The 72,089-nt window shown below is 44.5% G+C and overlaps 1 non-coding gene across 1 annotated transcript; it reads right to left on the bottom strand.

Annotated features, from left to right (window-relative positions):
- Nucleotides 1–27,785: 27,785 nt before the first annotated feature.
- Nucleotides 27,786–27,858, bottom strand: Trnar-ccu. Its single transcript has one exon. It is a non-coding gene; the product is annotated as a tRNA-Arg (tRNA).
- Between the last annotated feature and the right edge of the window lie 44,231 nt (nucleotides 27,859–72,089).

Raw genomic sequence — 72,089 nt, 5'->3', positions numbered from 1 at the left:
ACCACTGCACGAAATTTTATTGAGTTTGTAGAGCTAAAAACGAGATGCATTAACTTTGCACATGGTTGAATTTAGCTCAGGCATTACTGCATATGAAATGTAGCTAAAATATCGAAATTGTATTTATCGTTGATAGTAGGATGACAGCTATCACCTTTGTCGAGACACTGAATCATACGTCAGCGTCAGACCGCATGTGGGTCACATGCGATGTGCCTAGTTTCTTCCCCGTTCGTCGGTAATAATACGGTTGTAACAGTCGTAAAATTTCGTAAACTGTTCAACGTATCAGAAAGTGGTTTTTTGCTAGAGAGAAAGATTCTCGCAAAGAGAACTTATTTTGTCGGTTAATATATCTGCATAACTTTTTGACCTATCGGGCTATGGAAATAACTAATTTTTTACAATGAACCAATGTACTTTTTTAAACAGCATGTAACAGCATGTCATATTATGTCATATGAGAAGCACAGGGACATGGAACACGTAAATATTTACAGTATTCTGTATACATATGCAGAGATTAAACCGAAACCAATATGCTGGTACGTCAAAAATGGTTCAAATGGCACTAAGCACTATCAGTCCCCTAGACATAAAACTACTTAAACCTAACTAACCTAAGAACATCGCACACATCCACGCTCGAGGCAGGATTCGAACCTGTGACCGTAGCGGTCGCTTGGTTCCAGACTGTAACGCCTAGAACCGCTCGGCCACCACGGCCAGGCTGGTGTGTCGTAAGATGTAATTGGTAAGTATCTGTGCGTATTATTTTATTTTCCCTTAAAATGTTTTTTTTTATTTCACACGTTTAGAACGCTTTGTAACTACATGTAATAACACCAGCTTACTAATTATTCTTTCGAGCATCACTAGAATAGTTTTTAGAGGTATGATAAGTAGCCTCTGATAAGTCAATTTGTTTCACCGAAAGACTGTACATAACTGATCACATCCTTGAGAAACACCTTGGCATAAAGAACCAAATACAATACTCTGCCGAGCGGGATTAGCCATGCGGTCAAGGCGCTGCAGTCATGGACTGTGCGGCTGGTCCCGGCGGAGGTTCGAGTCCTCCCTCGGGCATGGGTGTGTGTACTTGTCCTTAGGAAAATTTAGGTTTAGTATGTAAGCTTAGGGACTGATGACCTTAGCAGGTAAGTCCCATAAGATTTCACACACATTTGAACATTTTTACAATACCAGAATGAGATTTTCACTCTACAGCGAAGTGTGCGCTGATATGAAACTTCCTGGCAGATTAAAACTGTGTGCCCGACCGAGACTCGAACTCGGGACCTTTGCCTTTCGCGGGCAAGTGCTCTACCAACTGAGTTACCGAAGCACGACTCACGCCCGGTACTCACAGCTTTACTTCTGCCAGTACCTCGTCTCCTACCTTCCAAACTTTACAGAAGCTCTCCTGCGAACCTTGCAGCACTAGCACTCCTGAAAGAAAGGTTCGCAGGAGAGCTTCTGTAAAGTTTGGAAGGTAGGAGACGAGGTACTGGCAGAAGTAAAGCTGTGAGTACCGGGCGTGAGTCGTGCTTCGGTAGCTCAGTTGGTAGAGCACTTGCCCGCGAAAGGCAAAGGTCCCGAGTTCGAGTCTCGGTCGGGCACACAGTTTTAATCTGCCAGGAAGTTTCATTTTTACAATACTCTGTGCAGAGTCTTCCGTATCCACAAGCTATGGAGGACATAACATCATGCTACATCAGCGTTCTCACTGAACTCAGTCTTGCGAGTAGTTATCTAAGACCTGTCATAATAATTAGCTGCACCATTACCACTTTAGCTGTTATGATACAGCAGTCGATTCGATATTTGGTTGCAAAAATGCCGTATTTATTTTTTGATTAACCTACTTCCCCGAGGCAAACGGTAATTAAAGATAGTTTCACACGAAGTTAGTGCATTCTTTATTAGGCGTGAGAATGGCTACATGATACGTGAAGTCAGTGGAAAAGTCTCCCCTGCACCAAATACGTATGACTGCATTTGCAAAGCTGCAGAACTGCATTACGATGAGCCTGCCGATGAGGCCGAGCGGTTCTGGGTGCTTCAGCGTGGAACAGCGCGACCGCTACGGTCGCAGGTTCGAATCCTGCCTCGGGCATGGATGTGTGTGCTGTCCTTAGGTAAGTTAGGTTTAAGTAGTTCTTTGTCTAGGGGACTGATGACCTTAGAAGTTAAGTCCCATAGTGCTCAGAGCCATTTGAACCTTTTTTTTCCTTTTTTACATTACGATATATTTGCCAGCGATGGCTCCAGCTCAGTTTGAGACCTGTCAGTGCATTCGAAAGTTGTCGATAACACGTAGCCAGTTGTTTGTTGATTCATTAAGGAAATAATGTCTTATGGAAAATTTAACTCATTGCAAAGTGGCCAACACAGTAATTCAACATTGTCATTTGCTGACAGTCATCACAAGAAAACTGCATTACATGTTTCAACTTTTTTCTAATGCAAGGCTGTTTGCGGTGATCAATAGAGATGTATCACAGATACTTCACAAGTGATATGTACTAGAGTCCATATCACATAAATATTCTGGCAATAAATGAGGCTCTGAGCACTATGGGACTTAACATCCGAAGTCATCAGTCCCCTAGACTTAGAACTACTTAAAACTAACTAACCTAAGGACATCACACACATCCATGCCCGAAGAAAGATTCGAACCTGCGACCGTAGCAGCAGCGCGGTTCCGGACTGCAGCGCCTAGAACCGCTCGGCCACAACGGCCGGCTAGCAATAAATACGAAGGGGCCAAGCTAATCAAAGATATTGCTAGTTGCTGCTGGGTTGCGTTAACATGAAATTCATTTCGTCTCACTATTTGTTTGCTATGGTCTTCAGCGTATAGGGTGTGTCTATACAGCACTCCAGAATAGTATATCGTGTGTAAGCCTCTTCATCTCTGCGAATCTACAGAACTGCTCATTCCTCATCCATTTAAATCTGCTTACCATTGTTAATGCTTGGCCTCCCTCTACAATTTCGTCTCCATTACCTAGCTGACGGTGCCTTTATGTCTCAGAACATTTCCTGTCAACCAAACTTTTCTTTTAGACAAGCTGTACCATAATTTTCTTTTTCTCCTCAGTCTCATTCAGTATGTCTTCATTACTTAAACAATCTATATATCTACTCTTCTTCATTCTTCTTTAGCACCACATTTCGAAAGCATCCGCTGTTTCCTTGACACAACAGTCTATCGTCCACATTTCCACTTACATATGAAGTTGAAGCTACATTCCACATAGACACATTCATAAAATACCTCACAGCATTTAAATTTATATTCGATGTCAACAAATTTTCCTTTTTCAGAAATGCTTTTCTGGCTACTGCCAGTCTGCACTTTTTATCTTCTCTACTTTTGCCTTCTCAACTTCTCCTTCCCTTTCCAGTCCTTGAAGTCTGGTTCCTGTACTAGTTGTATGTAACCTAGTGTCCATGTGTTTTATCCCTAATATCTCCAGGGCTTCAAAGTGTGAATTTCAGTCAAGACCGTCAAAAGCTTTCTCTAAATAAATACTATAAAAACAGGTTTGCCTTTCTTCAGTATATCTACTAAAATAAGTGGTAGGATCAGTATTACCTCGGATATTCAGACATCTCACAGAAATTTAACGTTGTGTTCACGTCAGTCTGTTAGCCCTTCCGCCGCCCCCTGCCAAAAACATATTCCTTTACCTCCCAGCCTTCTCTTATTTGCTTAGTTATGGATTGCCATCTTAGCTCTTGATATTCGTTTGGAGGAAAATTCAAGGCTGCTGAAATTGTCTTTACATTTCCTCATGGACATTTTTATTTGCGATTTTGGACTTTGTCAATGTCATTTTTTAGACATCTGTATTTGCTACAGCCTACTTGATTTGCTAAATTTTATATTTTCCCTTGTTGTTAATTAAATGGAAGATATAGTTTGTTCAAATGGTTCAAATGGTTCAAATGGCTCTGAGCACTATGGAACTTAACTGCTGAGGTCATTAGTCCCCTAGAACTTAGAACTAGTTAAACCTAACTAACCTAAGGACATCACAAACATCCATGCCCGAGGCAGGATTCGAACCTGCGACCGTAGCGGTCTTGCGGTTCCAGACTGCAGCGCCTTTAACCGCACGGCCACTTCGGCCGGCTAGATATCGTTTGTCATTCAGGGACTCCTACTGTACATTCTTCCCATTTTCATCCTCTGATGCCTTCACTATTACTTCTCTCAAAGGCACCCATTCGCCTTGTAGTGGATTCCTTTCTCTGTTCAGTCAGTCGCAGACACTGTCATGGTGTCCTTGCGGTGCCAGTTTCCATTCTTCCGTGATATGTCGTTTGACATTTCAGCGTAAGGTACTGGCTGCACTCAATTTATATGATCTTAATAGGCTTAGATTTGACAGGGAACTTTGCAGTGTACTTTGATTCTAACAGTGTTTCCCATTTCTTGATAAACACTGACCATAGTCAGAGGAGTTGGCTTACGTCAGGATGCTTAGATGATTTCCTTGAAATGTTCGGGTGTTTCCATCATTGCCTTTTCATTCTACAATCCAACATTTTTATCGCACTCTAATTACGGATGGCTACGCACAAGGAATGTAACTTTTATCTTCTTCAAGTCACTAATTTGATTCAGAGTTACATAATGAATAAAGGAGAAGACAGTAAAGTTTTTATTTTGACCACCAGCAGAATAACAAAATATACATTATGTCCCAGGAGGAATGGTCAATAGTCAGGGTATGACAGGACCCATCATTCGAAGTCTAGTTCACATGGGCTCTGAAACGCATACCTTAAAAGCTATGAGCACTTCATCTTCCCTAATGTGAAACAAAAGTAGTCTACTGCAAGCTGTTTGTTTTCCATACTTTGAGCAGTAATAGTCTGCATCAGAACAAGCAGAAAATTTTCAGTGAATATTGTCTCTGAAGTGCATACCTTAAAGGCTATGAGCACATTTACATCTTCCTTCGCCATGTGAAAAACATCGCTTCTACTGAACACGTGCTCATAACTCTTATGGTATGCATTTTAGAGTCCACGCTTACGGGAGTTTTTGTCTACGAATGATTTTTACTGTCATATCTATGAATACTGACCATTCCTCCTGGGACATCCTGTATAGAAATCTTCACTGTCCTCATCCAAGGCATGAGAGATGATGTGAAACGGGAATGATCTCACTTCATTTGCGCCCTTTTTCACTATGCACTCTGGATAAACATAAAGATGGATTCGTCTGTTGCCAGACCATAGATATTGATATAATACATCGAAAGTTTCCACTTAAAGTAAAAGTCATTATTATCTTTTGAAAACTATGTTCGAAATTAACAGAGATCTGATGGGTAATTATTATTAATTATTGAAAACTAAAAACCACACATCAAATGTTAACCAGTTTCGATTTTATAAAAAATCATTTTCAGACCATGTCTCATCAGGAGGTTGGCTCATTGGAGCAGAGTGATTTTAAATGCCATTAATTGGTATATTTGGCAGCGACACTTTTATTCGAAGTATTTGCAGATACCCACCTTGCTTTTGTCTTTTGTTCCCTCCAATTTATTGGGGGGACAGATTGTATAAGAATTCTGTTTGCTCTGCCCTCTCAGATCCGATGAGCCTCCACTGACTTGCGTGCTTCCTTCCTCTGAAAAATTGACTTGTCTTGTTCTTTGTTCTTACAGCAAAACTTTGAAAGGAAGTACCTCTGGAATCACTAAGTTTCTTTTTTCTTCATTTTTAGCATCTCAGGAGACGCCTATGATCAATCAGAATCGTGCTGTGGCCATAACCTAGGTTCGAAAAAAAAGTAACTTGCTTTTTTTTCCTGAACCTTAATATGTATCCTTGTTTCATGATTCTTAAACGAAGTGTAGGCGTTGTTTAAATTGTGTTATGTGGAAAATTCTATCAGGTGGCTTCCCCTTTCAGTTCTTCGCCTGAAGGCATGTTCTCCTCCTGTTTCTCTTCCTATCGCTGCTACCGAGTCCCAGTGTCTCATCACATCATATTTAAAATTTTTGTCTCTCATAATTATTTGAAGAAGTTAATCGATACTGTGCTTTCCTGTGGGGCTCCCTCCAAACCTCAATGGCGGTCCGTATTGGCTACCGCTAGGGTCTGTCGCTTCGAGACGGGAACGCCAATTCCGCGAGCCGCCGCGTCAGCGCGGTAAACACTTGCCGATGCCGAGTGCCGCGCTGCCGCTCTCTGGTGAGAACCGGAACAGCAGCGGGGAGAGCGCGCCAGATCGGCCGGCTTCTGACCCCCGATCACCTCCCTCCTCCCGCTCCCTACGATGCTTCGTCGACCACAGCCGATCCGCTCCGAGTATTTATACTCGCGCACGCCGTGCCCGAGCGCGATTTGCTCGAAAGAGTGTGAGCCAGCATAGCCCTAAATTTACAGACCTCTGGTCGTCATACTGGGTCATTTGTTTCCACGTAGCGACGACTCGAACGTCATTTACGTTTAATGAAAGCGGTTCGGCGTTGCAGTTGTTATTTCTGAGTACACGTGGTCAAAGTACAACGTCATATTGTTAGCTCACGGCGAGGCGTAACGTAATGAGAGAAGCCAAACGCCGATATCAACAACGTTTCCCCAATCACTTAACGCCATCTCACAATTAGTGCCACGTAAAACAACGGCTGCGGAGTCAACATGGTGAACTATGGTGCTCCATGCTAAGGCGGTTTCTCCGTGGAACGCATGCGCTTTTTGCTTTCACGGGCTGCGTAAACTCACTGGTGTTTTATGGCGGGGGCGATTAACCTTTGGCCGCTTTGAATTTAACGTAATAAAGTTATAATAACGTTCAGGATTATATGCGCAGGGTTCGGCAGTATTTTAAAAGCACTGGAAATAATGGGCCACTGACGTAAAATTATATGTACTTTCGAACGTTTGAAGAATATATACCTCGTGATTCTATTTTATTGCACCATATTTTATTCACTACAAATTGACATAAGCGTGCTACTTAAATGTTCCATTCCACTCTGGCATCCACGGCATAGTTACAGACTTGCTTCGTATTATTGTTGACAGGGAATGTTTGCTTTACATCGTTAGCAAAAAAGACTCTTTAGAATCATTTGTGAACGACGTAGATCGCTTACCGAAGTAATTGAACAACCAGATTACCCCCAAAGTTATGTTTGTTCGAATTAAGGTTAGTGTCAGTCTACCTAATGAAATAGCGTTTTTCCGACCCTGATTTTTTTTCACAAATTTTAAATTCAGCTGAAGTGTTTCATGGCATCCCTCTCAAGTTTTTATGTGTAATTTAATGTTTAAGCCTTTCAGATACGCCACTGTAAATACTCTCTCCCACCAAATTCCGCAGTGGTTGAGTTCCCAGCTTCCACCGCTAAGCATAACGTAAATAAGGTTTTCGTAAGTGTTACACATTTTGAGGCATGTGATGTCGCCCAAATGGACATGCATCGATGGCGTTTGAAATCTGCAGATTTTACTACCCGCAAGAGAAGCCCACTAGCAGAACAAAGGAAAAGTGAAAAGACAGGATCCTTGGGGATCAACATAAAGGATAACGGGCGGTAAAAAACAGGAAATAGAATGCAGTGGATGAGGATCTTTGTAGCTGCGCTGGGGCTTCTGAGTCTGACCGTGTGAAGTATGTTCGACACTTTACTGTGCGGCATAGTCCTATGAAATGTGACACGAAATTGTGTGTTATCCAGCAGTGTAAAGTTTATAACTTCATGCATTTTACTTTTTAACCCGAGATGTAATAATTTACAATAAATTTTGAGACATTCTGTATAAGTTGTCAACTTCTGGTGGGTGGCTAGTAACTGTAGGAATGGTAAAAATATGAAATAGTTGTGATCTAACTTATCCCACTCAGTGATAACAAGATTAAGAACACCCCACTCACTTTTGATTGGAGAAAATTTTAGTTAAATGTCGGAGTATAAGTGGCACTGCTTCCTATGACACTTCTTCGCAGGCATGCCTGTGCATATGTAAGAATCCACCCAGGTGACGAGGCTGTTTCCTACAGATAATGCTCTGGACTCTGGACACAGCTGGAAGCTAGTTATGACGTGAAGGTCAGCCAAGGCGCCAGCACATGCCTCCGACTTGTCAAAACGCCAAGAAAGGCGAGGTTCGAAGCAGGAAGTATCCAACTACGATCACGTGTAGACAGAATGTTCCAGAAAGATTATGAAGCAGGTCGTTTGCAACCAGATCCGACAGATCTTAACAAGAGTATAAAGGGACTGTTAAGCGCAATATCAAATCAGTAATAGAGTATTGAGCTACAGAGCAACGGAGAGGCGAAGTATCGAAGAAGTATCGAGGAGGAGCCAGCAATATTAATATTGGTTGACAGCAGCTGCTACTGACAGTGCAGCACAGTTCCACCCAACGGAAGATAGCATTATTCGGTCGACACAACTACAACTGAAGGATGAGTAGCAATTTTACAAGTGTCTTACGCATGTTTCATTGATCAATGTTTAACAGAGACGCCCTATCCTTGTCTCAAATAGCAGTGTAGCGGATTTTATTTTCTATTAGCAACTTGTAGCTGCATAGTACTTGCCTCGTTGAATTAGGCCAAGGGACCATTGATTTTTTAGTTAGGCCACGTAGCCATTGATTCCGTAGATGGCAGAACAAGCTGCAACGATTGCACTTGTCTCTGAGCTAGGCACCAGAAGGAGTGCATTTATTAGCGACTACAACATGAAGCCATGTAGCTCCTCCCTCTTTACAGCGGGAAGCCGATGTGCAATTCGTGAAAGGGGTTTAGGCAGCAGAAATATTCTGCTTATGTATATATTTTAAATGATTCATTAGTCGGAAACCTGACTAATGACGATAAATTTGTTCAAAGAGTTCACACGAGTTTGCTGCTTTCGTAGATCACCATCACTGGCAAAAATCTCTCTCCGTTCCAGACACCAACCCTAAATAACCAAGGAAGTTCTACTTCCTCCAAACTCATTATAAACGATAACTAAAAAAACACAACCTAGCTATAGTGTCGTAAAGTACTGAATGCGCCATGCAGGCCACTCCAAACCTATACTGGTAGCTGAGACTTGAGCCGGGACGCGACAACATTGTGAGGCTCTATATATTCGCGTCCTAAGTAGGTAATGGTCGAAATTTTAAATTTCAGTTTTGTTATTGGGACATTTATTATTCGCAAAGGGCGAGGTGTGTGAACATTTCAAACTTGCCACAGTTGTAGACCAGCTACAGATAGCGTTAGGGAAAATCGAGGTTCTCTTCACCATTTACGAGAATATGCTGTATGTCACAAATACAGATGCGAGTAATTGCAATCTAATTCTGTATAACAATTCTTAATGCGCATTTCTTTTTTATAAAGAAGATGACCAATGGATAAATGTACACAGTGTACGAGTGTTCGAATCTATCAATGTCCTAAGAGAGACTTGTTTCTTCGTATACCTACTGTTAGTGTAAAGCAGGGCTTCACAACATACGTGCTCGCGGAGCAAGCTGTGAGCAGCAAGGCGCGAGCACGGAGCAGCGCGAGTAGGCTACCCCCACTACCGGACCAGAGCGGAGAGTGGCGAAAGTCACTTGGGGCACACAACAGCTGCCGCCAGTCAATGTAAATCCGCGGCCACCTGCAGGGATATCACTCACGAATTATTACTGTGACAAGTGAAACAAATAAAGGAGAATGTACAAGTGCCACATAATTTTATTAGCTTAGTGTATGCCTCTACATTCGTATTAATTTGTTGACTGTTACACAATAAAAGGTGTCACTGAAGTGTGGGATTCTCTGTTATCTTGTACTTTTTGCCCTTTACAATTGCGTCTATGTTCGGAGTAATTGTTCTTGTGCATTTTAGGCGCAGCGTGCAGTTTAAATTTCGATCAGACAATGCGTTTCTCAGGCGCGTCTTGTTACATTTCATTGCAGAGAACAGTTGTTCACAAATATACGTGGAACCGAACATTGATATTATTGTAGCCGCCAGTTTGTGCAAACGAGGAAATCTATCCTGAGGGAAGTGTCTGTAGAATTCCAAAATGTTTTTCTTGTTCTGAAACCTTGTAGTAAAATGTTCAAAGCATTCAGGTGGCTAGTTAAATCTGCTAAGAACGCGAGATCACAAACGTGCGCGCGCATTTCCCCTCCCTCCCCTCCCACCCTACTCCGCGACCTTGCACCTGCTCGCGAGCACGTGCCTGAGCAGACGCGAGTACTCACGCTCAAAACCGGCCAGTTGTTAAGCCCTGGTGTAAAGCGTAACTGCGGCGGAAACGGTGACAGTCCACCAGTGCCTAGATGAGGTTACTGAATGGCCATTAGGACCAGTAGAGTCTAGACAAAATAAGGTGGCCGATGCGCAGTGACCAGTTTTCGTCCAAAGCCCTGGGCGAGTTCATTCGTTTGTTCGGAAGGGGAGGTCGACAAACGTTTGCCATCTTTCGGCTGGTCGGCGATGACAATAGAGGCGCACGCCTAGCTATCTTTCTCATGCGATTTTACAGAAATTATTCAGTAAAAAATTTCATTTTTGCATTACTTGTAGCTTTATATATCAGGTTTGTTATGAAGTGCCCATCATTTCGTTAATGGTCACAGTTACTGTGACATTTACGTGGAAGTAAGACACTGCGCGAAATTCGAAAAAGTGTGTACTGAAAAATAGGGATCGCTATGATTTTTTGCGTTTGATGGATGTTATATAAAATGTTGCTGCGTATGAAATTTAGCCAACATTTTGTATTTTTCTTTCGAGATGGGTGGAGGTATATGTCTGTCACCAATCTCGAGGAAACTGATCTGACGTAGCGTACTCATTTGCGATCGCACCATATCAGCGATAGAGCCGAAGTGAAATAACCACAACATTCCTGATATTTCATAAACTGTTTGAGATACCGAAATGAGATCTTGGAAAATGATAGCACGCAAAAAGGAGAGCATTTTGCCGTATGGTTATTATACGAAACGTCATTAAGTACCTTGTTTTTCCACTAACAACAGACTTTTTCGATGAAAGAATGTAATTTTTGTGGGCCATCGATAGATGGCGAAACGATAAATGTTGTGGGTTTGGAACAACGTAAATGAAGACATTACACATTTATTTTGTACTGAGGATGTGATTCTTCGTAAGATGCTTACCTTTCTTTTCCTTAGTTCCAAACTAAATAAACTTAATAAACCACTGTTTGAGAATACCTTCCCAACTGCATCTGCACAACACGTTAGTTAGGCGAGAATGCGTAAGCTTCGCTCAGTTTTGGCAAAAGAAGCAGGTTTTAACATGGAAACAAGAGAAATGTATGGGATTCACTCAAAATTTGCCATTCGTGACACTGCTCTGAAAGTTACAAATGGTTAACAAGCCTGGCGAAAATAAATCACTGCATTTTCGGTGGATATCTTTTTAGATACTAACGAAAGCAGAGTTGACACAAATTTTTGAATGGTCACCATGCAAGTGTGGGCGCGAAGTGGCCCAACTTAACATTTACAAAAAATATGGATGTAGGCTTCAGTTTAGAAACGCACTTCCCCTCCAACGCTAGGCGTTTCCACTACAGCACCTGCTTGCAGCCCCCACCACTACCGCTCCCCTCACTTGTGCCCTAGCGTCTGCGCCCAGTTGGAGGTGGAGTGGCTATACGAATACTAGTAAGCGTCTGAAAAGCACAGCCAGGAGAACCGGCTCTGAACTATGTGGGGTCCAAACAGAACTCGTCTGCACGATCTGACTCTCTTAACACACCACTGCTAGTGAGTTAACAGTTTTCTTATTTGGAAGGGTCATGAACAGCATGATGACGTTTACCTTTTCAGTTGTCTGACGATTGGTTTCCCTAGAATGTGACTGTAGTTAGTACAATATCTGTAAGAGGTAGTTTTGGTGCCTTAACTTATTGATTATTATGCCAGTAAGATTATGGTTCAAACATTAAAGTACATGTATGTTATTGCTTAAAGCACGGAAATAAAATTTTATTTCACATTACCTTCACTTATTATGCAGATGGAACTTTAAAGAAACCGACAAACTGCAGGGTCGTATTCCTGACTGGAAATGGAGGAAAACTGTCCCACGAACATGTGTTCAGAAATGCATCGTTACCATGGCAGATGGCACTGATGAGTGACAGTTTCTCTGACCACATGCCGTGTGTTCCTTGTGTGTTGCAGGCTGTTAGATTGAAGCAGTCTACTTTAAGCACGGAATGGTCTGGCATTTGTTTCTAGAACAAGCCGAGACTGTGTTTGTGTACGAGCAAGCAGATATAAACGAGAGGCACCATGGCTAAACAAAAGACACCCCCACCCCCAGAGACACCCCCCCACCCAGAGACACCCCCACCCCCAGAGACACCCCCCCACCCAGAGACACCCCCCCCCCAGAGACACCCCCCCCCAGAGACACCCCCCCCCCAGAGACACACACCCCCAGAGACACACACCCCCAGAGACACACACCCCCAGAGACACACACCCCCAGAGACACACACCCCCAGAGACACACACCCCCAGAGACACACACCCCCAGAGACACACACCCCCAGAGACACACACCCCCAGAGACACACACCCCCAGAGACACACACCCCCAGAGACACACACCCCCAGAGACACTGACCATGACACATGACATATCAAGACCTTTCTTGGGCGTTTGTGTGATCATGGGTCCTTTCAGACAAACGAGCGATTATGGAGGCAGCAGACAGTGCATCTGCCACATTTGGTGGACCCGGTTCTACAGGCTATCAAGACGAATCCTGGTACAAGCTACAGGCAAGTGGCCGCCAACATGGTGTAAGCCAAAGTACGATTAAGTGTATCCTGCGTAACAACTGCTACTGTCTCTATCACCTGCAATCCCATGGAGGCCACTTTGAACATATGTTGTGACGTGGATGTGATGCAACTCTTTACTGCGTTCCAGGACGATTTGTTATCGTTGCATACACACCGTTCATTTCAGGACAAATGTTCATAGGACCTTTTTTCCTCCATTTCCGGTCAGGAATCGGTCCCTCCAGTTTGTCGGTTTTATTAATGTTCACCATGTAGGGAAGCACAGAACTATGTTAAAAACATGAGTCAGTACTGCTACGGGACATGCTCTACCTTAAATTCCACGGAGTATACTTGGTGATTCATCGACATGAACAAAATTCGCATAAATGTGAGCTGGGGCGGTGTGTTGCGATCGTTGCAGTGCTTCTCTGAATTCGTTCGTCAACCGTAACTGATGCAGACACCAAACACTTGAACAGGTAGCACTATCGCCTTGTGCACAGCTTCCTACATACGCCTTACCCACTACTGATTTTAGGTGTCAATCCCATTTAATATCAATTCTTAGTATTACCTCTAATATTTACACTATGTGACGAACTCAGGATGTTTACCACGTATCATCTTTGTTATGAGGATTATTCCGAATACAGCCACATTTAAAGAGAGCTGTCATTCATTACAGGATATAGAAATTGTGTCATTTCTTTCTACTTTTCCTGAAGATAATAGAACGGGAACATTCTCCAGTAGACAACAGCATCGAAAGCCTGCTGATCATATTTTATAAACATTTATTGTATCTTGAGTGCATTAACAGTCCTAACAAGTCTTTCCCTCCCCCCCCCTCCCCTCCCCCTTGCCCCTGAGAAGAAAGCGCAGAACGTCCATACAACCATGCGAAAGTGTCAGAAAAAACCTTCTTCGGGATGTTGTTCAACTCGCGCATCTCATTGCCTTGAATGTCGGTTATGTTGTCAAAGCGTTGACTCTTCACGTGAATTTCTGCTTTTAGCCTTTTTACTGCTGGGTTTGCATCGGTACTATCAAGTCTCGTCACCCGTAATGATTTCGGCAGAAAAGAATTGCCGTGTTTCGCATTTCAATCAAGCCGCCGCAGGCCTTGACCCGTCGTCGTTTTCGTTTGGGATTCAAAATGTGCGGGACGAGCTTTTCTTACACTTTTCTCTCCTTGAAAACGTTCTAGATGTTGTCTTTAACACTTGACTTAGTGATTTTGCTCCACTGCGATTTGACACACTTCTGTCGCACGTTCAGTATTTAACACTGTCTGCTCGCTATTGACTGGTCGAATGAACATGTGTTGTTTACGTGTTGTTAGTTAAGTTGGCACTATAGTCATTACGCTGATGTCACTTACACACCAGGACTAAAATCGGTCTCCGAACTTTTTGGATGGACGGTGTATAACATCCAAGGTCTCCAACAGTTGGGATTCCTAACCGTTAACTTGCATTTGCTATACGCAACATTTTTTGAGAGAATTTTTTTCTCCTCTAGGTCCGTTACAGCTTTCGAGCTTAAAAATGTACTTCAGGTTCTTATAATAAACGGATGTAAGTGAAACTGGCCAGTCATTCAGTACGTCTTGGTCTGGACATTTTTGTTCGCAGGAGTGACTGCGATCTTTACAGCCACGCATAATCCCTTGCTGCATAAGAAATTATCGACAAATGTGACAGAGCGAAGGGGGTAGGTCTGCATTGCGCTGAACGAAAATGTCGTAATATTTCAGCCAGCGCCTAGTGCCCCGTTCAATTTCTGTAGGCATAATTGTTTTTCAGTATTGAGCATATTTCAGTGTTATGTCTCTGTGAGTTCGTGTTGTGGTACAATAGCGATATGTTGGTGGAATCCTCACGAATGAATGCATTTTTTGATGCAGGGTTATTGTTTGAACGTTCGACCTGCTGTCTTCAGTATCGGAACCGGACTGTTTTAACTGTACGTAAGCTTTAGATACGTGTATTGCTTCACAGATAATCCTAGGATTTTATGGCAAGATTTTTCGTTGGTGTCTGGTTGTGGAAAGAATTGTGGCCCTCGCGTATAGCCCTTTGTATGAACACATGAGGCGCCATTAACGTTTCTCTATCAATTTCCTTACTTTATCTTCCCCGTGCTTGATTTCCTTGGACATTGCCTTGGAAGCTGCTTGTGGATTGTTCCCTGCGAGAAGCCTGCACGGTAGGCAGATGACCTGTATCGAAGCCCAATGTTCAACGATGTACGCAGAACGGTGTAGTCCGAAACACTTGAGTCTGCACCATCGTTGTTCTCAGTCATCAGATCCGCCACAGATCGCTGCCTGTCCTGCTTTACAGACGTGGTAAGCGTCCAGCCCACACGTTTTACAATGAGGCATGGATGTTCAACACCTTGTCACCCACTCACTGTTTCATAGTTTTTCAACCACTCTGCATAGAGACTTACAACTTAGCACACGAATGGCCGACCAGCTTCGTCATTTCCCAGACGCTCGCTCCGAGGAGCTGGATTATAACTATCTATCCATTGTCGCAATCACTTACGTCCATGGATTTCCCTGTTTGCGGTCTGTATGATAGATAGAATAATTAATCTCTGCTTCTCTTATACGCTTTCCTTGCCGCGCCATGTGCCCGCAACGCCACTTCACGGCGACCAATCTCGCAATGGGAAGTTCTCAATGTTTTGACCATCAATTATGAGTCGCTAATGTGGAACAGGGTCCTATCGACCTCGCCAAATGACGTGGTAATCGTTCCCCTGGTAGCCAAGTGTACCCGAACGTAGATTTGTAGGAGAAACCGTTACTAATCGTCTACACGAAATATTGAAGGGTTAACCTGGGAAATGAAAAAGCTTTCACTAGATGTGGATACACTAAAATGGTCCACGCACAGGTTTTCGACGATGTTATAGAAAGGAACAATGAATTTCAGACACCACTTTATAGGTGATTAACAGACTATGAGTGAATGTTTGAAGCTGCCACAATGATCTCTGCTTCACAGCACTTGAGACGGCTACAGCTTCCATTCGGTTACATCAGGACAATTAAAAGTACAGCATTGAGAAAGGAGTTCTATGAGGATATTCCATTTCATCAAAACTACTTCTCCACACTCAGCTCTTCAAATTAAACTGTGATGAAGAAGAAATAATCTTAAGTGGATGTTATCTCTAATACACACATAAGAAACGTTTTGCATCACATCGATTACCAGGAAATTGGAATAGAGATCAATATAAACATCATTTCCACCCATTCTATTGCTCATGAAAACCACACATTGCATGTTGTATCACCATACAGTGAGACTTTCAGAGGTGGTTGTCCAGATTGCTGTACACACCGGTACCTTTAATACCCAGCAGCACGTCCTCTTGCACTGACGCATGCGTGTATTCGTCGTGGCATACTATCCACAAGTTCATCGAGGCACTGTTGGTCCAGATTGTCCCACTCCTGAACGGCGATTCGGCGTAGATCCCTCAGAGTTGTTGGTGGGTCACGTCGTTCATAAACAGCCCTTTTCAATCTGTCCCAGGATTATTCGAAAGGGTTCATGTCTGGAGAACACGCTGGCCACTCTAGTCGAGCGATGTCGTTATCGTGAAGGAAGTCATTCCCAAGATGTGCACGATGGGAGCACGAATTGTCGTCCATGAAGACGAATGCCTCGCCAGTATACTGCCGATATGGTTGCACTATCGGTCGGAAGTTGGCATTCACGTATCGTACAGCTACTGTGGTGCGTTCCATGACCACCAGCGGCGTACATCGGCCCACATAATGCCACCCCAAAACAGCAGGGTCACTCCACCATGCTGCACTCGCTGGACAATGTGTCTAAGGCGTTCAGCCTGACAGGGTTGCCTCTAAACACGTCTCCGACGACTGTCTAGTTCATGGCATATGCGACTCTCATCGGCGAAGATAACGTGATGCCAATCCTGAGGGGTCCATTCGGCATGTTGTTGGGCCCATCTGTACCGCGCCGCATGGTGTCGTGGTTGCAAAGCCGCGCCAAGGACGTCGGGAGTGAATTTGCGGATCATGCAGCCTATTGAGCACAGTTTAAGTTGTAACACGTCGTCCTGTGGCTGCACGAAAATCATTATTCAACATGGTGGCGTTGCTGTCACGGTTCCTCCGAGCCATAATCCGTAGGTAGCGGACATCCACTGCAGTAGTAGCCTCGGGCGGCGTGACCGAGGCATGTCATCGACAGTTCCTGTCTCTCTGCATCTCCTCTATGTCCGAACAACATCGTTTTGGAACGCTCAGAGACGCCTGGACACTTCTCTTGTAACAGGTGCTGCTCATGCATGGTTATTTACATCTTTGGGTGGGTTTAGTGACGTCTCTGAACAGTCAGAGGGACTGTGTCTGCGATACAATATCCACAGTAAACGTCTATCTTCGGGAGTTCTAAGAACCGGGGTGATGCAAACCTTTTTTTGATGTGTGTAGCTTACATTTTCAGATGGTAACGTTTCGTTTGCTTTCGGTCCAGAACTTGACAGAGCAAGTCTAGCTACACACCTGAAGACTAATTACAATAAGAGTAAGATAAAGTAAAGATTTGTATGCCGATAGGAGGATAATGAAAATGGCTCTGAGCACTATGAGACTTTAACAGCTGCGGTCGTCAGTCCCCTAGAACTTAGAACTACTTAAACCTAACTAACCTAAGGACATCAAGACACATCCATGCCCGAGGCAGGATTCGAACCTGCGACCGTAGCGGTCGCGCGGTTCCAGACTTTAGCGCCTAGAACCGCTCGGCCACTCAGGCCGGCGAGGATAATGAAAATTAATGAAGAAATTATAGAAACACTTGACGATTTCGTATACTTAAGACAGTTGAGAAGAATAAAATGTTGTAAATATGGTTATCGGACGAAATGTCTGACGTCTTCGTGGAATTTCCACAATATTTTGTCGGCCGACTGACCGACATCTTCAGGTACGGCGAACACACTGCTGAGACTGTGACCAAAGCCCCCTATTTATGCCAGTCTGAGGAGAAGCTACGCAGGCGTGAGCGCTCCAAATTCGGTGACTATCAGCACATATATCCTGAACTGTAGGGAGAGAGGGGGGGAGAGAGAGAGAGAGAGAGAGAGAGAGAGAGAGAGAGAGAGAGAGAGAGAGAGAGAGAAATACACCACCTATCGGCCGATGAACCAGCATCTTACACTTACATGCACGTGCCGAGCCTGTCAGTCCAACTGCGCGCTGCCGTTGCCGCCTCACCGCTCTCTGTCAGGAGCCGCCCACAGATTTACGTGTTAGCGTTGGCGTATGCCCATCCTCGCCGTTGTCATCCAAACATCGATGTTGTCACCGCAGCGTCATTCCTTGTACGATGCACAGTCCTCCTTCGCGATCGCTGTGATTTTGACATAACCAGCGCTTGATCCCATGCTGTAATAAGTCGGTATGCTGTGTCCCTGTTCAGCAAATTAGTAGAGTTTCGAATTCCCACTGTTTCTTTAATAACGCTCACCCAGTACGAAGACGTCGACGAGAAACTTTTGGTGTTTCCGTATTACATACAGGGTGAGACAATGCTCGGCAACTGCTGATTTCTCTGGCTCGTACAGATGTGTGTGTCGTCGATGTTCGACGCATCTGTCCTCCACAGTGCGACAAGTTTGTTTAGTGTACGACGTTCCGCAGCTACAGGGAATCATATAGAAACCAGGCCTTCTTAAATCATCATCATATTTTACTTAGCCTATAAGAGCTCCGAGTTTCGTTGGCGAATGAAAAACGCATTTACGTTCCTCCAATGATCTATTTTCGGAGAAACGCTGCCTGCGTATGGCAAGACGACCGTTCCTCTTTGTTCTTCACTTTCTTCCAGCTCCTCACTTTGACACCCGCTGGGCGTCAAGCACGGCGAATATTTCGCTCAGATTATGCACCCTCTAAAAACACGGTATGGATGTGGCGTAGCTAATCAGATAAGCTGTCTGAATCTGATATGGCTCGTGCTCTGTGGACCATCTTCCTAAGCACGTCGTAACCCAAGGTGCCATCTTCTTTTGCCTGCACCAACACGTACATGAAAGGTAGTTCGCCGTTTTTCTCCACCTCCATCGCAAACTCTGTATTCCAATGAAGAGAATTTAGGTGATGCAACCTTGCCTCACGCTGTGTACTGTAAACTTACACACACGGATCACACTTACAGCCCCCAGCTGGCACCGTCCTGCACAACAAGGTGACGCGTTTAAGAAGATGGTCCACAGAGCATGAGCCCTAACTATGAGCTTCGCTATATCTATACCGCATTAAAGTATATATATTCTGAAAAGGAAATTTGCCGTGCTTGACGCCCGGCGGTTGTCAGACAAAATGAACAGCTGGAAGAAAGTAAAGAACAAAGAGGAATGGTCGTCTTGCCATACGCCGGTGGTGTTTCTTCGAAAATATGAAGATTACTGGAGGAACAAAGTTAATTGCGTCTTACTTCCGCCAATGAAACTCGGAGCTCCTTTAGGCTCAGTAAAAGACGATCTTCGTTTGAGAAGGCCTGGTGTCTGTAAGATTCCATGTAGCTGGGCAACGTCATACACTGAACAAACTTGTCCCATCGTGGAGGACAGATGCCTTCAAACATTGACGACACACACTTCTGGATCAGCGAGAGGAATCTACAGTGACCGAGCATTGTCACAGTACAGTACACAGTACGGAATACTGAAACCCCAAAACTCTCTCGTCGACAGCTTCGTACTGGGACAGAGCTATTAAAGAAACAGTGGAAATTCGAAGCTCGACTAATTTGCTGTACAGGGACACAGCATACCAACTTAGCACAGCATGGGATCAAGTGCTCGTCATGTTAAAATCACAGCGGCCACAAAGAACTGTCGGTTGTACAAGGGATGACGCTGTAGTTACAGCATACACTGAAGCGCCAAACAAACTGGTACAGGCATGCGTATTCAAATACAGAGCCATGTAAACAGGTAGAATATGGCACTGCGGTCCGCGACGCCTATATGACGCAAGTGTCTGGCGTAGTTGTTAGATCAGTTACTGCTGCTACAACGGCAGGTTCTCAAGATTTAATTGAGTTTGAACGTGGTGTTACAGTCGGCGCACGAGCGAAGGGACACAGCATCTCCGCGATATCCATGACGTAGGGATTTTCCCGTACCATTATTTCACGAGTGTACCGCATCAGGAATCCGGTGAAACATGAAATTTCGCTGCGGCCGAAAAAAGATCCTGCAAGAACAGAACCAATGACGACTGAAGAGAATCGTTCAACGTGACACGTTCCCCTTCCGCAAATTGCTGCAGATTTTAATTCTGGGCTATCAACAAGTGTCAGCGTGCGAACCATTCAACGAAACATTGATATTGGCTTTCGGTGTCGAAGGCCCACTCGTGTATCCTTGATGACTGCACGACACCAAGCTGTACGCCTCGCCTGGGCCCGTTGATGACTCGAAACATGTTGGCCGGTCGGACGAGTTTCGTTTCAAATTGTATTCAGCGCATGGACGGGTGCAGGTTTGGAGACACCTCATGAATCCATTTACCCGCATGCAAGCAATGGACTGTTCAAGCTGGTGGAGGCTCTGTTATGGTGTGGGGAGTGTGCAGTTGGAGTGATATGGGGCACCTGATATGTCTAGATACGACTCTGACAGGTAACACGTACGTAAGCATCCTGTCTGGTCACCTGCATCCACTCATGTCCATTGTGCATTCCGACGGACTTGGTCAATTCCAGCAGGACAATGTGACACCCCACACGTCCAGAATTGCTACTGATTAGCTCCGGTAACACTCTTCTGAGTTTAAACACTTCCGCTGGTTACCAAACTCCCCAGACATCAATATTATTGAGCATATCTGGGATGCTTTGCAACGTGCTGTTCAGAAGAGATCTCCATCCCCTCGTACTCTTACGGATTTATGGACAGCCCCGCAGGGTTCATGGTTCCAGTTCCCTCCAGCACTATTTCAGACATTAGTCGAGTCCACGCTACGTCGTGTTGCGGCACTTCTGTGTGCTCGCGGGGGCCCTACACGATACTGGACAGGTGTACCAGTTTCTTTGGTTCTCAAGTGTAGATATTCGTATGGAAACGGCGAGCATGGACACACGCCAACATTGACACGTCTTTTAAGGTGCACATTCTGTGCTGTGGGGCGATGAGTATGGCTGCAAATGAACACACTTAATACGCCGCGATCGCATTGTAGTCACTTTTAGTGCTCAAAAATGGCCGGTTTCGATAGTCTTAGGCTGCCATCATCTGATCTAAGGGGAAAACAAAGATGATAAGGGGGTGGAGGGAGGCGATAATTGATATGACGGATAAATAAAATATACAATATTCAACGTAGCTTCTGGAACCCGCTGTAAATTTGCCTTGTCCATCGCCAGGCGGCTCCCGACAAAGAGCGCTGGGGCGGCCGACGGCACCGCACGTTTTGACTGACAGCCTCTGCGCGTGCGTTCATCGTCCGACCGGTGGCGTCATTCACTGTCTTGTTTTCGATCGGGATATCTGCGCTATTGGTCACCGATCTTGGCGCGTTCACGTCTGCGTATTTTTTTTTCCCTCCCCGACTCGCATAAACAGAAGGCTTCGGCCACTAACTCAGCAGTATGTTCAACGCACACCGAAGATTTCGACCAGCTGCACCAACGAAATATTGTGGAAATATCACAACTAGACCCTATCTTTCACCCGAGAAACATATTTACAAGCCCTTCGGGATAGCCGCAAGCAACGCAACAAAAGGAGAGTTACTCAAAAAATGAACAGAAGCGTAAAAACATTGGATTTCATTTGGGAAGTGATGTATTCAGAAGTTAATTCACTAGCTGCCTTAAATGGAATGTCTACAACCAGTGCATGCTGCCAAAATCATGTTAGTAAATCATGGAGGTTATATGACCACACATTTCAAAATTTGACGATTGCCCTTTAAGTACTTGAAATATGCAAAATGGGTATATCAAGAAGGGCCGGAAAAACAAACCAATGAACAAGAGAAAAGACAGGAATTGAAGACATGACAGTGAATGCTGTGAAATTGAAACTGACATGGGTTGTGCATACAACGAGATGTAATGACGGGGTGTGGTCTAAAGAGATTCTGTGTTGGATTCTGTGTGATAGGGGGAGACCCAGAGGACTACCTAATGGAAGAGGGATTGATGGCACAAAGTGAGAAGCAGGACAAACGACAAAACTGATGTAAAATCCTGGAGATTGTAACGTATGCGTAAGTCTGGAATAGGGCTGTATTATCGGCGGGCAAGTGGCTGTTGCTGCTGCTGCTGCTGATGATGATGACGATTCGGATTTTACTGAACGGGTGATATTTCTGCAACGAAAATGGTGTTTGGCTTATCAAGAAACTAAGAAACAATACTAAGAAAATTTAAAAACACTGGTACATTTTCGTTTTTTTATTAATTTCTAAATTGATATTTTCTTGTCTTGCGTTTCCTTGTAAAATTTTGCCTATCTGTGTGGCCTTTACAACCTCGACGTGCGTGTAACGCGACTTAGGAAAACTAAACAATGGGTAATCCAGGATAGAATGTAATAGTATTATAAAAAGGATAGTTACTAGTCGTCATACAGCGGAGGTGCTGAGTCGCAGATAGGCACAACAAAAAGACAGACAGAAAGTAAGCTTTCGGCCCACAAGGCCTTCGTCGGAAATAGACAACACACACACACACACACACACACACACACACACACACACACAGACAGACAGACAGAGACGCGCGCGCAAACCGAACTTAGACATGTGCTTTTTGTTTGAAACGTACTGAATTTACATTTGTGAATATTAGTATGTTCCTGAAGTCAGACATTTCACTTAGGTTTCTATTCTTTCATTTGTGGTCACACACCAATTTCCCATTTCGTCTAGAATGTCTATTTTCTATGAATACACTGTATTACATACGTCTCCCTCCACTGCGACACACTTTCGTAGTGTGCTCCTGGCAAAGGGGTCCGTTTATATGGAGGAAGACACACAACGGGGTTCGCTGCAATTCTAACTTTCCAGGATGGTTTTACTGTGATTGGGTTCTCCATGTCGGAAAAACGGTTTCCTAACATTTATTATCCTTTGCAATGTAGCAAAGGATTTCCTTGGAGTGCTCATTTTGCTAAAACTCCCGCTCACCTCTACGCCATTTTCATTAAATTCATAATTTCATCTTCAATTCAGTCGGTTCCCTGATCCATTAATTAGTTTACCTGGCTCTTCATTTCCCGCTGAGCAACTCTCAGTTCTTCGGTTCTTTCGCATTGATTCTCCTGGTCTCACTGCCGTAACGGAAAACTGACACAGCAAACTTTCAGTTTGAAGCGCGCTAGAAGCTTTTTTTTTTCATATTCATTTTGTTTATCGAAAGAATAATTATAAAGCTGTAGCTTGATATTTTATCAGTAACTATAGTGATACAATTAAGAAAGCTGATTACTATAGCGTTGGGTTTTAGAAACGTGAACATTAGGTTCATGTTTGGACTTTTTTGCCACCAAGTTCGATATGAATGAACTCTGTCTTCAGCATACAAATTATCTGACTACATTGGTGTAAACATATATTCGTCAATAGTATATAAACATCAGTCTCTATATGAAAGTTTGTAAGGAAGTGAAATGGGCACTATACCTTCCACCACTGTTTATCTGCTGGTGATTATGTTGCGTTCACTCACCTGAAATGCAAACAAAACATGAATTAGTGGAAGCTAGATTAGCTATAATATTAGATAAATAGTTTGTTGTTTTAAGTGTATTAAAAATAGATTGTTGATAATTACTTTATCGTACAGTGCACTGTATGTAGTGCTTAGGCTGTTACAAACGAGAAGATTCAACACAAAACTTTAATTTTTGGAAATGGGATTCAACACAAAACTTTCCTTTTTGGAAACGGGATAAAGAATCTGTGGGTAAACTTAAACCGCTGCCAAAAAGTTTTGCACCAAAACTTAGCCTCCTCCCCTCCCGTTGGGAACAGGTAATTGTACAGGTGCCATCATCATAGCTTTGGAAGGAAATGTCCTCCCAGAATAAGTTACAATGTATAAATGTGAAGTTGAATCTTTCATCCTACCAGCCATTAGGTATTTCCGAATTTAGCTGACTAAACATATGTCGCCCCTCTGCAAACCAGAACTAAAATTTGAAGGATGTGGAAGGTGACTTTACGACTACCGCCCTCGCCACCGTTAGTGTGTAAATCCTCCATGCTCAACAGTTTACCCAGTATATAAAAATACCAATTCCGAGAATACAAAATGATTTGACGTTGTCATATTCCGTGGCAAGAAAAAACCTCTTCGTTCATGACCTCGTAAAAGCATTTATATTTTTACGTGTATCAATTTTCGAAGATCGTATTTGTGTTTTACTGCCTTTTCCCGTTTCTTGTACGGGGTCAGCATTATTATATGGGTTGTGATAGCTGGTGGCCCGATGCCCTTCTTGTCGGCATCACTCTCGCCCTCCCCCCACCTCCCTCCCCTCCCTCTCCTTCCTCAATGGAATCTGTGTACCCCATCTGTCTGCGACTAGAGTAAATCTCATAGCGAAATGTAAGAACATGTTCTAATTTTTTGGGTACCGTGTATCTGAGGTGGGACGAGGCTACCAGCACGATGCGAGAAACTGCCTAAAAAGGTCATCAAGGTTGGCCGGCTCACAAGCCCTCGTCGCTAACCCGAGAGGCGGATTCGTTCTGCGGCAGGTTCGCCTCCTCGAATCACAGAAGTGACACTTTAACGTGCTCGCCTGTCTGGCGGGTCAGTCCAAGATTCTTAGATGAACTAAACTGAACTCCGTCCGAACACGCCTTGAAAGACCAAACAGTACCGACCACCCGCCGTGTCATCTTCACAGTCGACAGGCATCATTGAATGCGGATATAGAGGGACATGTGGAACGCTCCCAGCCCTAAGTGGTAGCCAAGCGCAGCAGATCTTAACTTCTGTGATCTCTTGGAAGCGGGTGTTACAACTGCGGCAAGGCCGTCGGCATCCAAGATTCTTAGATATTTTTCGGAAAATAAAGGAGCATGGAAACAATTTTAAGATGGCAAGGAATTCTACCAAATTAGAAACTATGTTTAACACAGGGCATTTTTCTGTTGCTTGCTTGAGAACTAGCCCAGTTCGATGGGTTTTCTATAACATTTCAGTCACACAAGAGGGTTTGTTGACAGGCTAGTCATACGTGCTGTCGACAAGAAATCCGACACGATTTTTGAGCCCACATGGAACCACAGGAAGGTGAAAAAGGGAAGACCCTCCGCTTAAAAACACTAAATTACCTGACTGTACACGTAAGTGACTGAAACGAAAAGCGTTCTTCTCATTTACATGTTCGCACAGCCACAGCCTGAACAAATGTATTCACAGTCACAGTATAAAGTGAAATAATGTAGACTACACACTTCGATACGTGTAAATTATTGTTCTTTTAATTTGTGCTAAGGGGATGTTCTAAGTACTTATGTAAGTAAGTTACTATATTAAAACGTTTTATACATGTCATTGTTATTAGTAAATCCCATACAACTGTGACATGATAAAAGGGGAAATGACAGTATCTTATACTTGGGGCGTGGGTGGAGGCAAGGCGAGTGGTGGGGGTGGTGGTACGAAACTCTGACCTCCCCTCCAGAACTCAACCTTGGATCCTTGTTTGTTCTCAAGTTGTTGCAGAAATGTTGGGTTGTCTGTCTGGTTTGGGGATCAGATCCTTCACTTTCTGGTGTCTAGCGCTTTGAAACTTCCTGGCCAACTAAAACTGTGCGCCAGACCGGAACCCCAACCTGGGACCATTGCCTTTCGTGGGAAAGTGCTCACTGACTGAGTTACCCAAGCACGACTTGCTATCCATACTCACAGCTTTATTTCCGCCAATGTCTCATCTACTACCTTCCGAACTTCACACCAGTTCTCCTGAAACGTAGCGGGAGTAACACTTCTGGAAGAAAGGATATAGCGGAGACATAGCTTAGCCTCAACCTGGGGCTGCTAGTCCCGCAAGGATACAGGGGAATTTCTGTCAAGTCTGGAAGGTAGAAGATCAGACAGCGGCGGAAATAAAGCTGAGAGGGCTGGTCGTGTGTTGTCGTTGCATAGCGCAGTCATTGAGCACTTCCCAGTGAAAGTTATAGGTCTTAGTATTCTGTCCCGGTCTGCCACACAGTTTTGTCCTACCAGGAAGTCTTTTTTTGATGTGATGCCGGTTTACGGTAGAGCCAAATGATCATCATTATCAGTTCATCTTCGCTCTTTTTTAAAACGTTTATACCATTTCTAAGTATGCGTCTAATTAAATCGTTGTCTCCATAAACTTCCGTCAGCATTTAGTGCGTTTCTGCAGCAGTTTTCCCTAGTTTAAAGTAAAATATTATACAAAAAAGTTGCTATTTCACGTCAGCTATAAAAAACCGCAAACATACGGAAGCACGACGATGGAAATATGCTCTCGAACATCTAGCCAATTCACTCAGCTCGTGGACACTTGTCACGACGATTCAAATTTCGGACAGTACTAGATAACACCTCGTATTCTAGTCGTGTGCAACTAATAAGGCGGCTCTGTGATACGTTTCACACAGGGCGGGATGGAGAATGTGGCATCGCCAGATGTGCTTTCCGTTTTTTAAGCTGTGCGTCCACTTGGTCAGTACTCGTCAGACTAATTGGAAGGTCGTATACAGGGTGACAAAAAATTCGCGCATTCTGACTTCGCAGCGTGATTCCTCCCATACTGGCACTACGAACGAAAATGTCTCTCACAAAATTTCGTCCTGCGCATATTTCGGGCAATAAAGATGGACAATCTGGCAACACCGTAGCCACGTGTACGGTAAGTACCTCTGTTCGCAGATACAGCAGTGCTGCGCAGTTTGTGCAGTGAATAGTGTTTCGGAATAGCATAGCAAAGCAAAGGTCGAGGGTTCGATTCTGGGTCGAGGCTTATTTGTTTTTATTTGCTAGTAGTAGTCTGCGCGGTACGGTATCTGGCGTCTTATTCATCATACAGCGATTACAGTGGATCTTGCACAAAACATTACCAGTTTGTACTATGAACACAGGAACTGAAGCACAATGGTTTTCATTGGTCAGCTTTTAAAGAAGCCTTTTGCACTTCGTGGACGCGAATTGTTTCGCACCACTGCGTCTACTAGATTACAAAACTGTTTTCTGTGTGTGCCCCCCCCCCCCCCCCCCCCCAATGGTCCCATCGAAATTATTTGCAAAGCACGTTGCTAGTCCTACCGGTGGCATAACGCCCTAATTAAATGTAATGGACCTGAACGTGGCAAGAATAATAGGAGGTATTAATCGATGGGATCATTGGGTGGAGGGTACACAGAAAAAAAAAGTTTTGACTGTAGTACATGCAGTACTGTGAAACAATTAGCGTCCACGATGTGCTAAAGGTTTCTTTAGAAGCTGACCAATGGAAACGATTGTACTTCCATTTCTGTGTTCGTAGTATGTAACAGCAAATGTTTTATAGAAGACCAACTGTAATCGCCGTATGACGATTAAGACGTTTAGAGGAGGAGATTAGTGTTTAACGCCGGCCGTGGTGGTCTCGCGGTTCTAGGCGCGCAGTCCGGAACCGTGCGACTGCTACGGTCGCAGGTTCGAATCCTGCCTCGGGCATGGATGTGTGTGATGTCCTTAGGTTAGTTAGGTTTAAGTAGTTCTAGGGGACTGATGACCACAGCAGTTGAGTCCCATAGTGCTCAGAGCCATTTGAACCATTTTTAGTGTTTAAAGTCCCGTCGACAACGAGGTCATTAGAGACTGAGCACAAGCTCGGATTGTGGAAGGATGGTGAAGGAAACCGGCCGTGCCCTTTCAAAGGAACCATCCCGGCATTTGCCTGATCGATTTACGGAAATCGCGGAAAACCTATATCAGGATAGCCAGGGACGGGTTTGAACCGTCGTCCTCCCGAATAGGAGTCCAGTGTGCTAACCACTGCGCCACCTCGCTCGGTAAAGAGACGTTAAGATGCGAGATACTATCGCAGAGTACTTTTAACAGCCCAAAACGTTTTTGTTTTTTTTGAAATAGAAGGAATGGTCTTGGGGACAAAGTAGGCAGGGGTCACTGTACGAGGCCTGGCCACGAGGTCTCCGTCGCCAAACAGGAACATGTGGAAGGGATAAATGGCAATACGAGAATATTCATTTATTTACTAACAAAAAATAAATTTGCCTCTTCGGTGACTTGTCTCTGTAAGAAAGAAAACCAAACAAAAAGCTACACCTCTGTAACACGCACGTGTGTCGATAATTTATCGACGCAACCGCCCCATTTTCATGGCATGCCTTCTTGTAATGCCGTGTAGGTACAGTTATCTGTTGGTCTCCTTGTGTGAATGTATCAAATTTATCTCCTGTGATGTATAATCAAGTTACGGGGCGGATCGTGGAAGATGTTCCGCAAGAAGTTCGGAAAGTATTGACTGTACTTAGGGTTCTTCACATTAGCACACTGACGATCGTTTAAATAGTTCCAAAAATCCATGAATTCTATGACGCCAGCTCAAAATAAATAATGAATCGCGTGACATCTGATCCACGTGACAGCGTTGTGCTTCGTCCTCGGGTAATACACAGCGTCCGGGTAGAGGAGAGTGCGAGAATCGACATAAGAGGGAAACATAAGTAAGAAGAGAGCCAAAATTTTACGCACTTAATACAAGGTCTCTTCCGCCGGCTCACAATGAAGCCGCTGTTCGTCTGTATCCTGGACGTTGCAGTTCACACATAAAGGCGAATCTGCACGATGGATCCTATGTACTCTCTCTGTTCACCGTCAAGTACCAGGTCTAAGGTACACCTGAATTGAGCGTTACCGCGTTGACAGTGCGCCATACTACGTTCTAACGCCCGGTAGGACATGTCAGTTCAACGACATTAGGCGACCGGCGGCGAATTAGTGTGCGGTAGATGTCACTGGCTGTTGGTAGGTGAGAGACGGGGACAACGTCCTGTAGGTAGCTAGTACAGATAAAACACCCAAAGTAGGAAATGGCACCGATATCTCAGTAAGCGCCACCGGAGGGTCAAGGGAATATCGTGCCAGAGCCTCAATCAGTAGGCCCGAGAGGCTGGTCGAGCATCGTTGCCAAAGCTTGAGGGACATACTAATGTATAGAGATACTGCTCCAAGGCCAAGTCCGCCCAGTTTTTTTTTAGGAAGAGTGACGGAGTCGTATCCAACCTTAAATATCATTCCAGCGCTGACAAAGGAACCGAATGCCGCCATGATGCTCCGAGCTGTGTGTTTAGGCATCGGTAGTGTTTGCACTACATGCGGAATTCGTGATGCCTGATAGACGTTAACAAATTCAAAGGATGATCCACAAGTCCAGCACGGATGTGTTGCAAGAGGCTCCGATAATTAATGGTCGTAGTGCGTGAGATGTCTTCCGTGAAGTCTATACAAAGACAGCGGATTTTATCGCACAGTATGAGTGGTATGACGCTTGCAGGTGTCATCCCCGTGCCAATATTCAGAGTCATCTATTTCCGTTACCGGTGACTTACTGGGTGCCCCTTTTCCTGTAGCATCGAACACTACTTCACTCACCGGTTGTAGCAGTTCCTGTTGAAGTTCCGGAGTAACCATTGCGTGCTTCATACCAGCGACAGCAGTAATGATCTCTGGATCACATCTCGTCTTCGCTTACAGATGAGAATAATGGGTAAAGTATGCATTGATTATGTCTCTTTGCGTGACGTGACGGACGCCATCTTCTGTCGTCACCTCATCGATCAATGTCCTGTGTCTGCGCTTTCTTTTCATGGCTATATGGTACATGGAGAGGCGTTCGTTGGCGATTCAGACAGTTTGTCATGTACGAATAATGGTCCCTTCCAGGTGTTCACGCGTCAACTTCAAAATCTTCGCTTTTGTTTGGTTGACAGTCATCTGGCGGTCTGGTGATGGGAGCATAACGGAAAACTCCCTGAGGTAGGCGTAGTAGAACTCTGTAGTACTGTACCTCCATGCTGCAGCTTCCCTACCAAAATTCTTCAAGGTACCTCGAAGGTTCGGCTTAGCACATTCCAGCCACCACTGTAAAGCAGATTTATACGCTCCTCGTAGTCGTTGGCGCAGTCTCTATGTATCTCCCACTGCCACTTGACATTCTGGTGAAGCCAGGTGAGAGGCCTTAAATTTCCGCTGGCTGCGGCTGCGCCACACTTGTTGGCGCCGAAGCTTGATGGTACAGATGTAACCAGTGTCGTCAGTAAATGCTGCTGGCCACAGCTCGGCTGCCGTGACCGCACCCCTCAGAGGGCGAGAGGTATATATCCTCCCAATCCAGCTAGACGAATGCTCCGTGAAGTGCGTGAAACCCTGTTTTTTCAGCTTAGATGATGTTCCAAATGTCTACCAACGCGAGCTCCCGAATGACAGCACCAAGGGCTGGGCATGGTAAATGCTGAGGAATTTGGTCCTTGAGAGATTGTGTACAATTGAAACACACCCCCCCCCCCCCCCCCCCCGCCCCCCAAAATCACCATGGCCTAGCTTACCTTGGCATAATTCCAGAGTTCACGCCTCTAGCTAGTACCGAACGGTGCGTAAACATTGACGAGGTGTATCCCTTGGACTGTAAGCGCCATGCCCCTGGCATTCGGTAGGTAACGTATATTGGAGGCTATTAACCCTTCTTTGAGAATTATTGGGTTGAGCTGGATTGTTTGGGCGAGGAGACCAGACAGCGAGGTCATCGGTCTCATCGGATTAAGGAAGGATCGGGAAGGAAGTCTGCCGTGCCCTTTCAAAGGAACCATCCTGGAATTTGCCTGGAGCGACTTGAGGATATCATGGAAAACCTAAATCAGGATGGCCGAACGCGGGTTTGAACCATCGTCCTCCCGAATGCTAGTCCAGTGCTCGGGAGGACAACAGTCCAATCCCGCGTCCGGCCATCCTGATTGGGACGCCACTGCCTGTATCCGACGCGTGTAATATGCATTTAGTGTGTCCTTTTTCTCAACAGTAATTGTCGATACCAGTATTATTTTTCGAATTTTAGACAGGTCAGTATTATCTCATTTGTTTTTCTGAAAACTTTTATACAATTTTATACACAGTATATTACACTACGTGATTTAAAAATATATCCGGATACCCCCAAAAACAAACGTTTTTCATATTAGTTGCAATGTGCTGCCACCTACTGTCAAGTACTCCATATCAGCGACCTCAGTAGCCATTAGACATCATGAGACTGCAGAATGGGGCGCTCCGCGGAACTCACGGACTTCGAATGGGTGACTGGGTGTCACACGTCTGTACGCGAGATATCCACGCTCCTAAACATCCCTAGGTCCACCATTTCCGATGTGATTGTGAAGTGGAAACGTGAAAGGACACGTACAGCACAAAAGCGTACAGGCCGACCTCGTCTGTTGGCTGACAGACACCACCGACAGTTGAAGAGGCTCGTAATGTGTAATAGGCAGACATCTATCCAGACCGTCATACAGGAATTCCAAACTGCATCAGGATCCACTGCATGTACTATGACAGTTAGCCGGGAGGTGAGAAAACTTGGATTTCACGGTGGAGCGGCTGATAAGCCACCCAGCGTAAACATTGGACGATTTAACAGTGGACAACGTTGTGTGGAGTGACGAATCACGGTACACAATGTGGCGATCCGATGGCAGGCTGTGGGTCTGGCGAATGCCCGGTGAACGTCATCTGCCAGCGTGTGTACTGCTAAGAGTAAAATTCGGAGGCGGTGGTGCTATGGTGTGGTCGTGTTTTTCATGGAGGCGGTTTGCACCCCTTGTTGTTTTGCGTGGCACTATCACAGCACAGGCCTACATTGATGTTTTAAGCACCTTCTTGCTTCCCACTGATGAAGAGCAATTCAGGGATGACGATTGCATCTTTCAACACGATCGTGTCCGCCCCTGGTAACTGCGTGGTCAGCGCGACGGAATGTCATACCTAACGGCCCGGGTTCGATTCCCGGCTGGGTCGGAGATTTTCTTCCCTCAAGGACTGGGTGTTGTGTTGTCCTTATCATCATCATAATGCATGGCCTGCGTCGGATTGGGTAGACGACAATAACATCCCTGTAATGGAGTAACCTGCACAGAGTTCTGACCTGAATGCTATAGAACACCTTTGGGATGTTTTGGAACGCCTACTTCGTGCCAGGCCTCACCGACCGACATCGATACCTTTTTTCAGTGCAACACTCCGTGATGAATGGGCTGCCAGCACCAGATTGAACGTATGCCTGTGAGAGTGGAAGCCGTCGTCAAGGCTAAAGGTGGGCCAACACCATATTGAATTCCAGCATTACTGATAGAGGGCGCCACCAACTTTTAAGTGGTTTTCAGCCAGGTGTCCGGATACTTTTGATCACATAGTGTATACCTCCAGCAATAAGGTCATGTCAATATCGGCCGCAAAAAGCGTGTCGCGTAGCAATGACAGCTTCTCGCGCTACCAGATAATATTGATGTTAATTGTCGCAAATCGATATGACTGTCGTTCGCCCACGAAGGCAGCGGTAGTCATCGGCGTACGCAGTGGCGGCGGGTTTGGTCACCCCCACGCCACCCTGACGTTTTATTATCATGCTGCCCGCAGGAGATGGGGAGGATTATGTAACTCCCCCTCTTCTGGATGTGATGTGCCCACCAAAGAGTCGTCTTCCACGTCGTCCGCCCACGGCTGTCGGCGTGGTTCATCGGCTACCAAAGAGGCCCTTGTTGTGATTCCTCTCAGCTGCAACGGTGTTCCATCGCTCTCTCCATCTACACACGGTTGTCCAGGATAAGTAAAGCCCATCGTCTCAGTTCCTAAAGAGTGAGCAATGTCGGTCGACGCCTCCGGAGCATGGGCATCCACGACACTGTTCAAATCAGTGCGATCGTTTGTATCTGTCCACAAGAGGCAGTGGTCAGACGGTGTTCGTCGGCATTTCTTGTGCTTGTGGGACAAACGATTCTTCTGGAAGCAGAATGTGAATGTGAATGCAGATCCGACTCTTCAGCACTTTCAGAGAGGAAAGCCTGGGTTGGCACGACTCGTGGATGAACATCCATCCGCTCGTTGTCCGGTGACAGTTGCTGTTCAGGTTTATTTGGAGACTCCGTCTGAATAGAGCGCACGGAATGTGCCTCATCAATAACGGGTCCATCTGGCTGCAGTAGTAACGTATCCAGATCCTTAGCACCCGCCGTCGCAGGTGGCGCCACTTGTGCGCCAGACGTCGTAGGTACCGTCACTTGAGCCTAAGTAATTGGTAGAATCGATGGAAGATCATCATGTACCGCTTCTCCTGAAGGATTCTGGGCGATCCGCCGCTGCAAACAATCAGAGCGAGATGCCCCTTTTGTCCGCATCCTGAGCATATGTGCGGTTCTCCATCGTACATAACTGCACAACCGGCAATGTTTAAGTATTAAGGAACATGCTTCGTCAGTTCGATTTTGAGCTGTCCTGCTCCGTTGAGTATGGGATACGTTGTAAAAGTCTGCCACTTCTCAGCCACGTGGCTAGTGACAGTTCCGTACGGCTTAAGAGCGGAGATAACGGACACGGCGGGTACCTCAAAAGGTAGCTCGAATACCCGAAAGGTTCTCATGCCTAGACCGGCTTGTTCAACGGTAACAGCGCCGATATGACCATCTGAGTGCCTGAACTATGGTTTGCCGGCAGCGCAGGTAACCACCTTCGTGCACGGTTCTTCGTTCAAAAAAATGGTTCAAATGGCTCTGAGCACTATGCGACTTAACTTCTGAGGTCATCAGTCGCCTAGAACTTAGAACTAATTAAACCTAACTAACCTAAGGACATCACACACATCCATGCCCGAGGCAGGATTCGAACCTGCGACCGGAGCGGTCGCTCGGCTCCAGACTGTAGCGCCTAGAACCGCACGGCCACTCCGGCCGGCGGTTCTTCGTTATTCATCTTAATATTGACTACACTGGCCGTGATCGAAAAGTGAATACCAATAATGTCCTGTGGATCTAGACGTAGTTCATCACGCAAGAAGTTTTCTATTTCATATGCTCGCGGTCTGGATATTCGGCTCGGAACGTAATCTTGATAGTGTTTTTCCTAAAGGTGTTCGCCATGTTACTGCAGTGAGCTTGTAGTATGCGACGCGCGCTCGCAGGAAGTAAACAAACTCGCATACGCCACTAGATCGGTGGGACGGCAAGCACACGTCCTCGCCGCGCCGTCACTGACGGCCAACTGAGTCTTTACCGTCGATTAACTTACTGCCCGAAATATGTGCAGGGCGAGATTTTGTGACCCACATTTTTGTATTGTTAGTATGTGAGGTATCGCGCTGCGAAGACCGACTGCGCGTATTTTCTTCACCCTGTATGACAGCACATGGCCGGATTCCAGTGAAACGGATTGAGTCGGACGTAGTCGGTGGAAGCAATCACATGTTGTTGCTCCTGTATGGGTATGTTCCGCATTTAATCACCCAATATGGACTTAAAGAAGTTTATAAAGCATGTGAATAAGAACAGGTCACTCTGGAATATGCAAGACAAGAGAAATCACCACCGCGACATACAAAGGAAAATGGTTGAAAATTACTGAGGACGGCCGCGGTGGCCGAGCGGTCCTAGGCGCTTCAGTCCTGAACAGCGCCACTGCTGCGGTCGCAGGTTCGAATCCTACCACGGGCATGGATGTGTGTGATGTCCTCAGGTTAGTTAAGTTTAAGTAGTTCTAAGTTCTAGGCGACTGATGACCTCGGATGTTAAATCCCATAGTGCTCAGAGCCATTTGAACGCCAGTTTGGAAATAAAATGGAATCGCTAGTCATAACGTAGCAAAAAACATAATACTGTGTGGTCAGATTTATTGAATATGTGATATTTGACGTACAGTGTACACTCAATAAGACTTCAAAACATTCTTTAAACTTTATTTAAAAAGGAAACTACGAAGAACCTAAAGACGATCCACAACCTCGTCTCGCCTACGTCTATCAGGACATTTTAGTGTGCGTGGTGACAGGTATTACATTATCTTCGAAAAAGCAAGCGTTATATTTTTGTATTAAACTGTCTGCTCTTTTTGTGCATCGAAAACTGACTGAAAGCGCTCCAAATAAGACTGGTTGAAAATTCTAGAAACTTTATTTAAAATCAAAAGTGAGAAGTACACCTTCAACCATACTTTCATGCTATGTAACTAGCATTACCTAAAGTACTCGAACCGCTTTGATTCGTGCACTCCCCTGAGCAAAAGGGGGCCGTAAATATCTCTGTGATGGACAAGTTGCACAGACATCGTGGTTCTCGCCGACAGAAGCGTCTTTTTGTCGATTGTGTTAGCTGACAACTGAATGCAGCTGCTGGTTCCTCTCCGTCCTTGTTAATTACGATGGCGTGGAACAAACACATACATTTGAGTCTGTCAAAAATCATCATGCTTATAAATTCATCACCTTTTTGCAGCAATGTCCATTTACTAGTCACTATTCCAAGCGCACATTCTGCTACTTGTCGAGCCTTAGAAACACGCCTGTTGAAAACAGTTTGCGTAAGTCACTGGGAATGGTCTCACAAGTAACAGTTCTGATGCCTCGCGACTGACTGTTGCCGATTGCGTGTTAGAGATCACTCTGCTGCAGTGGCCAAGTTTCATCCGTCAGCCTAGTCGGACGACCATACGGACAACGTGCTGGAATCGGACGAATGCGGCTCCAGTGGGCTTCCAGGCTTATGCTCCAAAAATTGCCTGTCCTGGTAGCTAGCACCGCTGGGGTGGGTTCCGCATTCGTCCACTGTGTCAGCTTCTGACTCTCACTTGGTAACGTAATACTAGTCCTATTTGCTTTATACTATCCAAATTAGCACCACAGTAGTTAGGTACCCTTACCATACCTAACGTAACATGAAAACCAATGCTAAATGCTCTATGCGCACTCGGTCAGACATAGTTGCAGAAAAACGCTACTAGCTGCAGTGTCGCCTAGTACACTACTACTTGCTACTGTGCATCGAACATCCACCCGCCTTTTGAAGTGCAGACCACGTTAGTTGAACTCACCAAGACAGATGATGAGATCAGTAGTCATTAATTTTGAGGTTTTCTACCTACCCCTGTTCATGCATTTCCTTTGTCCTAAAATCACTGCCTTACTGGTGTAAGGTGACTACCATCCCCCCCCCCCTAACTGCCCCAAAAGCTGTAGCAGTTTGAGAGATTAAGGAACGCGAAATAATCATTACGTTACTGCTTGACTGCCACAACAATTTACTCACTGGAGAGAAGAGGTATTTTGGAATTATTTTAAATTCATAGGCATAATTTCCAATTCAATATAACCACAACACATATGTGGAGACCTACGGGACAGCTTCTCAGCATTTTTTCCTATAAGAAATAACACTGTTTTAACCATAGTTCAAAAGTGTCATTAGGTCAACGGATTGCACTTTACTATTAACAGCCGCTGACAAAGTCTTGCTGTAACTACCACCTGCGTTTTGATAATATAGCTACTTGTCAAGATCACTTGTTGAATTTAGTAACTGACACACGAGCCCAGCAAGGTATGTCTAAGTTTAGGTAAGAATACAAACAAGAAGCGTAGGATAATCACGTTTTCTTACTTTAGCGCATAACGATGTATTACATGCGGTACTTATGCTAGGAAACGAAACAGATGCAGTCAGTCCTGTACTTGCACTTTGTTCCTGCATACACTCAGTCCTGATCTGTGACTTCTTTGGGTATCAAGTACACAAAATAAGGTCGCAGTAATCAAACTACAGAAAAGGCCAATAATAATAATAATAATAATAATAACTAAAAGCAACACTCACGCTCACTGTAAGTATCTGTTTGAAGAGACTGGGTTTCTAACTACACCATCTACCAATGCAACAAGTAAATTACAAAACCGAGTAACTCTAAGTATGCTCACGAAACAACAGCCGCACTTAATTAACACGAACCAAGAAAATTTGAACCAAAAACACAAAGTAGTATTTTATAGAAAAGAAAGAAACGGTGCAATAAATTGCACAAGGAAATTAAAGAGGCAACTAAAACAAACGTGTTTAAGAAGGTTTTTAATACTCACCTCTGAAATATTGCATACTATATATGAAAACTAGGGGGTTTGTAAAAAAATTTAATGTTGTTGAAATTAAAAGAAAAACTGACTGTCATTCCATAATACACACTGCTGGCCATTAAATATGCCTCACCACGAAAGCGGCATGCAACGAACTTCAGATTGACCACAAGCGTATTACACGCTTGGTTATACAAACCATTAGCATTTCAACGCAGTGCCACGAAGTAAATTTGTAGAAGCAACGGCATCTACATTCTGTAAATAAGGAAGGATTATGCCGCATGTTTCTCATTCAGAAACAGCTTTCGAGTGCTGTTTCTTTGAGAGAAGGTAGTCTTATGCCTCGTGTAAAAGGAGAAATTTATGCTTGCACGTGCCTCAATTCGACAGCGACACGATCACGACCTATCAAGACTGCAGGTTACCGTTTTGTATCCTGCGATATTGCTGTTCCCACTGGTTGGAATCCCACGATTGTCATACGAATGTGAAAACTATGGGCTCAAGAGCGCCACTGTCATCGCCTTGCAGGATCGCAACGGCCTCACGCTACTACCGCCCGAGATGACAGACATATTATTCACTCAGCAGTGCATGATGGAGGGACGCCGACATTGGTGCACCCAACGATAACACTGGACACACGAGTTGCACCACGTCTTCTTCTCAGACTAGTCACAGTTATAACATCATCTGATATTGGGTTGCCGAGACATTGGCACGCTGCCATTCGCAAGCCACTATGATTGATTAACTCTGGCAAAGAGCTGAAGTAGCATGGAGTGATGTACCTGTATCAGTCACCCACGCTCACTTTGTCTCGATATCCAGTCGCGTTACAGCCGTTCTTCCTGTCAGAGGCAGCAGCCCTCAGCTCTAAATTTTGGTCTCCATACACCCCCAAATCACCTACAAATTACATCATGTATTCTTCCTACTGTACTATATATATACAAAATAAGTAAAATTTCGCCATTCGCTATACTTTAAGGTACCGCACTTTTGACGCCTAGCAGTGCTGTTGAGGACGATGAAAGTGTACTTTAAAAAAGGTGAAAATAGTTTTTTCGGCACCTAAATTAAAGTTTTTTTTCCGACTCACAGCATATCACCGTGGCTATTTCGAATAAGAGAAAATAACGGCTTGATTCACAACGTTAATGTAGCATCCGTATAGTGAGATAAGGAATAATTATCAAGATTATCACACAAAAGTGCGCCTGCATAATCATCGGCTGTGCAAGTGCCAAAGCAAACTGACTGAATTTTGAAATCAGTGAACACCCATCCTGTTCACCCCATGTGGCGTTTTGTGATTACTAATCTAAAAAGGAAAGGAAGTGGCGTTGAGGGAAGACATTTTCGACAAAATGAACGTTGAAATGTGCAATAAATGAGTACTGTGCAACGGCAGAAATAATCTATTTTCTTTGATAATAAATGAACAATTACCAAACATACTGAGGTAAGTGGATATTATGCTGAGGAGTGAGATGCTTATTTTTAGATGTTACAGGACAGAAAAAAGTAAATGCATAAAGTTATGTCGATTTATGTCCTGCCTGCAGGCTGTAAACAGAACTAACGGCTGAGTGGTTACGACTAGAGTTCGTAGCGGGCCGTCGAATCTAGAGGGTTTGCATTTCCATTTGGAAGTTTGCAGCGCTGAAGGGGAGACCGCAAAACCGAGTTGCGGTTACTGCCACAGAATTCAATAATCTCTGACCGCCTTACGCCGCATCTACAGGTCACACACCACGCGTGGTCGCCAATTCAGTCCCTAAGCACTTGTGGCTGCCCTGGCCAAGTATCACGTTCGAAATGTGCAAATCGGTCATTACACACCATTGCGCGAAAAGAGTTTAGTATTGTTAATTTTCTTTGGCGAGTAGCTTCCAGTTTATTTATAATATTGCCCAAAGCTGCTGATCTGCTGTGAAATACTTACGGGGGTAGCACCAACTACTAAAATCCAGGCCAGGAATTCAGAGACGCTCCACAAATGTGTTCAAAGTCTCAGTCGACATCATCATCATCATCATCATCATCATCATCATCATCATCATCATCATCATCATCGTTCTTCAGTCTGGTTTGATGCAGTTCTTCATGTCAGTCTAGCCTGCAAGCCTCTTCATATCCGCACAGTTACTGTAACCTATCTCCAATTGAACCTGCGTACTGTAGATAAGTCTTGGTCTCTCTCTAGTCAAGCTGTTCAATAAATTTCTTTTCTACAATTCGATTAAGTACTTCCTGATGAGAAACTCCATTTACCCATGTAGTCCTCCGTATTCTTCTCTAGTGTCACATTTCAAAAGCTTCTGTTATTTTATTGTATTAACTCTTTATCTTCCGCATTTCACTTCCCTACAACGCTACACTTCAGACAAATGATTCCAGAAGAGACTTCTGACACCTGAATTTATATTATATGTTAACAGAATTCCTCTTTTCCAGAAACATATTTTTTCCTGTTGACAGTCTGCGTTTTATAGTCTCTCTGCTTCTACCATTCATTGGTTATTTTACTACCCAAATAGTGAAACTCATCTACTACTTATAGGGTCTCATTTCGTAACCTAATTCTCTTAACATCGCCTAATTTAATTCAATCAGACCCATTACCATTACTTTCATTTTGTTCTTGTTCATATTATAACACTTTTCAAGATACGGCAATTCCGTTTCACCGCTCTCTTAAGACCGTTGCTGCTTTTGACAGGATTAAACTGTTACAGGCAAACCTGGGAGTTTTGTTCCTTCTACCTGAATCTCAATTATCTTTCAAAATTTGTTCCTGGCTTCTTTTACAGCTTTCTCAATGTACACATCAAATAACGTATGAGATAAGTAGCTAGATATTCAATAAGTCAAGTTACTTTTGTTATCTGCTTGTCTCGAAATTTCCAGGTATTGCAACCTGCCTAAGAATTCCTGTTCGAATCGATGTCACTTTTCTCTAGAAACGCTGATTACGTAGAACCTACGGTATTATGGACTGCTTCGGTTAGTTTATTCGTCCACAGAACATATTATTAATGATATTTGATATTTGACATTTCATCTTAATACAAATGAATAAACAATTAAACAGTTAATCATTTCATACACACAGTCATGATATTAAACAGAGATTTCGGCGACAAAGAATTTGTGTGCAATGATTTCTTAGCGTATCCACATTTATAAACAAGTTAACCAGGTCGTGCGGTCTCTTTCAATTGACATCAGAACCAAGACACTATTGCCACTCTTGAATTGTGTGTTTCGTCTTATCTTCATTTATTTCTCTGAAAACATGAGTCAACACCCCTCCACAAACGAGGAAGGTATTGAACTCAGAAAGATGAAAGAAAGGAAAGGAGGTACGTATGTTATGTTTATTACTAAGTTATGTTAATGTTTTACCAATCTCTACTCTGTATGTTTAAATAAGTACTGTGTTACATTGTTAATGGATTAGGAGGTATATTTTAACACATTTCCACTGCTGCCAATTGAAATTACAACATCATGAAAAAGTAATGCAACAAACGTCAAACTGGCATTAAATGTACTATATATTTGTCTATGCAAATCATCGTTTCAGCGCATCCGCGTAAGCGGATAGGATTAAGGCAATCTACATTTTCTGTGTAAGGAAAAATTATGTAGTGGGTTTCATATTCAGGAATTGCATTTGAATGTTGGTTGCTCGTAGGAAGATTGCGTTATGCCTCGTGTAAGGAGGAGAAACGTCTACCAGCATGTCTTGGAATTCGACAGCGGCGGAATGGCGGCCTATAGAGATCGCGCTTTATGGTTCCATAATACCGCTCCTCGCGTTGGTCGGAATCCTCCACTGCCATGCAAATATGAAATCGATAGCTCTGAATTAATTTCACTGTACAGCGGAATACGCGGTAATTTGAAACTTTATGGCAGATTAAAACTCTTGCCTGACGGTCTCGAAGCTTAGACTTTGCCATTCGCGAGCAAGTGTTGTACCGATTGGGCTATCAAAGGAAGACTAACGACCCGCCGTTACATTTCCACTTCCGCCAGTACCTCATCTCCTACCTTACAAACTTCGCAAAGTTTTCCTACATACCTTTAACAGCCTAGCATTCCTGGAAGAAGAATGAATTTCCACTCTGCAGCGGTGTGACCGCTGATTTCAAACTACCTGGCACATTGAAATTCATTCTGGAAACAATACCCCAGGCTGTGGCCAGCCACCGCTCCGTGATATTCTTTCTTCCAGGAGTTCTGGTCCACCTACGTATGCAGGAGAAATTCTGTGAAGTTTGGAAATCAGGAGATGTACTGGCAGAAGTGGAACTGTGAGCGCATGGTGTGAGTCTCAGTTGGCAGAGCAGATACCGCGAAAGGAAGTAGTCTCAGGTTAGAGTCCCGCTCCAACACACAGTTCTGCCATTAAGTTTCTTGGAATCGATGGTTTCAGGTGTGCCATAATGAACGCCATGCTGCATTTCAACGGCCCAATGCGACTACTACCGGAGAGAACAAACCTGTTGTTGAAGAGCTCTTGAGAATACCGCGACCTTTCGAAGATTGTCATACTCATAACCTTCTGGCGGAGTCTCGATGTATCGTCTTCTTTTGTTGCGCATTTCATTCCTTCCTCTTATGGAGAAAAGTGGGCCTTGCTATTAGAGTTGTAGAGATGGGCAAAACTTATTTTCAGAGATCGAACCAGAGTTGGTCATTCGCTGAAATGAACTAGTTATTCTTCGTGACTCACCACTTACCAGTCATTCACAAAAATACGTAAAAGGAAGGAACTAAGACGTTTTAATTCAAGTTACTAAACCTGTATTTTTATCTGAATTGGTCCTATTTTGAATCATCATATAAAGAGTATTAATTTTGTGTTATGTCCCTAGCATTTTTGTGATACAAAAGCTTTATGATACAAAAGCTTTATGATACAAAAGCTTTATGATACAAAAGCTTTATGATACAAAAGCTTTATGATACAAAAGCTTTATGATACAAAAGCTTTATGATACAAAAGCTTTATGATACAAAAGCTTTATGATACAAAAGCTTTATGATACAAAAGCTTTATGATACAAAAGCTTTATGATACAAAAGCTTTATGATACAAAAGCTTTATGATACAAAAGCTTTATGATACAAAAGCTTTATGATACAAAAGCTTTATGATACAAAAGCTTTATGATACAAATGTTTTAAATTTAGTCTTCTGTAAAAATTATAAATATTACAACAAAATCCTATATATTTTTTTTATGAAGTGGAAACATTTTTAGAATTAAGACTGATTCTTCTTACACACACATCAAAAAAGTTTTGCATCACCTCGGTTCCGAGAGTTCCGGAACCTCTACAGAAAATTGGAAGAGAGAACAAAATAAACATCATTTCCGCCCTTTTTATTGCTGATGAAAACCACACATCGCATGTTGTACCACCATACAGCGAAACCTTCAGAGGTGGTGGTCCAGATTGCTGTAAACACCTGTACCTCTAATACCCAGCAGCACGTCCTCTTGCATTGATGCATGCCTGTATTCGTCGTTGCATACTATACACAAGTTCATCAAGGCGTTGTTGGTCCAGATTGTTCCACTCCTCAGAAGCGATGCAGCGTAGATCTCTCAGAGTGGATGGTGGGTCACGTCGTCCATAAACAGCCCTCTTCAGTCTATCCCAAGCACGTTCGATAGAGTTCTTGTCTGGAGAACATGCTGGCCACTCTAGTCGAGCGATGTCGTTATCCTGGAGGAAGTCATTCACAAGATATGCACTATGGGGGCGCGAATTGTCGTCCATGAAGACGAATGTCTCGCCAATATGCTGCCTATGCTGCCGATATGGTTGCACTATCGGTCGGAGGATGGCATTCACGTATCGTACAGCCGTTACGGCGCCTTCCATGACCACCAGCGGCGTACGTCGGCCCCCCAAAATGCCACCCCAAAACATCACGGAACCTCCACCTTGCTGCACTCGCTGGGCAGTGTGCCTAAGGCATTCAGCCTGACTGGGTTGCCTCCAAACAGGTCTCTGACGATTGTCTGGTTGAAGGCATATGCGACTCTCATCGGTGAAGAGAACGTGATGCCAGTCCTGAGCAGTCCATTCGGTGTGTTGTTGGGGCCATTTGTATTGCGCTGCATGGTGTCGTGGTTGCGAAAATGGACCTCGCCATGGACGTCGGGAGTGAATTTACGGATCGTGCAGCCTATTGCGTACAGTTTAAGTCTTAACACATCGTCCTGTGGCTGAACGAAAAGCATTATTCAACATGGTGGCGTTGGTGTGTGTGTTCCTCCGAGCCATAATCCATATGTAGATGTCATCCACTGCATCAGTAGCCCTTGGGCGGCCTGAACGAGGCATGTCTCTATATCTCCTCCTTGTCCGAACAACATCACTTTGGTTCACTCCGAGAAGCCTAGACTCTTGCCTTGTTTAGAGCCCTTCCTGGCACAAAGTAACAATGCGGATGCGATCGAACCGCAGTACTGACCCTCTAGGCATGGTTGAAGTACAGACAACATGAGTCGTGTACCTCCTTCCTGGTGGAACGACTGGAACTGATCGGCTGTCTGACCCCCTCCGTATAATAGGCGTTGCTTATGCATGTTTGTTTACATCTTTGGGTGGGTTTAGTGACATCTCTAAACAGTCAAAGGGACTGTGGCTGTGATACAATATCCACAGTCAACGTCTATCTTCAGGAGTTCTGGGAAGCAGGGTGATGCAAAACTTTTATGATGTGTGTATTTTGTTACTTTTTTTGGAAAAACTTCAATGTAAGATTTACAACATAACTGTAATTAAAGTACATCTGCAGTCGCCATTTGCATTACCATATATGTACCCAAAAAGGAAAAGATTAATCAATATTTTGATTTATAAATGAAACCTGATCTATTTTAGTCGATGTGAGTCTGTTTCTCTTCTCGGTGCATATCTGTCCTGCTTTTGAAAATATTCATTCACAGGTCACTGATGTTGCTGTGATACATACTTTTAAAACCAATTGACACAGCGATGGGTGCTGCAATTTCCTTGTTCCCCACCAGTTTAAGGAATCGCTGTTTCTAGGCAAACATCCCTGACCTAAATATTTGTCCAGTTCCTCAACTGCTGCACTTTCCAGGTCGATATTTGCTCGGAGCTGGCAAATAGTTTCAGCGGACTCCTCCGTCTGAAGAAGTCTCATGCGTTACGGTGGTAACTGGTTGAGAAATTGGCTTTTATTCCTGCAATAGCCTTCATATAGCAATCCTGAAATGTTTTGTCATCTAAAGATACTTGCCTTTTGAATCGTGGGTATTGTAACGATGCCTGACTGATAAATTCGTTGCTGGAGTTAACCCCAGACCGCTCTGATAACACTTTAAGCAAATTATCAACCAATGACTATGTCTTCAAGACATTTATTTTTGTCTTTAAAAGGCTTTGGTTGCTGTTTTATTAATCTTGGCAAGTTTTTCATTTTAGAAAGTGAGATTGTTTTCTCTGAGGACACCTCTTTATTTAACTCATGGAAAATTTTCAAAATCTGTAAAGTCTGTTGCATTATCTCCCAGTCCGTGTCTTAAGTTTAAGGTGATCGATTTTCCATCTAAAATGGCGAGGCACGGAATTATGGGATCTTTATTTAAAGTTAAGGTTTGCAACATTTCGTAAATAGAGTTCTACCTTGTTATGGTTACAGTGTGTCTTTCTTTAAATTTTTTTGTATTTCAGCAAGTCTGCTTAAAGCAAAGTGACAGCTCTTGAAAAACATAACAGCTCGTTTGAACTCGTCAATAGTTTTGTATATGGCCTTCTGAACTACATGTTGCACAGTGAGATATAAAGAATGTGCAAGCATGGAATATTCGGAAGTTTCAGAGGTATTGCAGCTGATTTCATATTTGACCCATTGTCTGTTACTATGTCAGTGATTTTAAAATTGATATTTTATTTCGCGATAACTGAAGTTACCCAGTTTGAGATGTTTTCTGGCTGTCTTACAAATGTGATCATTTTCACAGGTATGACTTTAGTTCACTTTTCTCGCCAGTGAAATGTGTAATAAACGCTTAGAAACTGATGTTACTTACACTTAAACATGCATCAAACGTTAAGGTAAATTTTCTTTGCAGTGGCCAAATCGTTTTTAATTTTATCAAATAATTCATGATACAAACTGGGCATTAGAGAGTTTGACTACATTTTTCCACTTCGTAATGCATAATTTGGGCAAAGCAATATAAAAATTTCATACATTCAACTACAGAGAAAGGATGGCATTCTCTGCAAATCCTTTTTAAAAGCTGTCATCTAATGCCCACTTTTATTTAATGTGAGCGGCTTTATAATATCAACAAATCTACTTACTAGTTGTTGTAAATGAAAAGCAGTTGGGGTGAGGGTATTACAAAAGAAAATGAATCAGGACTTGGTCCAGAACCTGATGAAACTGCTGGGCTGGATACAGCTTGAGATTCAATTTTCTTTTCTGGGAGAATACCTTCACCCGATGTGAAAGCAGACGTCAGTGAGGATGGTTCACGAGAAATGGTTTCTCGAATTCCTTTATCGATTGACCTCCCTTGTCACACCACTACAGCAAAAATCAGCTGTTCTAGGTCGCACTACCTCCCTTCTTGATCGGTTTCCTGAACACATCGTTCCAGAGGTACTGTAGGATGCTTTGATTTTAGGCGTTGCTTTGGGTTTGATAATGAGCCAGAATGCATGGAAATTATCTGTTCACAGTAGCGACATTGTCCTCTAAAACGGTACCATACATCGCTCGTAATTCTTCTAGACGAAGGCACTGTGGTTGACATATTGTTAAGCAGCACCGAAAAGTATTCTAGAAAAATTAAAACATTTACTATTAACATAGAATTTTCGAACAGTAAAAGCTTAGAGTGAGAACAAACATGCATGCAGCACATTCTGTAATAAGAAGTTATAGACATAGGACATCGTGATCTGTGAAACCTAGACCCACACCTGAAGTTTGTATCATATACAATAATGTCTGAAGCAGTCATAGTGATGAAGAAACTCGAGAAGGCAAGTCTTAATACACGTGAGGTTTAAACTGCTGTTGGATTAAACCAAATCTCGTTTAAAATCGTGTTCCATTCTTTTAATTTCACTACTAAGTATAATACAAATGAAACAAAGTAAATAAAAATCTGAACAAAAATTATTTGCTTGAAAATAATGAAAAGACAACAGTAGGTAGAACAGAAATGAAGACATTTGAAAATGAGAAACAGAAAACAAGCGGACAGCGCTGGAATTAACACAGAACTGATTACATATGCATCTCACACACTAATATCTAGGTTTTCAACTTTATTAACAGACGTTGAACAAACAAGAACAAACAAGAAAATTTCAGAGAACTGGAAATTAGCTAAAATATTACCTATCTACAAGAGTAACTGTGAAAACTGGAAGGTCATATATAAGGAGAGATATATTAAAATATTTTTTTTAAGTAACTCTCATTTTAATACATATTATAATTACATATAAGATTCTGGTCTGAGGTAAGAGAGGTCCTGAAGGCATTAATCTATTCAGTTTTTAATGAATAAAGAAAAAAAAATCGAACGTAATGAACAGTGTGTCACAGGATGAATGGTCACTATTCACGGATGACAGGAAGGATCATTTGAAGGAAAAAAAAACATATGGACATAGGCACTATTCCAAATGGTTCCTGACATAGATTTTATTTAATGCATATCGTTACTTATTTTCTTTATTATTCTGTGCATTGTCATTGTTTAAAACGTACCACTGTAGTGTAGACGAAGTCGAGACATGTAATTGGATGTCGGACACGTGGTCTATCAAGTCGGGAAGCTACCTCAAATTGGTTTACAAAAGCTACGTACACCACAGTACACGCATATCGCGCAAGATTTTCAGTATACCAGGTCGTGCGGTAGCGTTCTCGCTTCCCACGCCCGGGTTCCCGGGTTCGATTCCCGGCGGGGTCAGGGATTTTCTCTGCCTCGTGATGGCTGGGTGTTGTGTGCTGTCCTTAGGTTAGTTAGGTTTAAGTAGTTCTAAGTTCTAGGGGACTGATGACCATAGATGTTAAATCCCATAGTGCTCAGAGCCTTTCAGTATACCAGATTTTTTCACGCTAACTGTAAGCCCAAGGGAAAAAATGAACAGGAGTTTTTCATACGAAATTTAATGTAGTTTAATTTTGTACTGCGAAATGTTTTCGCTAGAGGCCGCGGATTTCGAGTTATTCAATAAAAACGTGGAAAAGTAACTTTAAATGTGTTCTGTTCAGTAAACCATTCGGAATTTGGCGTATGTCCATAGGCAGTTTCCTGTTTCAAATGATCATTCCTGTCATATTCCTGAATATTGACCACTCCTCCTGAAACAGCCTGTATTCATGCACTATCATATATCTTAAAACAATTATATAATGCCGGCCGAAGTGGCCGAGCAGTTATAGGCGCTACAGTCTGGAACCGCGCGACCGCTACGGTCGCAGGTTCGAATCCTGCCTCGGGCATTGATGTGTGTGATGTCCTTAGGTTAGTTAGGTTTCAGTAGTTATAAGTTCTAGGGGACTTGTGACCTCAGCAGTTGAGTCCCATAGTGCTCAGAGCCATTTGAACCATTTTTGAATTATATAATATACGAGGGTTGGAAATTTAATAGTGGCAACTATTTATTTACAGCTCATACCAAATAGGTAAGTGTTTCAAAGTTCTACTGACCTTCAAAGTAGTCACCAGCATTGTGTGTAACCCGTTGTCAGCGATGTGGAAGTCATAGGATACTCTTAGCAGTTCCAGTTGTGTTGATAGTTCGAGCGGCGCGGTCTATTGGCCGACGAATTTGTAGCAGTTCTGAAGCGAATGCCGTGAAGTGTTTCCTTCAATTTAGAAATCGAGATGAACTCCCGAGGGCTTAAGTCAGGGGAGTGCAGTAGGTGGTATAGCATTCAGCGGCCCTATCAGTCAAACAAATCAGTAACAGCTTGCACTTTACGTGCTTGAGCATTGTCCTGCAAAATGATGGTCAGGTCCTCCAGAAAGTGTAATCACTTCTGTCTCTAGGCTGGTAGTGGGTTGTGTTCCAAAAATTAACAGCACAGAGACAGAGGTCGTGACACTTTCTGCAGGACCTGACCAACTTTTTGCAGGACAATGCTCAAGCACGTACAGTGCAAGCTGTTATTGATGCATTTGATGGGGCTGCTAAGTGCTATACCACCTACTGCGCTCCCCTGACTTAAGTCATCGTGAGCAACTCGATTTCTAAACTGAAGGAAACACTTCACGGCATTCGCTTCAGAATTGCTACAAATTCGTCGGGGAATAGACCGCGCCGCTCGAACGGTCAACACAACTGGTACTGCTAAGAGTATCTTACGACTTCCACATCGCTGGCAACGGGTTATACAAAATGCTGGTGACTAATTTGAAGGTAAGTAAAACTTCGAAACTCTTATCTATTTTATACGAGCTGTAAATAAATAGTTGCCACTATTAAAGTTCCAACCCTCGTACTTAACGTTATTTTTATGAAGAGCTGAATTCAGACAGATAAGTGATCAGTCAAAAAACGAGCTACAAGCTGTATCACTGTGCCAAGAGTGCAAAGAACAGAGTGACAACTAAAGTAGTCATGTGATTTTCTCCATGCAGTCTCATCTGCTAGAGTGGTGGGGAGCAGTGAGCCACCTTGCAATCTGTTCGGTAGGAGTGGTGAGGAACAGCGAGCTACACCACTGGCCATTAAAATTGCTACACCACGAAGATGACGTGCTACAGTCGCGAAATTTAACCGACAGGAAGAATATGCTGTGATATGCAAATGATTAGCTTTTCAGAGTATTCACACAAGGTTGGCGCCGGTGGCGACACCTACAACGTGCTGATGAGGAAAGTTTCCAACCGATTTCTCATACACAAACAGCAGTTGACCGGAGTTGCCTGGTGAAACGTCGTTGTGATGCCTCGTGTAAGGAGGAGAAATGCGTACCATCACGTTTCCGACTTTGATAAAGGTCGGATTGTAGCCTATCGCATGATGGTATGGGGTGCCATTGGTTAAACGTCTCGGTCACCTCTTGTTCGCATTGACGGTACTTTGAATAGTGGACGTTACATTTCTGATGTGTTACGACCCGTGGCTCTACCCTTCATTCGATACCTGTGAAATCCTACATTTCAGCAGGATAATGCACAACCGCATGTTGCATGTCCTGTACGGGCCTTTCTGGATACAGAAAATGTTCGACTACTGCCCTGGCCAGCACATTCTCCAGATCTCTCACCAATTGAATACGTCTGATCAATGGTGGCCGAGCAACTGGCTCGTCACAATACGCCAGTCGTTACTCTTGATGAACTGTGGTATCGTGTTGAAGCTGCATGGGCAGCTGTACCTGTCCACGCCATCCAAGCTCTGTTTGACTCAATGCCCTGGCGTATCAAGGCCGTTATTACGACCAGAGGTGGTTGTTCTGGCTACTGATTTCTCAGGATCTATGCACCCAAATTGCGTGAAAATGTAATCACATGTCAGTTCTAGTATGATATATTTGTCCAATAAATACCCCTTTATCATCTGCATTTCTTCTTGGTGTAGCAATTTTAATGGCCAGTAGTGTAGTTAGACGGCTTACGATCAGATAGGTGAGAGTGGTGGGGAGTATTGAGCTACTGGGAGGGGGTTGGTGTCTGGGTCGCTTTGTGATATGCTCCGACTGTACGGTTGCTGATGACCGCAGCTTTTATGATCGCTGGCAACACATTCCGACCCTGATGCAAAGTCACGGGATAAGAAGTGGCAACTCACTCAAAAGTATGTAAACGTTTACTGAGCTTGTTAAATTTGAGATTTTCTTTCCAAGTCAAAACCGGAAACATTATGCTGGAAGTGTTTTCTGCATTAACATGGTGTTCTGAAGAACTGAACTATCAGCCGATGTCCACTTGGCGGGCTTTCAAATAAAGAGGTCTGGGTTCGATTCCTGACCTGGTCAAATACTTCTTTTTCTCATTTTGGGCACGGTTGTTGTGATGTCCTTACTTTCGTATCATCGTAAGTAACATTATATGATGGCTGAATGGGCATAACACAAAAGACAATGAACTGGAAATAAAACTAACCTTCCTTTATTTTCTGTGTCCATGGATGAGAAAAGCTTCACTTATTAGTAAGGTATGCAAATCCATATGTGCACATTATATGTAACACGTTTTTTGTAGCGTGGGAAACGTTTTAGTAGGGATGTGGCGTGGGGCACCATTGCAGCAGCGTACCACAGAATTTTCATTCCACTCATTATTGCCACCAGAGACGCATTTCGAAAAGAGATGAGCTACCAATCATTTTTTTTCCGACTCCCGCATCGCCCACTACTTAGAAGGATCTGGCTCTTTGAATCAATTCAGTCACGAACTGCCCATCTTTACTTTCTGGTGCGTGCATGTTCGCACTTTAGAAGCTAATTACTTAAACTAAGTTTATATTGTTTTGAATCTTTATTGTGATTGTTGAGATGCCAAGTAGGGGTATTTGGGGAGGCAATGCTTACTAATGTCTCCCAACTGGGACTCCAGGAGGAGTTGCAAGGAAAGTTCTGTCATTCGACTTACAGACGCGGAGAAACGTCCGGAAACCCTGGCGAGAACTGTTGGTGTTTCCATCTTTTGGTTGACTTCTCACCGCCTGTTGCAGGGTCTTCTGTCGTAATATCTCAAGAGTAGCTCTTGGAGCTTTTTTTTGTATTTCTTATTCTCGAGGGTCATCAGCGGAATCCCATAAGCGACTAGTATTGTCTGTACGCCTTTGTTGGTAATGTCTAGGTATGGTTTACGTTCGCCCACGTTGGGTGCTTCGACGGCTGGTGTCGTCTGTACCCATCTGCTAGCGACCATCTTATTCGAACGGTGCTTTTAATCCGACGTCTGGGTCGTCTACGTCTTCTTTCCTGCCACTGGTACTGGCCCTGGCTGCCGCCCCGCCACTCCCTACCCCCATCCCCCAAGCCACCGTTTGTGAGGACATTGCTATGGTGGTGTACTGAATGGTCGGCGCCGCTCGCGACTCCGTTGTAAGCAGCCAACACCATGTCTCCCGCAGCAGGAGGCAAGCAGCCTCCACATGTCTGCGTGGAGTGTTGTCGTGAATCTGGATTCTACGCCATCCAGGGCGGCGTCGACCTCTGTTCACAATGGGTGTTTAGTCACTCAGTTCCATATAAAGGATCAGAGAAGTCGACCATCTGCCTTCTCTACCACAGTCCTCAAATGCTCATTCCACTTCATACTGCTTTGCAACCTTAAACGCCCGGATATTTTAACGACTGCGTCAAGCACGACATTACTAATGCTGTATCCGACCCTAACACGGGTTTGTTTTTCCTGCTCATCCATACTAACTAACATTTTTTCTACATTTAGAGCTAGCTGCCATTCATCACATCAACTAGAAATTTTATGCAGGTCATCTTGTATCCTTCCCAAGGGCACTCCTGAAGATACCCTTGTTTCATCCACTAGCCGGATTACCAGGTATATGGTGCGATGACCAGCAAAAAATCCAAACTGCTCAAGCATGTTTATGTGGTGATCTGTCATGAAGCTTAGTAGAGGGTGTAAGATAATGCACTCTAGGACTATGCTTAGGAAACTATGTAAAGATATTGGGTTGTAGTTTTGAGGTAACGGAGGACGTCGAAGTTACGAGCCGCCGCCTGTGAAAAAATATATACAGGGTGGTCCATTGGTAGTGACCGGGCCAAATGTCTCACGAAATAAGCATAAAATGAAAAAACTGCGAAGAACGAAACTCGTCCAGCTTGAAGGGGGGAAACCAGATGGCGCTATGGTTGGCCCGCTAGATGACGCTGCCATAGGTCAAACGGATACCAACTGCGTTTTTTTGAATAGGAACCCCCATTTTTATTAGATATTCGTGTAGTACGTAAAGAAATATGAATGTTTTAATTGGACCACTTTTTTCGCTTTGTTATAGATGGAGCTGTAATAGTCACACACACATGGCTCTCAATTTTAGACGAACACTTGGTAACAGGTAGGTTTCTTAAATTAAAATACAGAACGTAGGTACGTTTGAACATTTTATTTCGGTTGTTCCAATGTGATACATGTACCTTTGTGAACTTATTATTTCTGAGAAAACATGCTGTTGCAGCTTGATTACCTATAAATACCACATTAATGCAATAAATGCTCAAGATTATGTCCGTCAACCTCAATGCATTTGGCAATACGTGTAACGACATTTCTCTCAACAGCGAGTAGTTCGCCTTCCGTAATGTTCGCACATGCATTGACAATGCGCTGACATGTTTTCAGGCGTTGTCGGTGGATCAAGATTGCAAATATCCTTCAACTTTCCCCACAGAAAGAAATCCGGGGACGTCAGATCCGGTGAACGTGCGGGCCAGGTGCTTCGACGACCAATCCACCTGTCATGAAATATGCTATTCAATACCGCTTCAACCGCACGTGAGCTATGTGCCGGACATCCATCATGTTCGAAGTATATTCTGTCATGCAGTGAAACAAACATCTTGTAGTAACATCGGTAGAATCAGCGTACATTGCACCATTTAGATTGCCATCGATAAAATGGGGGCAAATTATCCTTCCTCCCATAATGCCGCACCATACATTAACCCGCCAAGGTAGCTGATGTTCCACTTGTCGCAGCCATCGTGGATTTTCCGTTGCCAAAAAGTGCATATTATGACGGTTTTCGTTACCGCTATAGGTGAATGACGCTTCGTCGCTAAATAGAACGCGTGCAAAAAATCTGTCATCGTCTCGTCATTTCTCTTGTGCCCAGTGGCAGAACTGTACACGACGTTTAACAATCGTCGCCATGCAATTCCTGGTGCATAGAAATATGGTACGGGTGCAATCGATGTTGATGCAGCGTTCTCAACACCGAAGTTTTTGAGATTCGCGATTCTCGCGCAATTTGTCTGCTACTGATGTGCGGATTATCCGCGACAGCAGCTAAAACACCTACTTGGCCATCATCATTTGTTGCAGGTCGTGTTTGAAGTTTCACATGTGGGTGAATAGTTCCTGTTTCCTTAAATAACGTAGACATCGGGCGAACGGTCCCGACACTTGGAGGATGATGTCCAGGATACCGAGCAGCATATATAGCACACGCCCGTTGGGCATTTTGATCACCATAGCCATACATCAACACGATATCGGCATTTTCTGCAATTGGTAAACGGTCCATTTTAACACGGGTAATGTATCACGAAGCAAATACCGTCCGCACTGGCGGAACGTTACGTGATACCACGTACTTATACGTTTGTGAGTATTTCAGCGCTATATATCACAAAGCGAAAAAAGTGGTCCAACTAAAACATTCATATTTCTTTACGTACTACAAGTGAAAACAGTTCTGATACTTCTGAAAGTGAAATACATGTACTGGTACTATTATTGCAAAGATTATAGGTTATGCAACTGGTATAGTTGGTAGTACGGACCAATGCAAGCAAAAATGTCGAGTAAACATGGGCTCTAAAATGCATTACCTTAAGAGCTATGGGCGCTTGTTTCGTAGAAGAGAAGTGTTTCACATTATCGAAGATGAGCAAGTGCTCATAGCTCTTAAGGTATGCATTTTAGAGGCCATGTTTAGGAGACTTAATTACTTTCTTATTTTGGTCCACACTACTACCTCTGAAAGTTGCCTACGCTACAGTCTTACCAACATCAGTACCAGTACCTGTATTCCACTGCCAGAGCTATCAGAACGGTCTTCGTTTATAACTTTAGACTTGTTCATTTTCGGTGAAGGACGCTTACTCCAAACTGATATATTTATCCGTCTCCTTCATCCCTGAAAGTTCGTAAACTCATCAAGGAATCACCCTGTATATACGGCCAGAGCTTCTGGGTGTTCCCACCTCGTGTTTTCTTATCTGGTGTTACCACCATGCTTGTATTTCTTTGTTCTTCGTGGCCACTTGCACTGCAGGAATTATCTTCTCGAGCAGCCTGCTTTGCAGCAGTGCAAGCTGACGGACCACTGCTGAATTTATCCGCTTTTCTACGTCGTGTTCCAGCTGGTTGGCAGGCGCTCCCTCGTCCTGTCCTGCTGCGACTCGGCCTGCTCGGCATACCGGGGATGACTGCCGCCGCTCTGCGTCGAGTGCCCGCCTTTCCCCTCCGCCACTCTGACTCGTTCTGGTGGGGGACGCCGATCGCCTTGGAGAGACGGCTGCGTCCGGCTCGTCTCAATTCTTGTCGGAAGATGTGGGCGTATTGTGGCCACGATTCCTCTTCCTACGTTGTCTTCTCTTCTTTTTGGCGTCTCCGACATTTTCTTGATTTGCCTGGGATGATTTCTTCTTCTTCTTCTTCTTCTTCTTCTGTTGCTCGTTCTTGCTGGCGTCGCTGCTGCCAGAGAAGGTTTTGCAGCCGCGCCAGCTCGCAACATGCCACCTACCGCAGCGGGCACAAATCGGTTGTTCCTCCTCCTTGCGACTGCTGCAGCGCATTTGACGCAGATCGCTGGGCTGTGACGATGTTTCGGTACGTTAGCAGTTGAAGCAATGTGGCCCCATGGCGAAACTTGCCGGGAGAGGTTCGCACGTCGAATTCTGCTAGGTCGGTCACTTTGAAGATGTCTGAGGTGATGTCTTCACTGTCCTTCCACGTAGCTGCGTCTTCAGATACGTCCACCGCCTGAACAGACGGCGGTGGCCGTTTATTATTGGTACGCTGGTGGAGTCCTGCCACCGCGTCGTATTTGCGGCCTCGGAGCAGCAGCTCGCGAACTGTTCCGGTGTCTAACATCCAATGCAGGCCTCGCAGTAATAACGTAACGTGCGACGCTTTCTTCTCTACTTCCAGCGCGGATATGGAAGTATTTATATTAGCCGTATGCCCCCTCCACCTGGCTGCGGGCGGGTGGGGAAGGGCATGAGGCTGAAGTGGTGGGAGTAGCGGGTGTGCCGGAGGCTCCGCTTGTATTTCTGTCTGCGCATTCCGAATGCGTCTTGCGTGCTGGACGGTGCTTGGCGCGCTCTCGTCGTATTGCCGCTATCACGGGATTCCATGTCGCACTAAGCTGGCATTCTTCGTCCCTATTCATCAGATTCTGGTGAATCCTTATTTCGATAGATTCCTTTATGACATTGTCATAGCCGGTTGCCCGGCATAGCACAGTGCTGTTACGAAAGTTGATGTATTATCTTCCTTGACGCGATGCTCCGATACCACTGATTCATCAGTGTGTCCCAGTCGTAGATGTCAGACGTGCTCCTCGCAGAGTTTCGAAATAAGCGCTGCGTTTGCCTGATTCACAAGCCATGTTGTATATCCTAAGTACGTTCAGTTCTAGTGGGTCTTTTTACAGTGCAGAGATACTCTTTCGTCTTAGGGGGTGGTTGGAAGACGGTTATTATGATGGATTTGTGAAGTAGCTTCGCAATTTAGGCTGAGAGCTGCCCCGAGTATGGAAGGAAAGCGAGTTTCCTGTCCTTTGCCTCCTCTTCCCGGTTTGTTGCATCTCTTCTCCATTTAATGCCCCACTAATCTGTGCTTTGCTATACACATTACTACGGCACATTTACTGCAGATGTTGAAGTTCGTCTCGGAGGGTTTATTTAGCGCAAATGACGCTTGCTCTACGTACCGGAGTGGTCATCACTGTTTGTCGTTGCGCTCGATGGTGACAGCTCGTTGCATGCAAGTACAGGTCTATGTGGGTCATCTTTCTATACAATGCATGTACACTGCCTCCTCCTTTATTAGTATGTCCAAGAAAAGAGACAACGGTTCTCCTTTATTTCCATAGTGAAGGACTGTTTTGACAGATGTTGTTCAGGCTGTCCAGAAACTCACCCAGCGCCAACCTGCCATGGCCTGACACCACAGAAGTATCGTCGACATAGCAAAAAAAGCGATTGGGTTTATGATGAGCAATTTGAAGGGCCACTTCCTCAGTGTGTTCCATGTCGAACTACGCGATCTCAGGAAACGGCGATGATCCCATGCCTCCCCCCCCCCCCCCTTCTCTCTCTCCCCCGCCCCCATATGAACCTTTACATTGCTGAGGGTCGTGAGCGCATGTGTAGAAAGTTTAACTATTTGTAGCTTTAAATGTTAAGCTCGCCCTAAACCCAAGCACTTTTTCCTCTATTTAGAAGACAGTTTTATAGTATCGGAGCATCACAGACGGATGCTCGATGAGTTTCTGGACCACCTTAACGCCGGCCGGTGTGGCCGAGAGATTCTACGCGCGTCAGTCTGGGATTGTGCGACCGATATGGTCGCAGGTTCGAATCCTGCGTCAGGCATGGGTGATGTGTGTGATGTTCTTAGGTTAGGTAGGTTTCAGTAGTTCTAAGTTCTAGGGGACTCATGACCTCAGATGTTAAGTCCCATAGTGCTCAGAGCCATTTGAACCATTTTGAACCGCCTTAACAACATCCATCAAACATTGCTTCACTATGGAAATAGAGGAGAATGGTTGTTTCCCTTTCTTTGATAGACTAATAAAGGAGGCGGCAGATGGCACACTCGGCCGTCCATTATATAGGAACAAGACCCATACAGACGTGTACCTGCATGACATGAACTGCTATCATCCAAAGCAAAGACAGACAGTGATAACCAAGCTAGAACATAGGGCGTCTGCGTAAAGAAAAACTTCCAACCGATCTACAACACTTGGAGGGAGTGACCCGCAAAAATGGTTACAGCGAAGCACAGATTTGTGTGGCATTCAGGAACAGGAAGTATGCAGCAGACAGGTGTAATATTTCTGGTTTTGCAGCCACCATATTCCGGTACAATAAGCTCATCTTAGAGCAGTTGAGAATGTAGCAGTGGCAAGATGACGTAATGTGGTGCGTGGTACCGATGACAGATTGTTTGCTCGGTACGGGTATCGCGAGATATACCGCCTAAATTGTGGTCGTTCTCCGTGATTGGCTGCTACGTTCGGAAGTTGCGGGCCGAAGTGATTATTTTCTTTTGTTAATATTAGAAAAACTAAACAGTGAATATACTTCCATTTCATGTAAAAGCATCTATTAAGAGCAAGCCAGAAGAATAATAAACAAATGCAAAACGAAAAAGCAGAGGAAGCACTTCGGAGATCTTCGGATCGCGCTTAACTTGGATGCGGGTGAAGTGATTCGGGTATAAGATCAGAGCTGGTTCGGCAGTCCCTGACGACAGACACGTTGTCTGCCGCAGTTGGTGTGAGTTAAGACTTTATTAGCAAACTCTTGTTATTTGGACATGTAGTTGAGAACAAAGTGATAGTAATTACGGAAATACGCATTTCATTTATTTTGTTGAAGAATGGAAATTTGTGACTCTAAAGTGGAATGTAATTGTGCAGTTTCTCGTGTTCTGCTAATAAAAAGCGAGTGGCATCCCGTATAAACAAACCAATTCGAAATTTAATTATTTATAAAATATCAGTTCTTCACTAAGAGTTTATTATAGCCTTAAGATAACGGATTCACGACCTATGCGCTGTTTTCTGCCCAGGGGACAACTATAAAAGACTGCACGTTGGCTAACATTAATTAAAACTTATGCATTCTACTCAGGGCAGTTGAAGCAAATAGGCAACTCGCGTGTACAGCAATCTTAGTACAAATGAGATCAGTGACACGTCATCTATGGTAACACAGAGAGGTATGAAGGAGAGAAATTTTCGACGGAAGGGGTTTATCACACGCACCCATACATATCCCCCCCCCCTTTCTTTCTCTCTCTCTCTCTCTCTCTCTCTCTCTCTCTCTCTCTCTCTCTCTCTCTCTCTCTCTCTCTCTCTCAACTTGCCGTACCGGGAGTTGTAGTTGTAGTTGTAGTTGTAGTTGTAGTAGTAGTAGTAGTAGCAGCAGCAGCAGCAGCAGGAGGAGGAGGAGGAGGAGGAGGAGGAGACAGGAAGACAAGAAACATACTTTCCTTTCGTTCTCTGCGAAAACTACGAAGCTACTTGAAAAATCCAACATGAAAACCGCCTTTTTTTTATTTTCCAAGTCTAGGACGAAATTGAGGATCGAATCTCCAAGGTCATGGAACGCGTCAGTAAATGAAATTAGAACATAAAAGTAGTAACAGATATAATAAAATGTTTATGAACCCAAAAAAAGACAGGTCATAAGTCTATGTAAACGGGAATCAACTTAATTTTTCAAGGAACTCCTCGACACCACAGAAAGAGTGACCCATGAGGAAACTCTTCGGCTTCGATTCGAAAGTGCGTGGATTACTACTACGATTTTTGTATTCTTGTGGTAGTTTATTGAAAATGGATGCAGCAGTTTACTGCACATTTTTCTCCACAAGAGACACGGAAGTGCGATCCAAATGCAGACTGGATTTCTGCCTAGTATTAACTGAGTGGAATTTGGTAATTCTAAGGAATAATCTGATACATTAACAAAAACGACAGCACAAAATATATTTATGTTCAGAGGCCAATGTCAGAATATCCAGATTATTGAACAGGGGTCGACAAGAGGTTCGCTAATTTACACCACTTATTGCCCCAACTGCCAGTTTCTGAGCCAAAAATATCCGTTTAGAATGGGAAGAATTACCCCAAAATGTAACACCATACAGCATAAGCGAATGAAAATAAGCAAAGCAGACTAATTTTCGTGTCACTCAAATAGTAAAAATGGCAGCATTGAGCCTTTGGATAAGATTCTGAATGTGGGGTTTCCACGACCGTTTACTATCTATCTCAAACCTAGAAATTTTAACTGTTCAGTTTCACTAATCATATGCACATTGTGTGAAATTAAAACGTCAGGTTTTGTTGCATTGTATGTCAGAAAATGTAAAAACTAAGAGCGTTAATTTATTTCCTACAAGCCATGAACTTATGTCATGAACTGCACTATTTGAAACAGTTCCAGCGTCACACACAACATCCTTTATTTCCAAGTTAGCGACATCAACCAACAGAAATATTTTAGAATTACCTGCAATACTACAGGGCATATCATTTATATAAATAAGGAACAGGAGTGGCCCCAGCACTGATCCCCGGGGCCTGCGGCAACACACACACACACACACACACACACACACACACACACACACACACACACACTCCCCATTTGACCGTGCCCCACATCATAGCCATTTTCAACACTGTGGATAATGAACTATTGCTGTCAAAGTAAGAGGTGAACCAATTATGAGATACTCCCCGTATTCCATAATGGTCCAATTTCTCGAGCAATAGTTTGTGATCAACACTATCACTCGCCTTAGTTAAATCAAAAAAGGGGCCCAGCGTTCGAATCCTTTTGCTTAATCCATCCAGTACCTCACAGAGAGAAGAGAATACAGCGTCTTCAGTTGTTAAACCACTTCTATAACCGAACTGTGCATTTGATAACAAATTATGTGAAATAAAATGTTCAATAATCCCTACAACACAGCCTTTTGAAGAACTTAAGCAAATACTGATGGCATAAAAATAGGTCTAAAATTTCCCTTTCTCCCTTTATATAAAGCGGGTTTATTACTGAGTACTTTCATCGTTCAGGAAACTGACCATTCGAAAGGAAAAATTATAAATATGGCTAAGTACAGGGCTAACACGTGCAGCACAGCAGTTAACTATTCTGCTAGGTACTCTGTCATGTCCATGGGAGTCATTGGTCTTTAATGACTTAATTATTAACTCAATCTTCCCCTTGTCAGTACAATAGAGGAGTATTTCAGACCTCTGTCTCGGAAAGGCATTTTCGAAGAGAGTTGTATGATTCCCTGTAGAAACTAAGTTTTTATTTAATTCACCATCAATGCCCAGAAAATGATTGTTAAATACTGTACATATATCTGACTTACCACTAACAGAAATATTTTTACTACGAACTGACTATAACCGTCGACCTTGTGATGCTGACCAGACACTTCCTTCGTAACTAACCATACGGTGTTAATTTTATGCTGTGAATCAGCTATTCTATTTGCGTACCACATACTCTTTGCCTTACTGATAACATTACAGTACTGTTTGTTATGAGCTGTTGTAGATCGACTCTGATTACTTCTAACATTGTGATATAATTCCCACTTTGTTCTACATGACATCCTCGCCCCACTAGTCAGCAACCCACACTGCCTTTCACTGCTAGTACCATGTTTAGAACCTTCTAATGGAAAGCAACTTTCAAAGAGCACGAGAAATGTGTTAAGGAAAGCATTATATTTGTCATCTGTACTATCGGCACTAGACAATCCTGTCACTCTTGTTTCTTAAAAAGCTTTAAAAAAACACTACTGCCGATGGATTAGCTTTTCTACATAGCTTGTAATTATAACATTTTTTTGAGTACAGAAACCTTTCAGTGTTAAAATCTGCGCATCATGAAACTTCCTGGCAGATTAAAACTGTGTGCCAGACCGAGACGCTAACTCGGGACCTTTGCCTTTCACGTGCAAGTGCCCTACCGGCTTTTTTCCTACCCCTATTTTATTTATTTTATTTCTTTTTTTTTTTTTTTTTTTTTTTTTTTTTGTAGTGTTTAGACCTCTTCCACTTCAGGCGTTCGCCCCTTTCACCCATACTACCCCCAAAAACCTATATAACCTAACTAGGACGGTCGTGCGCCACCACTTCAGGCTCCATCCGCAAACAAAAATTAAATATGCCTCTGAACATTTTATTAAAAAAAAGGATAAAGGAAGGGATACAATACTTTATTGTATTTTATTTGTTGTTCATTTTGTTCTTATTTTTTATTTGTAATAGTTTTTTTGTTCTAACTTTTTTTTTCTCGGGGATTTCCACAGCAGCCAGACGGCGGGATGTCCTGGTCGTCTTCTCGTTCAGGGAGGGTGAAACACACTATAATTACCGTCGATGTCTCTCATCAGTCCATCATGTGCGATATCTCATTCTCTTCTCACATCCGGTACACCCCAATGGTCTGGAGGGCACGTAAACAACGACCCCGAGTAATTCCCATATGATATTTTGCACGGTAAAATCGTGTAGTTACTAGTTAAATAATGCCGGTAATTTAACAACCCTGCAACGCTCTCATTAAAAAATATCACAATGCCATACCCTTAACCCAAACCGTGGGGTTATGACGAGTAGCAGGGAAGTAGGTACCGTCGAGATGGATCAGATCGGTGGGCTCTACGAACTGAGGCCTCCGTTGCAGCAACAATGCCAACATGCGCCGTGTATGAGCCATCGGTCTGTAGCCATGCCACACATGAAACGGTGCATGTCGGTGTCGACAGCGGCGCATCTGTGGCAGAGAGGATCCTCGGCAAGATGTATCATGTGTAAACGATGTCGGATGGGGAATTTTCCAGTCGTTATCACATACCACAGCGCCCTGACCGTGGTGGGAAGGCAACGGGAGAGTGTGTTACTCCACACCCGCCTCCAGCCAACTGCCACATGTCGGCGTTCAACCACATTAGCAGGCAGCGTCCGTTGAAAGTAGTGGTAGAACTCCTTGGTGCTAGGATCCCGCGTGGTCTGCAAGACATCCAACAGATAACTGATGTCGATCAGATAGGTGCGAATGTGACACAGTGCTGGCGCGATATGTCCAACAGGAATCTGCGGACGGAGAGAATGAGGCACTAGCTCCTGAATCAGTGTACCAGGGAGGATGTCCTTGTCCGAAGTACGTAGGAGATGCATCGTCCGCAGGAAGAGATCGCGCGCCCTGTTGTGCACGTTTATCATTCCAATGCCGCCTGCATGTGTCGGCAACGTTAGCGTCTCGTAACGGTTCTTGACACCCTACCCTCGCTGCCGAAATTACCGAAGGCCGCCTGGAACTTGCAGCTACAGTAGCGGCCATCGGTAGAACGTGTGTGTAATGACTTAAGTTTCGGAGCGAGGTAGACATTGACAAAATGTACCTGCATGATCAAGTCAAGTGTTCGAAAGTTATGGAGACGAACTTGAGTGTGGATCACATTAAGTAGTCTGCGATACGTAGCTGCTGCTGTACGCTGCACGTTCCCATGGAAGGTGGCTCCCAAACACTTCATCGCCGGGACTTTGGTAATGTGCACTGGCGTACTCAAATGCAGTCCTCTGCCCACACCCATGTAATGCGACTTTCGCAGGTTGATACGGCTCCCGGTCACCTTTCCGTATTGCTGAAGTCACGTGATCGCTGTGCATATATCTCCTGCCGACCTCGCCTAGAATATTACATCGTCCGCCTAGGCACAACGTTTAAAACGCACATCACGGAGGCGAATGCCCTCCAAACGCTGTCATAGATCATGAAGTGCAGGCTCGAGGGCGACGGCGAAGAGAAATGCTGACAGGGGACATCCTTGTCGTACTGAGCGCTCAATAGTTAACAGTGGCGAGCGGTAGCCATTGACCAGAACTGTGGAAGGGGCTCCGTGGATGAGACGGAGAACCACTCCTGCCGGTATTTGGGACAATCCCATCTTCTCTAAGAAAGTCTGCAAGAAATGGTGCTCAACTCGCTTAAATGCGTGGTCTAGGTCAACCGCCACGAGGGCACCTTCTAAGCGTCATGCCCACGTGAGCGCCACTCCATCTCTATAAGAGCTTAACGCTGTGTGTATGTTATTGCACCCTCCCAGACATGTTTGGTCGCCATGTATGGCATCTTTGACAATAGCGAGGAGACGAGCACGAAGAATTCGGGTAAACAGCTTTTAAGCCGAATTCAGTAACGTCAACGGCCGGAAGTCTTGCGGTCTGCAACCCCCGTTTGGTTTTGGCACAGGGATGATCATGCTCTCCAAAAATTCGGGGGGGGGGGGGGGCGGAAGACCGGATCCAGGAGTTCTGTCGCCAAACTTCCCCCCAACAGATCACGAAAGGTGCTATAAAATTCAAGTGGAAGACCATCAGGTCCAGGTGATTTGTTTCTTGCGCCCCGCGAGAGGGCCATGCGCATTTCTTCCCACGTGACGGCCTCCAACATCTTGGCGTCGCCTTGCGCCCTACCCAAAAGTTGCAGGTCGTGCAGGACGTTCTCTATGTCATTGTCAAGCCGTTGATCTGGTAGATAGAGAGTGTGGCAATAATCTGTGCGGGCGCGGGAGATGTCGTTGTTTGTCTGTGTGCGTTGCCATGCCACAGAGGTAACTGCCGTGATGAGTCGTCTCTTACGGCCTTTCCGTTCCCCGATGATGTGATAAAGAGAGGCAAGTTCCTCTGGGATGGAATTTTGCAGTCGCGATCGAACCCGCGTGCCGTCTAATCTGTCAGCCGTGATTGGCAGAAGCTGTGCCTGTGTCCGGTGGACGGCCATTAGGCGCTATGGCGAAGACTGTTGCGACGTTAGTTCCCGCAAGACCGTGTAGTAAAACTCAGAGGTAGTTCGGAGCGAAAGCACCCTGTCTCGTCTATACGCCATGAGCGTGCGGCGAAGAGCTGGTTTGGCGCAGTATGTCCACCATCGTGTGGTGAAATCATAGGTATGACGCCGTCACTCACATTTGTGCCAGGTATCAGTGACGGCTAAATGGCAAGCCTCTTCCCAGATAATGTTAACGGTAAGTGTCCTAGGTTCTCTACTACGTCTCGTCTGTTGTCGTGGCGGAGTCACGGAGCAGATGAAGGCCTGATGATCGGTGAATGCAGTGGGCCACAGCTCAGCACCGACATTTGCTGCCCGAAGACCTTGGGCGACATAAATCCTGTCCAACCTGCTGGCCGAGTAGCTGGTGAAGTGTTTATATCTGCGTCGGTCACAGTGGATTAGCGTCCATGTATCATGCAAAGCGAGGTCTCTGACCATAGCATGAAGGGCTGGACATGGGACATGGTGAGGGATCTGACCCTAAGAGCATAAGACACTGCTAAAATCCTCGCACATCACCAGGTGCTCTGCAGCATCTTGAAACAGTGGAGTTACCTCAGTGGAGTAATAGATTGTTAGCTCTCGATGCTTCGCAGTACCAGACGGGGCATACAGATTCACAAGGCGGACTGCGCCGATGGTGAGCGAATTGCTTCTCGCTGATGGCAAAAACTGAATACCCGTTGTTCGATGCCATCGCGTAGTAGTATGGCCGTACCACCACCACCACCACCACCACCGCCACCACCACCGCCGCCGTCGGAAGTTGGGTTGACGTAAGACACGTATCCATAAACATCCAGGCGCAGATCAGGGCGTACCTCTTGAAGAAACACGATATCAATGTCCGCCGCCCGAATCATGTCCTTTAACAACTGAGTTTTGATCGTGCCGTTGACATTGACTGTACCTATCCGATACACCTGGGTCATTTGATAGTAAGATGACGAATTCTGCAGTTGTTTAAGCCAGTATGCGCCTCGTCGTTCGTCCGACGGTCGCTGTCACCCGCACCGTATGTATTACTGATCGGCTTAGACAGGATGTCCGTCCGACGATACGCCGGCCGCAGGCAGCTGGTTGTCGCTCGAGACTGGTATCATTCTTTCCATCTCTATCTCGGACGCCCAATCACCAAGCTGGAGGTGTGGTACGTTAGGCGACGCATGACATTCATCCGATGTCTGAGCCGCAAAATCGCCAGGGGGCTCATCGGTGAGCTGAGCATTGTCAAGTTGGCTTTGTCCTTGGGTGGACGTTGCCAGCGGCGAACAAGAAACCGTTGGTGTGAGGTCCACAGCCCTGGCCACAGATGGATTCTCTTCATCCTCCTGCAACGTGTCACCATCTCGCGAATCATTTTCTGCAGACAGCCTCCTCTTCTTTCGTCGCTTGGGCGAATTCTGCTTGCGGGAACGCGTGTCCGTGTCCTGTGGATCACGACAAACAGTAGGCACCTCCCTCATCTCCGCGTCCGACCTCGAATCGATTTGCTGATGCTCTCCTTTTTCACATGGCTGGAGTGCAGACGTGGTCGCTGCTGTCGAGCACGGTGCCGGTACCGATGGAGACTGCGTCGTCGTGGGCGCGGAAACCGGGCCCGCGGTGGTCGGCAGCTGGAACGGAACAACGCCCGCGTCCGACATGGTCCTCGCTGCCTCAACGTATGTCATAGGCAGCGTTGTCGTTTGAGATGGAGGCGTCGTGACTGCACATTGGTATCTGGACGAGGCGTCGCTGCAGGCATTCAGAGCCTACATGCCCTTCCTGCCCGCACCCTGAACAAGTCCGCGGTTGACCGTCATGACTGACGATCGCTCGACAGCCGCCAATGGTCACGTATGATGCGATGTGTTTACGCAGTTCGATTCGCACCGGACGCACTTCATTCAGTACATGGTACGTCTGGAACGTATGCCATTTTTCTTCCACGTCACTTAATACTTCTCCGTAAGGCCGTAGCGTGTTCACGACAAGCGGCAGCTCGAAGATTCGTATGTTCCGAACTCCGCGTCCTGTATGGTCGACAGTCACTACACCCACGTTTCCGTCCGAATGGTGGAAACGATATCTACCGGTGGAACGGCAAAGAAGTCGTTCGCACGCTGCTTCATCGATAAGTTTCAGGTAAACTGTGCTGCAGACGATCGAAAGATGTACACCGGTAAGTTCCTGTGGATCGGCGTGCATTACTTCACGCAGGAAACCCTCATCTTCGTATGCCTTATGTCGTAGGTACAGGGCATCGAACGTTACTTTAATCGTGGCCTTTCTATAAGAAACCGCTATCGTCGTTCGAGGCGATCTGTTTACACTGCAATACCACCACCCGTGCGAGCAAACAACGGCCCGCTTGCGGAGGGCCGCACAGAGCCCAGCGCACGTCCGCTTCACAACACGGCTGAGAGACGACTGTCCGTTTGAGCTACCCAAGCACGACTCACGACCCGTCCTCACAGCTTCACTTCCGCCAGTACCTCGTCTCCTACTTCCAAACTTCACAGAAGCACTCCTGCGAAACTTACAGAACTAGCACTTCCGGAAGAAAGGATATTGGGAAGTCATGGCTTTGCCACAGCCTGGGGGATGTTTCTAGAATGAAATTTTCACCCTGCAGCGGAGTGTGCGCTGTGAAGTTTGGAAGGTAAGAGACGAGGTACTGGCGGAAGTACAGCTGTGAGGACGAGTCTTAAGTCGTGCTTGGGTAGGTCAGACGGTACAGCACTTCGCCGCGAAAGGCAAAGGTCCAGAGTCGGAGTCTCAGTCCGGCACACGGTTTTAATCTGTCAGGAGGTTCCATATCGGCGCACACTCCGCTGCAGAGTGAAAATTTCATTCTTGTGCATCATGGTCTGAAAGGCCATTCACCCTTTACCAACAGAATGCCCATATAGTAATGAATGAATGAATGAATGAATGAATGAATGAATGAATGAATGAATGAATGAATAAAAGTATTGTCTATGGCTGTGGTATTGTTCCTCTGCACCCTGGTTGGAAAAAAAAGATCATACGAATTTAGGAGATCTACCAACATCCTTTTTCTTGCACCATCACGTATAAGATAATATTGAAGTTACCACATGTAACACATTTTGGTAGTGCCTATAAAATGAACCAAGGACTCCTCTAGCTTGAGCAGAAATGCTCTGAAGTCAGAGTTAGGGGACATACAAACAACTACAATTAGAAGTTTGGTTTCACTGAATTCAACTGCCCCTCCACAACATTCAAATACCTGTTCAGTGCAGTGCCGAGATACGTCTACGGACTCAAATGGAGTTCTGGGTTTTACGTAAATGGCCAATCCCTCACTCCGCAACGAACTCCTTGAAACACAGCCAACTAATGCTGGTATGCTGGTAAAGAAAGCCTCTGAATTGTCTAATTATTTAAGACGACGACAATGGCACGGCTGTGATCTGCTGGGCCGAGCTAAACAACCTAAAACTGACACATGACAAACTGCCTGCTTCCTACAACAGTGGCAGATGGGGAGAGGTTATAACCCGGACCTCATCTTCGTTAGCCATCAAGTAACGTCCCAATGCTCAAAAGGAGTTTGCTCACCAATACCAAACACCCAGCACCGTCCGATAATGTGCCAGATCACATCTGTTGTTAAACCCCATAGCGTACCTTTTCGCCGTAGGTACAATTTTAAGAAAGCAGAATGGTCAACCTTTCAAAACCTCATGGAAGATTCTGTAAACAACCTACCACCTGAACCAAGATTCTATGACAATTTCGTGAAGGCTGTGCAGTGGTGTTCCAAGCAATCGATCCCTATAGGATGCAGAAGCAATTATGTTGAAGGCCTTAGGCCAGAATTAGAGGATCAGTTGCAGCAATACCTGACACTGTTTGACGCAAACCCTCTATCCGCGTAAACTATCACTGCGGGCGAGCAGCTAACCGAGTCACTAGCTAAAACCAGGAGGGAGAAATGACTGAGGACAGTAGAGGATTTGGACATGAAAAGGAGCAGTCAGAAAGCCTGGACACTCCTTAAACGTCTCAACAATGACCCGACTTTCTCTCCAGGACATACTCCCGTCACAGCCGACCAAATAGCCCACCAGCTTCTCAAGAATGGGAAACCCGACACCAAAATCAGGAAGTCGGAGACCAAAATAGACAGGATTGAACACCAAGAAAATTCAACTCTGGCCACCCCTCTCACAATGGCAGATCTGGACAAAACCATAGCGAAATGCAAGCTAAGGAAGGCCCCGGGCCTGGACGGGATTTTTGTTGAACAGATTAAACACTTTGGTCCCAACGTTAAACAATGGCTACTGAAACTGTTTAACAATTGCATGGAAACAGGTCAGATTCCCACAATCTGGAGGAAGGCTAAAGTTATTGCCATTTTAAAACCAGGCAAAAATGCTGATGACCCCAGAAATTTCCGACCCGTATCACTTCTCTGCCATATCTTTAAAATCTTTGAAAGAATACTCCAGGATCGCCTCTCCAATGCCATAGAACCCTACCTAATCCCCCAACAAGCAGGTTTCCGCCCAGGGAAAAGCACTACATCTCAGGTAATTAACCTCACGCAGCTGATTGAAGACGGCTATGATAACCGGAAAATAACCGGTGTCGCCTTTATAGACTTGACAGCCGCATATGACACCGTCAACTTACGTCTGCTAATGAAGAAGCTGTATGCCATTACCAGGGACTTTAAATTCACATCCACAGTTAGAAGTCTGTTAGAGAACCGTAGGTTCTCTGTGGAATTTCAAGGGATGCATAGCAGGTGGCGGGCCCAGAAAAATGGTCTCCCTCAGGGCAGCGTACTGGCACCCTTACTTTCTAACATATACACCAACGATCAACCACTGCCAGCTGGTACGGAAAACTATATCTACGCCGATGACCGTGCTATGGCCGTACAGGGTGACTCCTTTGAGGATGTTGAGACAAAGCTCACGGATGCGCTAGACAAGCTCTGTCAGTACTACGCCGACAATCAACTCAAGCCGAACCCTAGCAAAACACAAGTTTGCGCCTTCCATCTCCGTAACAAGCAGGCATCCCGTAAGCTGCGTGTCTTCTGGAAGGACACACTCCTCGAACACTGCGTTAACCCCAAATACCTAGGAGTAACCCTAGACAGGGCTCTGACGTATAAACAGCACTGTATTAACACCAAAATGAAGGTGAGCGGCAGAAATAATATTCTTCGGAAAATAACGAACTACTCCTGGGGCGCAAAGTCAGAGGTAGTGAGGACCACAGCACTAGCAGTTTGCTTCCCAGCAGGCGAATATGCAAGCAGTGTCTGGTACAACTCTACCCACGCTAAACAGGTCGACATTGCTCTGAACGAGACCTGCAGGCTCGTCACTGGATGTCTGAAACCGACGCCAACAGACAAGCTCTACCATCTTGCTGGGATTGCACCTCCTGCAGTGCAAAGAGAAGCGGCAGCCTATAGTGAAAGAGCGAGGGCTGAGATGGCAGAGAGGCACCCCCTCCACAAAATTCAGCCAGCCACCAAACGCTTGAAATCTAGACGCAGTTTTCTCAGATCAACCGAAAATTTTAGCGGCCAACCTGGATCTAGGGTGGAGAGATGGAAGCGGTCGGGAGAAGGGCACTGAATGGAACCAAAGGAAGAATTGGCACCAGGTTACGATGAGGACTGGGTGGTCTGGAGATCACTAAACAGGCTACGCACCAACACTGCACGGTCAAGAGATAACCTTCTGAAGTGGGGATATTCTACTACATCTAATCTCTGCGACTGTGGAGAGGTGCAGACGACCCAGCACATGTATTACTGCTCTGAATGTCCTTCACACTGCACTTTAGAGGATCTGATGTTGGCAACCCCAAATTCTGTCGACGTAGCCCGCTTATGGGCCAAATGCCTATAACATTTTGTTTCTGCGCACACATATTTGTATATATATTTTATATACATTTTCATATGCCTGTAATTAATTTTTTTCTGTGTGCTATTCATTTTTTTTATATTCCTGTATCCATGGTGCTTCTGACACGAATAAAAAAAAATTAAGTGGTGCTCCGATATAACAATGTCAGCGTCAACATCTATGAGCAGTTCAATAACTTTATCTCTAATACCTCTTATATTTTGATGAAATGCGCTAATTCCTTCTATACTTGAATACCTGGCTTCCTTTGTAGGTGATTCCTTTCTTAGTACCACCAGTTTGCGTAGCTATCTTTACCAGGTCACCACCTACATTATACTTCCCGTCCCTATCAAGACTATTTCAAGCCCCACCAACAATCACTACCCGATTCTCTTTCGTGAAATTCCTGTATAACTCCCCTATGCTGTCAGTCACCAGAGCCAACCCTGCATTAGGCTTCACAATGCTGGTGACCTGGTACTCATTCCCGAACACTTCCTGCAACTGCTGGCCCACACCTCTGCCATGTGAACTGCCTAGCAGCAGAACCCCCTGCATTCTGTTGGAATTTGCAACTGACTTAAACTTCGTAATTGCTGAGGACAGTTACAAGAGGCTCCTCTCCACTAAACTCTTCTTACCACCTCCTGAGAGAAGAGACTGCTCAGACTCTGCGAAAGTCCCATTAAAACCGAACATACCTGGAATCTACAGCACTGCCTGTGAATGTGACCAACAACACATTGGGCAATCTCAGCATTGTATTTCAAAACGCTGCGAGGGGGACGTGAAGCATGTACGACTTGGACACACACAGAAACCAACGGTATCACAGCATAGCGTCAAGGAAGACTACACCATTGACTTTCACAGCAACGAGGTGTTACGCCGAGCGACCAGCTATTGGGGAAGCATTACGAATGTATCCATAGAAAGAATGAATCACGAGAATCTGGTCGGTAGGGACGTAGGGTACGTTTGGTGCGGCGTTGTGCCTTGTGTTAGCGACAATATGACGAGATAACGCGCAGCACGGTCCAACGTGCAAGACGCATCTGCGGCTCGCATCGTCGCTGTCACTCGTCTCTCTCTCACTTATGTATCCCAACACGTCTGGACGCAGGAAAGGAGGCAAAGTCAAGGGGAAGCCAAAGCATCATTTGAGCCGCTGAGAACCAAAGTAATCTAAGTCAGAAAAAATTTTAATTTTTGACGTGTACCGCTCAGTTTGTTCACAATGCACGGAAAATTGTTGTGGAAGAGAGTTATAACGATATCTCCTGTCGGAGCCACTTGAGAGCTCCAAATGCATTCTCCCTCTCACTCCAGAGTGAAGTGCGTTTGCGCGAATAGTGGATAAGTCAAGTGGCAAGGTCGCGTGGTCTTGTTCTGTGGTGTTTCGCGTTTTTATGTACGCTCTAACTGAGTTCTAGGAAGTATTCTGATTGTTTTCTTTTTTTAGATGTGTAATATGCAGATGTTATTAAAGCAGAAATTGGCTTTATAAGGGAAGATTGCACTCCATTTTCATGTCTAGGTTAATGCCTACACGAATCAAGCAGTCGTGTCTCTTATTAAATATATGAACCGCGAAACTCATCCCTCGCAACAATGCTGTACAACCTGTCACCGAGGCAAAAAGGAAAGACATGATGTCACTTCTTCCGTACATCCCTCCGCTGCATCACGCTTTCTTCAACCAATTGACAACCGCAAGTTCAGCTCGCGAATCTGGACCTGGACAAGTTCATCCTTTGGCAGAAGAAAATGATGTGGACGGTGACATCGAGTAAACAGACATGCTCAATAACAAAGCCTGTTTAAATATCAGCATGACAAGAATTAAATTTTAAGAAATTTCGACATTTAGAAACAACAGTTTATTTACAATCCGTAGATCAACGCACTGCTGAGCTATTAGACTTACTCAGTAGGTAGTATTCGAGAAATTAAGAACAATAACGCAACGTAAGTAGGCTGTTTATGTTTTCTCTATGTAAGTAGGCTGTTTAGGTTTTTTTATGGTAACGCCACCTCTGTGTGAAAATCACTGGCTGTGCTGTGTGCAGTCTGTGGCTGCTTTGCATTGTTGTAATACTCGCCATTGTAGTGTTAGGCAGCTGGCTGTGAACAGCGCGTAGCGTTGCGCAGTTGGAGGTGAGCCGCCAGCAGTGGTGAATGTGGGGAGAGAGATGGCGGAGTTTTGAAATTTGTCATGAACTGCTATATTTATATATGATGATATCAAGGTAAATACATTGTTTGTTCTCTATTAATATCTTTCATTTGCTAACTATCCCTATCAGTAGTTAGTGCCTTCCATAGTTTGAATCTTTTATTTAGCTGGCAGTAGTGGCGCTCGCTGTATTGCAGTAGCTTGAGCAGCGAAGATTTTTGTGAGGTAAGTGATTTGTGAAAGGTATAGTTGAATGTTAGTCAGGGCCATTCTTTTGTAGGGAATTTTGAAAGTCAGATTGCGTTGCGCTAACAAAATATTGTGTGTCAGTTTAAGCACAGTCTTGTATAATTGTTCAATGGGGACGTTTCAGCAATTATTTTAACTCCATTTGTGAGGGGAAAGTACATAATGTGATCAGTAAGTGTAAACTTACATTTACTGTATCACATTACGTTTATGTTATGTAAATAAATTGCGATTACGGAGACTTAAAAGACCGCGTATTTCTCCTCAGGTATTCAACTTCACCAAAACATTTAGAATGAGAGTGGTAAAGCTCTTGAATTATACCACTTTACCTTTCACCATGAGTAAATTTCCGACAGAAAAAGTGGTACTCAAACTTTTAGGGACTATAAAAAGGAATTTAAGGTACTAGTAACTGAAATGTTTTCAGTAAATATAATTATAGTATTTTACATTTCA

Source organism: Schistocerca americana, chromosome X, assembly GCF_021461395.2.
Source record: "Schistocerca americana isolate TAMUIC-IGC-003095 chromosome X, iqSchAmer2.1, whole genome shotgun sequence".
NCBI lineage: Eukaryota > Metazoa > Arthropoda > Insecta > Orthoptera > Acrididae > Schistocerca > Schistocerca americana.
Note: the sequence above shows the minus strand (reverse complement) of the source record. Positions and strands in the feature narration are given on the sequence as shown.